Source organism: Amphibalanus amphitrite, unplaced genomic scaffold (assembly GCF_019059575.1).
Source record: "Amphibalanus amphitrite isolate SeventyFive unplaced genomic scaffold, NRLGWU_Aamphi_draft 000025F_arrow, whole genome shotgun sequence".
Classification (NCBI taxonomy): domain Eukaryota; kingdom Metazoa; phylum Arthropoda; class Thecostraca; order Balanomorpha; family Balanidae; genus Amphibalanus; species Amphibalanus amphitrite.
The window spans coordinates 867373-928320 of NW_024881521.1; the positions used below are offsets into that span (position 1 = coordinate 867373).

General features: G+C 52.0%; 1 long non-coding RNA gene across 1 annotated transcript; it reads right to left on the bottom strand.

Annotated features, from left to right (window-relative positions):
• Nucleotides 1–6464: 6464 nt before the first annotated feature.
• On the bottom strand, nucleotides 6465–43434 carry LOC122393995. Its single transcript, XR_006258783.1, has 3 exons — nucleotides 43298–43434; nucleotides 14122–14660; nucleotides 6465–6831 (listed from the first exon to the last, which is right to left on the bottom strand). It is a non-coding gene; the product is annotated as an uncharacterized LOC122393995 (long non-coding RNA).
• Nucleotides 43435–60948: the final 17514 nt, after the last annotated feature.

The window sequence follows — 60948 nt, forward strand, 5'->3', positions numbered from 1 at the left end:
GCCGGGGTGTCGGCTTACAGAGCCACCGCCGCTCCACTGGGGAGGGGCGGCGGATCAGGTGGCCCCTTAGGACGCAGCTGGTAAACAAAGCTCTGCAAAGCCCGGCACAACGGAGGGAAACTGAATCTGTGACTGACTCATCGTGTGCAAACCCAAAATCCACAGTGGCAGTGAAACCATTTGGTAGCCCGCAACAGAACTATCCGTTGAAGGAAGGAAATAACTCTGACAAATTTCCAATCCTCGGCTCACAATGCTGGCCCGTTCTTTCCCGCGGCGTCACATTCCATGAAACGAGTCTCGTCTGGCGGGGCTATTCGTTTTTGTGTCGCAGCGGCGGCGGCCATAACGGCATGATGGACGCCCATGATCACTCGACGGGCTTTACGACAATCTAGGTGCAGAGCAGAGGAGGAGAGACAGAGGGTGGGAGATCAGAAAGAGTTCGTGAACAGAAAAAGACTGAACAAAAGGTGCGTGTTATGAGATGAAATATGTTACACGTTAGAGAGGACATTGCTGAAAAGATCGTCACGATCATTAGAAGAAGAAATACATACACTTGATTGATGAAATGAAGAAATAACGATGTAGCAAAGATGGAAACAACCAAAATATTGGACAGCAACAGGCATACAAATGGCACGGAAACCACTGATAACATAGCAAAGGCAAGGGAGGGGAGAAACAAAAACGGAAGAAGAAAAAGATCAAGAGTGCATGTAGAGTTTCAAGAGAAGAAAGGAAGAGAGAGAGAGAGAGAGAGAGAGAGAGAGAGAGAGAGAGAGAGAGAGAGAGAGAGAGAGAGAGAGAGAGAGAGAGAGAGAGAGAGAGAGAGAGAGAGAGAGAGAGAGAGAGAGAGAGAGGGGCGAAACTCCACAGCCGCCCATGACAGATGGCACCAGCCGGGCCCGACGGCGGTGCGGTGCGACCAATAACCCGACCCCTCTCACTCTCCCCCTCTCCTCCCACTTTCCCATACCCAAACCCAGCTGGGACACCACCAGTCGCCACCGACCCCCGGTGTAATTGAAAACGGAACGCCCTTCCTCTGCATGCAGACACGGGCCCAGTGAGAGGCCAAATGGTCCACGGTGGAGTGATTGGCTGTGAGCACACCTGTGTCAGGATATTCGAAAGCCGAATCGGCACCAAAACTGCCACTGGAACAGCCAAAGGCAGTCAGTCAAAGCGGCCATATCATAAAATACCTGACCGGAAAACGCGCAGAATATGTCGTACTCACTACTCATCACTTGGAAAACGAATTTCAATCAGCGGCATCCAGTTTTAAGGCTTACATGTCAAACCATCTCACTGCAAGCTGCCTTCTCAGAACAGAAGTTATGCAAATAAGTGTTCCCCTTTCCAACATATATAAAATATCTAAGCGACATAATCGTTCAGATATTTATTTCAGTCAGAGGTAAAGCAACATAGGTACACACCACACAACTAAATTAGCCCAAAAATTGCAGATGACTGCATGACTGTATGACTGCAGTGCAGCCGAAGGACGACATAGTCTCATACTACTGAAGAAAACGGCATAGCCTCACAGCTCCGAAAGGAGCACGCCCAGCCGCCGGCTACGGCCGAGGAACGTCCCAGCCGCTGGCTACGGCCGAGGAACGCCCCCAGGCCGACCATAACCGCCAGCTGCGCCGTGCTCACGACCAGGACGGTGGCGGTGACGAGAAGAAATCAGACCGAGAGCGCCGGGGGACAGCCCATGCAGACTGAACGGAAGAAATACTACCCGAGAGACTAATGTGAGTCTGATGTTCACGAGTTTGACTTAATTTATGTTACTCACTGGTTCAGTTTTCTTCATTTTAAATAATTTCTTCAGCAGGGAAAATATTAGTCCTGGAGTTCATTTGTTGTGTCGTCCAAGCTCAGGCAGAGATATGTAAAACTAACCAGCTGCGTTAGAGTTCAGTTCACCAATCACAGCTGAGTGAGGTTTGATCTGATTGAATTGGATTCGATTTCGATTACATTCACCCCTCCATCCCTAGGTCAACTACTGATTTGGCAGAAATGATGTGATTTCTTTGCGTGTTGTTACTCATTCGTCAGCACTCCATTTCTCGTCGCCGAGACAAGATATGGAATCCAATCCACACAAACGGCCGCGCAGCTTTCAATAAAGCACTTTCCATTCATTGTTTGCCGGCGCGCTGGCACGGCCTGGCTCTCGCGGTCGGTATTTCGGGCAGCGTTCCGGCACGGTCGGCCTGCCCACATCCCTCATGCCAGCAGTGCCTCCGAATAGGGCTCCTTTGTTCCTCGCGTCTTTCGAGATCATCCCAACGGCACATAAGGAAGCCAGCAATAACACATCGAGAGATGGCGACCAAGTGCCGCAGAGGGAGCCACAGACCGTTGTGAGAGCACTGACAGACGGCTAGAAAAGCAGGACCGGGCTGCGGCGACCGTCTCTGAGACTGGCGGCAGAGGTAAGTTCGAGCACTGGATAAACAGTGCCTCGGTCTCCGCGGAGGCTGACGCAGCGACAGGCGCACGGCTATATTGATCCCGTTCGTCGGATCGGGTACTTCTGCTCACCTGGGTACAGAGCTATCGACGGCCACTGCTGCTCACCTGGGTATAGAGCTATCGATTCACTCCGTCTCGATAAGGGCGGGTCTGGCAGACGGGGCATATTGCCTTGCACGGAGCTGATAAACGGGACTGACCACCGGTGCAGGTACGGAGTTCCCAGCAAACGAGAACCGCAGGGGAAGGAAAAGGACGCAAGCCTATACTGACTAAGGGTTCCATGGGCATGAAAACAGTATAAGAATATTATACCAAGGCATATTTCCAATAAGACGCGATGGTCAAATGACAAATCAGGGTATTCGACTTATTGACTGTAATAGAATTTAAACAACCGAACACCAGTAGCGCCCAAAAGTCTCTCGTTTATTCACAAAATTCTCCAAACAAATTTGCACGTACAATTATTTCCGCGTGGAATAATTTCACGCACTTCAATAATCATACCACTTCTGACACACGCCCCTCTGATCTTCAAGATCACTAAAACGCACACACACAAAATATCAAAAATATTATCTTCGGTCATAAAACCGCGGCCAAACCGTGCACCTTAATCGGTCAACAAACCGGAGCACTCGCCGCTCACCACCCGGGCACCATCACCGGGCACCATCGCCGGTCTCCAGCACCGGTCTTCATTACCGGTCTCCAGCACCGGGCTCCATCACCGGGCTCCTCCAGCACCGGTCTCCAGCACCGGGCTCCACGACCAGTCACCATCACCGGGCTCCATAACCGCGGTCTCCAGCACCGGGCTCCATCACCGGTCTCCATCACCGGGCTCCATCGCCGGTTACCATCACCGGACTCCAGCACCGGTATCCAAACTGGACAAAATCGAATCGATCGTTGGTTCGTTGTCGTGTCTTGCCTCTTCGCCATTTTTAGCTTTCTTTATCTTCCCTGTCGAATTTTCCCTTATTTATACAATACCGTAACTAGACCGAGATAAGGCCGAAATAGCTTGTAATAGAATTTAAACAACCGAACACCAGTAGCGCCCAAAAGTCTCTCGTTTATTCACAAAATTCTCCAAACAAATTTGCACGTACAATTATTTCCGCGTGGAATAATTTCACGCACTTCAATAATCATACCACTTCTGACACATTGACTGAACACTGACGGAAGTTCATCATTTCCCTCCCCTCCATACCTCTAAGATTTACCTCGGAACACTTATCACGTGAACAACGGCTTGCTCCTGTGCTAAGCTCGCGGCTGAACTCGGCCCGCTGCTCGGCCGGTCGATGTTCTCTCCTGTCCGTGTGCTCCTGCCATGGGGCGGAGTCGGTGGCACGTCGTCTGTCTCAGGGGAGTGACGCGGTGCCGCCCGTCGTCCCGCGCGCTGACACCGGGAGAGACGGAGCGGCAGCTGGCGGGCTGATACGGCCGGGCCGCGGCAACAGGACGGATAGAAAGCCGGCAAGACAGCGGGTACTGGACACGCGGAGGGATGAGGCGGCAACCCGACACGGTAGCTATCGCTCGCTTATAAATACCTACTGGGTCATCGCACGAATATTATATCTATGAGAGATATGTTCGACAGGGTGTGAAGTAGAGTGTGGCATTGCACTACCACCGAAGTGTATGTAGACCGGAGCGTTCAGCTCGGCTCGGCCTCGGCTCGTTCAGCTCTCAGCTCACGTTCAGCTTGACAGCGAAGGCAGCGATACAAATTTGCGTACCGATCGCTAGATGGCAGCAAAGTCGCGCGCCTGTAACTATACTGTACCGCACAACACCAATCGCAGCACAAGGATGTAGGGAAAGGGGAAGACACGGAGAGAGAGAGAGAGAGAGAGAGAGAGAGAGAGAGAGAGAGAGAGAGAGAGAGAGAGAGAGAGAGATGGGAAGGGAGGGAGAGAGGGGGCATAGAGAGAGTAGAGAAAGGGAGGGAAAGAGAGGGAGAGAGGGAAAGATAGAGAGAGAGAGAGAGGGGAGAGAGAGGGGAAGAGAGAGGGGAAGAGAGAGAGACAGAGAGAGAGAGAGAGAGAGAGAGAGAGATGGGAAGGGAGGGAGAGAGGGGGCATAGAGAGAGTAGAGAAAGGGAGGGAAAGAGAGGGAGAGAGGGAAAGATAGAGAGAGAGAGAGAGAGGGGAAGAGAGAGAGACAGAGAGAGAGAGAGAGAGAGAGAGAGAGAGAGAGAGAGAGAGAGAGAGAGAGAGAGAGAGAGAGAGAGAGAGAGAGAGAGGCGGAGTAAGGGAGTGAGGCATACCTATGTGAGAGCCAACAACAAATAAAAACCAACCAGAATACCTGCAAATCTGGAACATGAATAGGTCTTTACCCAACAGAAGTTACCGCGATTGAGCCTGAAAGCTCGCAATGCGAAAGCCAACTGAAAAGACCTGCCCGTAATACGTACATACAGTCAGTCGCACAGCTCTCGGGCATTGAGCGCAATTCAAGGATAAAATGCGAGCTCCAAGTTTCAGCTGGCTGAACCACGGCGGTATTTATGTAACAAGAACCTCTGAACGGACCTGTTTGACAGAAAGGCTACTGGGACGGTCTCACAAAACGGTGCATGAAAATACCGATGGGAAGTCACCATTATTGTCACCAGACGAAGACGGCAACGCCTGTTTCCGCCTTCAATTATCAAATGTTTTTAACGTATGATTGCATGATACACGTTTTATTTTTGTTGGATTTATTCAGCTGTAGGTGTTGATTCACAAACATCTGAAACCAAAAACTATATCTTAGCGTAGCTCAGCATTTAACATTCAGGAGAAGCCTACACAAAATGATAACTCTCTGGTCGCTCCTCACAGCTTCATAACTCGTCTGCGTGCCCCACGCGGCTGGGGCATAAACAGGATATGTCGGCTGCGGGCTGACTAGCGCCGCGTCCCGATAGCGCCCTCCCTGGACATAAATCGTGCGCCGCCTGCAGCACGCCTGTTGCCAGTGGAGCAAGTCGCGCCGCGACCCGAAACGACAACCCGGTCAAAACACGCCGAGAGAGACACAGCAGACAACTTCATCAAAACAGAGCTCCGGCTGTGGCAAACGGTCTGCAGTATTTATGGTGCACCTGACGCGGTCTGGGCGTCTACATTAGTGCATTAGTCGGATATGTCCATCCGTTGATGGCCGGGTGTGGAGAGGCGTCATTATATCTGCACGTACCCTCATTCACAATCTCTCCCTAGTTCAGCTTCATGTCAGTCTCAGTGCCGAAATGTGAAATAATGCAGCCGCCACCACATCACTAATGGAGGGCCGTCGGCCGCGCCCAACAGACCACTGCGTGTGAGTGGCGTGCCGCAGCCGCCGCAGAGCCCAAACTTAAATACTTGAAGCGGTTAAACAGAAGAGCCAGCTCAAACTTGAAGTGATCGTCGACAGGCCGGAGGCTAAGTGCGGAAGTTGGACGGCAGAGGTCGGCGGACGGTCGGTTAGCAGCCATCCCACGGACGCAAACTTCACGTGGAGTCCGTCCGTCTGTTCCTCTGTCTGTATGCTTGTGCGCCAGAGTAGAGGTCGCATCCCTCGGGCAGCCCGTCACCACCCAGAATTTGCCTCCCTGTCATCTGACAGATCGTTACTACCACGCCGCGCCACCGGCCTCCCCAAGTCCCACAGGTGATATGAATGGCTCACCACTTCGTTTGATACCCAGCCTTCGCCCGCCCCCGCGGCCTCTCAGCTCAGCCTAGCGTCAGAGCAGAGTGAGGCAGAGCCTCGGCTGTCAGTCGGGTGATTCGACTGAAGGCGGAAGTCGCATATTGGTGTCGTGAGTCTGTTAGTGTGGTCGTTTGTCTGCTGCTCAAAGATATATTAGAGACTTGGCACCACGCCTGGCGGAACCTTCTCATTTACAATGAACTCCGTACATTGCAGCTCACTGAGCACGAAAGCTGCAAAGCAACATCGCCGGCTGAGTATAAGAAGGAAGTGAAAATCCAGCTGACCCACCTACGCATAAATAACAAGAAGTAAATAACAAAAAATAGCACACCGGAAATGGCTTGTGGAGATACTATCACAATTCTAAACTGACCCAGGGGTAATCACTTCTGATTCGGTAGACGTTCATCTTATCATCTATCCGGTGTTTCATACATGATTCAGCGCGGGTAACCAGACATGTGTCTGAGTGCTGGTGGTACTCACATTGGGTTGGTGGCGTTCCAGAAGACATTGATGCGGTGTGCAGGTCCAGGCCCCACCAGCCTGAACAGCAGCAGTAGCCACAGGGAGAGAGCGGAAGGCTGCATGGCGACCGGCTGTCAGCGCATGTCCCTGAAACTGAGGGAAAGACAACGGTTAGAACAGTTTTCACTAAAGAACAAGCAAGAGTCAGAACTGCGACACAAACATTGGGCAGTTAGTAAACTGGAGCATAGTTGTTCCTATATTGGTCCTTGACATAACTAGTTGCACAATTGAAGTTGGAAGCTAAAAACATATTTCGAACACCACATGATTCAGAAACACCCCCGCTAGGCCGATGAGAGCTTGACCTATCAAACAATAACGAGTCACAGTTAAACAAACATTGCACATAACTATTGCAGGATGCACGTGGCATTTAATCATTGTTCAGTGTGGCCTTTGGTGCAAACGATCAAACGCCATTCACTGTCGTTAACGGTTTATAACAGCATCCCAAACAAACACCCACCCCCGGAATGTATAACATAGAAAGAACGGTAGTCGTTCAGCAGGGGGAGGGGTGGCAGGCGATCAATGTCGCGCAACTGAGCGTCGAATCGTGACACGCTATCACCGACCGAGCAAAAACGTAAACAGCGTCTCCATCAAACCGTGCCCAAACAAACACCACCGGGAGGCAGCCCAGTGGCGCGACGGTGCAAAAAGTTGGCGATGGCCGCGAAATCACTGCGTCAATAGCAATGGCCGGCGGCCCGTGGCACACAGATTATCGTCAGATGTCGGCAGCGCATTACTGGCGCCGTTACCATGGCAACCAGTGCGCACTGCCGATGCTAAAAAGCCGCAGCGGCCGGCGGCGGTCGGCCACGGGTGGTTGCTCGCCATGGCTCGCCAGGCCGGCGGTGCTGCACAGAGAGGATATTCGCAGCCAATAACGGGGCTAATCGGAGACAGGGTGTTGGCATGTGTAAAATGATTACACACCAGCCATTTAGAAGTTCTGATATCATTACGTAGCTATGAGGAAAATCACGAAATAAATGACCAGCTACATTATCAACAGAAGGGAATGCGATGCAATCAGGAATCATCCATTATCGATTCAAACGGAAACTCAAATCCCCTTAGCAATGATTTGTCATAATTGACAGAAACAATTGAAACAAATTGTATGCCAGTAAATTAGTGCATATAACAACCTACAACGTTAACAACAAACCTTCAATGCTCTGCAAAAGTCTGGTAAGACAACAACCAGCTGAGAGAAAAGTAGGGCCCGCAGCTAAGAACTGTGTCGGCGGATTGTCACGCCGTAATCCACTCGGTCGAGTGTCTGTTGGTCGCTGATGTGCCACTGGCAGGGTATTGTCACAACTTTGCCGAGCACCTGTCTGGCAACGACAGCCTGAGAGCTCTCCTCTCGGCCTGAAACTCAAACGGCCGCTACCAGACGCCAACTTTGTCGCAGCATCAGCGTTTATGTTCATTGTTCGTCGGAAAAGATGAGACGGGTTAAACACGTGGTCTTCAAAAGACTGCACAAGATGAGCCACGCGCCGAAATACAACCGTTGTGATAAAATGTTCTATGGGACACGAATGGCGTTATATGTGATATATGTTATAAGCTACGTTATGTGATTGTTTCTATGTGTTGATGACTGTTATCTTGTGAGTATTCTGGTCATATTTATAAAGACAATACCCTTATGAAATCAGTCGCTTTTGTGTGAATATCGACGAAACATAACAAAAGTGAGGACGAACTAACAGCTTGATCTGCACTCTACATGGTTTGCGGTGGACCGGAGGGGCTGGAGGTTGATTTCTTCATCACTCGGGACTGCGTCTCGTCTCCGCGGCTGTCGTCCCAAGTTAGCTGTCCCAGTAGCGGCGCCGCACAGAGTTTAATCACGCACATATTGTACAGACCACCGAGTTGGGAATTTAAACGAAGCCAATGGTTGGCTTTGAGGAACTACGAATTTTTGGAGCGCGCCAGAGACTCAGGCTGTAAGAAATATTGGAAACCAGTTTGATTGAAATGTTTTCCATCTGAAGACAGAAATTGCTGGGGCATCGAAGCATTGCTGCAGCTATCTGAATGCTGCGTGAAAAAAATGTGGGTTAGACTTGGATGTAAAGACAACACCAGAAATAAAAAGTCACTGATTAAACGGGCCTATCTGAAAAAAAAAAACTTTTAATAGAAGATCCGCCAGTCTGCTGCAGTGTTGTGTAGATGCCAAAGACGGGTTGCAAGCATCGGCTATCATTCATTCCTGGCCTTGCTCAAGATTTGGCAACACTTGTACTCTTGTTTCTTTGGTTGGTATTGAACTGGTTCCCGTAATATTTATCCTTGACAACCTTAATTATAAAACATAATATACACCATTTATGGCTTCGCTAAATCGCGATGACAGCATAGGCACACAAGTGCTTCCTAAGCGCCACGATCGCTAACAAAGCAAGGGCGTCACTGCACTGCATAATTTAACTAGTCGATTCTAACAATAAAATACGCGGAACGCTGAATCAGTTCATTAAATCAAGTGGTGACATTGCGAAACCATGGCATTAGCTCGACATGTGAGTCAACCCCTGAGTGATTGTCCGCCAATCCGCGCCCAGCTCTGCTATCAGTACCCCTACTCAGTCCACGGGGGACCGTCGAGGTCGCAAAGTCACGCCGGCGCTCCCTTCTTCCGATTCATTTAATGCCGGCGGTAATGACGGCCAAAATCGAGCCGCCGCGCGAAGCGGCGTACGAGCGAGCAGGCTGAGTAATTGTGCCATCCGAACGCGCGGTTTGTTTGGCAGCTGCGTATCGTTTCTCCGTCAGCGGAGGCCGGCGAGCGTTATGGTAATTAAATGGGGTCCTGAGAGCGCCCCCGGCAGAGAGCGAGCGGGCGCAGATCGTCCGTCGATGAACTGTCGTCGCCAGAAGAGGGGACCGTCGACAGGAGGGCCGGCCGGCCGGGCCGCGGCTGTCTGCCGCCTCTACCCCCTGTCCACTACCCCGGTCTGGTCCCCGGTCCCCTCGGCTATACATTTCCCAGTGTCGCTACATGGCAATACAAGCAGACGTGCCACTTACGGAATCCACCAGACCGGAACAGAGAGAACGGAGGACGCAGAGAAATCTGATGTCGCACGAAGAGAGAAGGAGAGGGGAGATGCCCGATCGTTCACGGCTTCGACGATTCTCGCAGATACAAAGATTTTGTATGAGCCACAAGTTGGATGCGACGACTTAACAAAACAAATGTAGAAGATGGTCACATCAACTAATAATGTTGCACAATTACATTAATGCACAACAGCAGCAAGTCCTTTATAGCAAGCCAATAAAAAACTCTGTCGTAGGGCGAAAGCAATCCATTATCACATTCCTTCCCAGGTACCCTTCCGGAAATGGTTTCCTGATCATCTCAGCAGACTGTGAACATTCAGCACTCACAGCAGGCCAGTATATAATAGAAAGCTAGCAGCCTCGCTCAAACCTCGTCGTTAAAATCAACTTGCGCTGGAATAAGTTGTCAGGTTGACGGCTGTGTTTGCGCACTGCTCAAATAACGAAAGTAGCACAAACCGACACTTTCGTTGTTTGACACAAACTGACAGAAATGATGAACAGGGTATAACAAACGCTCCATAAGGTTAGCTGAACATACTCGTACGTATGTTGAAAAAAATACGCATCGTTCTCGTTTGTTCCTGGTAAATCGCCTACCTATATTTTGTTTGTTTGTTTTGTTTTGTTGGGTTAGGCCCTTTCGGTCGACAAGACCATTGCAGAGCCGGAAGGAAGATAGGAATTAGGGGGAGACATTGGTCTGGGCAGGCACCCTAGTGAGTAGCCGGGGCTGAGCCCGTCCAGAGGACAGGCCACCCAGCCCCAAGGCACTCACTGCACCCGGCTACGGGGTGCGCTCCCTCAGGAGCAGCGGTGCCGCTCCAAGGGAGCAGCCCGCATGAGATAAAGTTGCCTGTCCAGCCCGGAGGGGGGTAGCGGCGTGGAGGAGAAGGATTTCAGTATCCTGAGGATAGAAGCACGGATAGGTGCCTACCTATACACTAGCAAATGTTTTGATTCTGGTCGTTGAGGTGACATTAGATACATTATTCGATTTGGAAGCAGTGTTCTAAATTAAAATTACATTTAACTGCATATTTTACATGCCCTATGAGCGATATTGCCTTACATTGAACCGGTTGCGTCCACACGTTCCGGTGCGTCCGGACTACGTGTCTTGCGGTACAGACTACATTCAGGCGTTGTACTGTGCTGCCATCTATCTGAAGGGGATACAACTATTGCTGCAATCAGCGCTCGCTACTGAACCATGTTCGTTCAGAGCCCAATTTCCCACCAACAGTGCCACACACATACTGAACGAGACTTATAAAATCTAACCGGGCACTAATGTTATTGACAGTAGGTAAAGCTCTACAAATTTATGTAACTGCATCTGCAACATACCGTGAACTAGTTATTTCGGTTCCTCAAGTTGTTCGCGTAGGCTGTGCTGTAGCTGTTCCGTCACTGTCAATCTTCATCGCGACAGCATTCGATCGACCAATCCATACCTACCCACACCAATCCGTACCCAGCTACACCAACACCTACACCGCTATACCCTACTGCGATCGGTTAGCTCTGTCGTCGAGCAGAGATCAGTCAGCATCAGTCGCCTATCTCGGTCACGGTCGTCGCAGTCGGCGCCAGCTCAGCCCTAATGGCAATGCCAGTCCGACTGACGGCTGACCGACCCACACGGCCCGAAAAAAGTCACGGAGAGAGGGGAAAGAGAGAGAGAGAGAGAGAGAGAGAGGGAGGGAGGGAGAGGGAGAGAGAGAGAGAGGGAGGGAGAGGGAGAGAGAGAGAGAGGGAGAGAGAGAGAGAGAGAGAGAGAGAGAGAGAGAGAGAGAGAGAGAGAGAGAGAGAGAGAGAGAGAGGCCACAGCGCGCGGACGACGCGCGGACGGCGGACCCGACAGGCCGTCAAGGGTGGCTCACTGGCTCACCCCTACTCTGCCTCCCCTCCCTCCGACCGCTCCGAGCGTCATTCTCCGCCCGTCCGGTGTTTTATTACACACTAATGGGATTTGAGTTATGGGCTTCTCAGCCTTTTCCAAGCGAGTGACTCAGAAAACTCTTCTGTCGCCGGTATAAATCCGGTAATGCGATCTTTTCATCAGAGGAACTTTCTTCAGACAACGAGTCGCACTCCTCATTGATATAAACTAAAACAGTGTTATTGATGTGATGAAGGAGCTGAATATATATGACAGGCTAAAGGAATAAATCTTAGATATTCATGCAACACTTAGAGTTTTCCATGAATGTAGTACAAAAAAAAATGGTCAAATGTTTATCACGGGTTTGTAAGAGGCTGCCCCAGAGGCCATGCCAAACTTGGCGGCGCTGCGCGCCGCCGTTTTTTTTTACGTTATTTGCAAAAAAAAAAACTTAGGGGGAGTTGCATCAACCCCCCTCCTCACCGGGAGAGGGTTAAATCAGCAGAGGCATGCTGTAGGTTCTGATGCCACATAATTGGCCATTGTCACTTATTTACAAACCACGCCATTTACTCAGTCCCAAAGAAAACACCTACCGCAATCTATCGCATCCAGCGACGTCCATCAATGCCCACCAATTAGGCCGCCATTAACAATTCAGACGCCACACAATCTCTATGCATGTGATGGGCCGACATAACGGCAGTTCGCGTTCATCAATTATCCACCGCCCGCGGCCGGGAGGGCGGCGGGCCGGTGGGCACTGGAGCGGGCGGGCGGTGGGCGGTGGACCGTGGGCGGTGGCGGAGGTCGGGCGGTAGACGGCGGGGCGGTGGGCGGTGGCGGCCGTGACTGCGGGCCCAGACAGGCGGCGGAGGTCCAAACAATATCGCCCCAGGCCACATCAGTCACCAGCGACGAAAACGGACCGACACGGTGGCGGGCCGGCAGGAAAAAGATGATGCATCGGGTATTGACCGCGTCCGGCCAGCAGGAACGTCACCAGAAACTATAGCCTGTGGTATTGGATGGAGGGCTGACTCATTGGATTACTTCAGTAAGACTTGTTATTGCATTCATGTTATTTCTTTGAAGGCCATTGCCCTACCAACCAAGGTCCACATCGGTGTCTCCTAGGGATCCATACCGTGACCACTGTCCACCTTATACATATATGTGTAAGACCGTTATGTAACTCCTGATCTCAGTGGACCGAGCACGACCCCAGCTACCTACCAGGGCGACCAGTCTTGATGCTGATTTCCTATAACTCGCAGCGCTGTCTGATCATCTGTGAAGCCTATCAGTCTCACCGACAGATGACAGAACCGTGTCGACGGCACAGCTCCAGCTCAGTGAGCCGATGAATCTGTCGTCGCATGGGTGAAACCAATCTACAGGTGATAAAACCGCGGGGCAACAGAGCTTTACATGGTCACAACTACCCCTTGATGAATTCGCAGCTCGCACCTTCCATTTGACAATGATAGTAGATCTTTACTAACATTAGTTATTACGATTATTCTTCAGTGAACATAGCTGTTTCTCACAGCGTTTTACTTTTTACCTTTTGAAAGATCGTGCATTTCTGGTATCAACGAAGAGTCAAACGAAGCCTTTCCCGCAGCTTCATCAAGCCAAATTCCCACTAATAGTTTAATCGTGCCGGCTTTGTCGATGCGCCAAAACACCATTCTTCTCCGTCCTATTAGGGGAGGGTTCGGCCAGCATCAGCTGCGTCAGCGTTTTGAGCGAGTGCCACAGCAGTGTTGGCCGCGCTCGGCTCGGCAGTATCCCGTTCAACGCCGGGTTATTCTGCTGACGGCCTGCGATCGCACTAATTACTGGACCGAGCTCACGCAGCACGCGGCGAGACGGCCGTCCGCGCACCGAGCGACGCTCATCGACAGCGACGAACGCCCCCTCCCCACCCCGGAGACACCCCGCTCCTCCCAGCCTCCTCCCTCCCCGTCCCACCTTCCCGGGGGCTGCCCCACCCCCAACGGCCACCCCGCCGATCGACTCCGTATCGCCCCGCTCCGACAACGCCACCGGGACAAAGTCGCCGTCCATTTCGCGGTCATCGGAGGGCTGATACTAAGCTGTCAACGCCGCCCGACTATCTTCTTCCGCTTCACCGAAGCCAAACTATGGAAGATTGAGAAGCCCACCGGGGCCGGTCGAGCGGCTCCTGACAGCAGTGCCGCTGCAGCCCCCTCCCCCCTCCCCTGCGTCGCCGCCTGGCAGTGCCGGTCTCCATGAACACTGACTTTGGCTGACGGCACGAGGTGCTTCTGTAGCATAGCACAACACGGTTTTATTTGACTGCCGGCTTAGCTTAGTTGACTAAAGAGATTAAGGTATTAGGCAGGGGTTAAGCACTGAAAACAAAGGCTTACCTTTCTGAAAATCCCAGCACTTTCTCAGCAATAGTACCCTGCACTCTTCGTAGTAGGTCAGGCCACCATGGCAAGAGCAGCGTTCATCCAATTCACTTCCAATCTCTGTCCAACGTTAAACGTCTTACACTCACCGCACGGATACTGTCCACTACACTAAATTTCAACACCACTCACCACTTTTCTCGGTCTCAAACACTGGCACGATCCACTTATCAACGCGGCCAGCGCCCGTCACTTTCAATCCTCAGTTTCACGGTCGACTACACGCAGTCTCTCCGGGTGTCCAAGCCACTGGGTTCTTCAGACGGTCACCTCAGGAGTGCTCGGCAACGTCGGCGGCTGCAGAACTCGTCACCCGCTCCGCTGGTGAATGTCCGACAGAGTGACGGCTCGGTGGATTTTTAAGTGGTGACCGGGCGACCTACGCGGACGACAGATGCCCTGTCCTCACCAGCTGACCACGGCGAAGGGCAAAGAGTGGCTCTGCGTCTTCGGTTGGTGTTTGTGAAAAGCAGATATCAGCTATTCACGGATACCTGGAAAGAAGAAACGAGCGTTAGTATTTGCGTTTTATGACAAAAGATTAATTACATTTTTGACATGCTTAAAGGCGACATAAGTTTTCCCCCAACCATGTGATACGACGGGTATTTACGGGGATGAAATGACAAGCATTGAAGGATGAAACTATGCCGAACATTTGCAATATTGTAAGAATTTTGCATACTTTTACACCATCTTGCAACGATACATGCCTCGTTAACAATATGCAAAAAAAGATATAAAACTTGGAGGAGATAAAACAAAAAAGACATGCTCCTACAGCACTCGACCGATATCACCCAGGGAAAAAAAGGCTAAGCGTTGATCTGCTGCAGCCTACCACCAGTGATCAGCGAGAGGCGGCTGTACAGAGGGGTGTGCTGTAAATGTGACAGATATAGCGCCTTCCCCCATGATACGGCCAGTGGCGCAGCTGAGACAGAGGGACGGGAGGCAGAGAACAGAGGGAAAGAGGGCGGAGAACAGAGGGCGATATGATGGAGAGGCGACGGCAGGAGGACAGGCGATCGGAGAAAGGTGGATGAAGAAGAACAGAGAAGATGCCAAGAGAAGATGGATGCAACGAGGAGAGAGGAAGAGGAGATAGCAGAAGAAAAGAGATCACGGACAAGGAAGACAAAGAAACTGGGAAGTAGATGAAAAGAATGAAAATGGTCTTCATATACACTGAGAAGAAAGAGCGAGAGAGGAGAGGCCGAAGAGCAAGAGGTGGAGAGAGAGAGAGAGAGAGAGAGAGAGAGAGAGAGAGAGGGGAGAGGGGGAGAGAGAGGAGCAGACGGACTGAGTGAGTCAACTAGTTAGAGCGGGAAGAGTGATGAGGGGAAGGGGAGAGGCCACGGCGGGCCGCACTGATAACGTTTTTGCTCGCGCGGCGCGTTGGAACAATCAGTATTCTGCAAGGAGAATATTGGGCGGGTCAGAGCCGAGGGGCAAAACACTGGACGCGCCCTTGGTCCAATGATACGACCACTAATAGCATTTTCTCATTGGCACGGCGCCGCCGGGCCGGCCGGCATCCTGGAGCTTTGTTCGGCCAGCTCGCCCGTAACAAAGCTCGCCGAGCGGCCGGCGCGGTGCCGGCGGTCGCGGTCGGCTCGTGGCCGCTCGCGGTCGGCTCGTGGGTCCTGCAGCGCGACTCTCGGTGAACCGACCCGGCACAGGATCTCGGCCGCCCGCTATATTGCCGTTTGTGTCCCGCCGTGCCAGGCCACTATTGCAGGGCCATCCGCTGCATTACGGCCGGCCGTTCACTTCAGAAACAGAGGGCCCGTGCCACATTATTGGATGACAAAGTTGTCTTCTGGCCATGACGGAGTCTTAACCGCCGAGCAATACAGTACATCTTACCAGAAACTGTAGCGATGCTAACTTACGGACCGGCGAACGAGATAGTGCCCATTAAGTGCCAGCATGATATGACCCATCCATCAGGGATTGGCACCCCGGAGAGGACCGCCTCTCCGGACGGGGCAGGCAGTCCCACGGCAGTTCACTTCAGAAACAGACAGTCTGCTTCACATTATTGGATCGCAAAACCGCTTTAATCCGGCTCAGCCGTCTTAGCCGTCCACGACGAAACTTTAAAATCAAACCAGTTGGACCATAAATAAGTGCGGATGACCGGCCGGACCACGATGACCGTTCGCTGACCGCCGGGACCGATCCATCTGTCTGACCGTGACCGCTGAGGGACGCCGCCTCGCCGGGGGGGGGGGGGGTGGCTCTTCATGGACGGGGCGGGGCGGGGAGAGTTCATGGGCCACAGAGGACCGGCCGCCGGCTCCAGGGCAGTCCGTCAACGCAGCCGTTCGGACAGCCGGAAGTATTCAGGTCGAGCAGAAACGGTAATCGAACCGCTTCAAACCGAAGACAGTCCACCACCGTGGCATTATTGCACAGTGAAAAAAAAATGGAGTCTTAAATGCACTTCTCACACCTTGCTAATATATTAGAACGACGATGTGTGATAGACATCATATATTGTCGTTCGCTTAATCTTAATGAATTTCACGAGTTTTCAATATCAAAACTTAATAATAAAAAAAACTGTACAACAACCTAATCGAAAAGAATTAGCTAGCTAGCACATGCATGTATCAGCATTTTGAGTCAAGATCCAGTCCTCCCTGCTCGACTCAGCCTGTCGCCTTATTGATGCGCCTCAACGGATCTACAAGCACATTGCTGACAAGTCAGTGACGAAGCGTGCCTATGTAGTTATTCCGCGCTACATCATCAGGCAACATCCACAGAAAGCCGCCCTCCCATCCGACGGCACAGAGACCCGATGACAAATCTGCTGCCGGGCCGCAGAAACATCAGAGTCGGTCTGATGACTCGGTGGCGCCCCATGCATCACTGATATCGCACCGGCGCGCACACATGAGCTCCCGGGCGGCCGGCCGGCACTCGAGCGGCGGCGGGGGCGGGGGCGGGGGCGGCTGGATCTCGCCCGGTGCCCCCGTGACGGATGAGGCCGCCGCCAGAGCCGTCAGCGGCCGCCGCCAGACCCGCCGCCGCCGCCATCTGATGCCGCTACTGACGCCGCCGCCGCCGGGGGAGACGGCTTTGTCCAGTCATCGCCAGCCGGGCAGGAGCCGACGGCGGGGGACTGAGAATGAGGGGGAGAGGTGATGTACGACTACGGTTGTCTCCTCTACGACAGACGATGTCTGAGCAATGTCTCGGAGACAGTGATGCATCAGTGTCCGTCCAGCGTGTTTCTGAGCATTCATCAGTGATGGCTCGGAGCACCTACTGGTGTCTCGAAACTCACCAAAGCGATGTCTAGCACCAAACCTGTCGATGACTCCTGAAGCTCAGTTACTTTTTCAGCCACGACCAGCCACTGGCGACACCAGAAGCAGCGATGTCGGCAGAGAGAAGTCCTCAGAAGGAGATAGCCTCCACCGACCAGGCTAAGACCCCTCACGACAAAGCGAGCCGGACCGGCATCGATTCGAGGCTTTGCCGTTTCGTGTTGAGTTGGAGGGATCCGGCTGCATCACTCTGCAGAGCTCGGAGCAGCGAGCAGTACACTGTTATCCCATTAATGGGCGGGACCAGGAGGCATCGGCTCTATTGTGGAGCACCCAGCCAGGTATAGGTACGGGGCATTCAGAGTGGGAGACGAAATTCACCCTCTGTTTGGGACACGCGGAAGCTAATGGTCTCCATTTCTCCTTTGATGCCGTTAAAAGCGCTGAATATTGCAAGCTTGGATGGAAAGACTTGGTATGCAATTTTAATGGCATCTCTTGGGTCCCATACGGAACAGCAATAGGCAGCTTTTCAATCTTGAATCACTGAGCCAAAAAAAAAAGAAGAAATTCTTCTAAAATGTCTGTTTTACTATACGCATAAATGGTAAGGCAACTAAAAGACGAAAAGAATATGTGCGTTTCAGCACTTTATTTTTAATGTGCATTTGCATAAAGGCAAATGTTCACTGACGACAGAGGAATGCAAATTCAGAAAAACAACTAGTTTCATTTCCTTGGTATCGAAAATTTCGTCGCACTTAGTGAATCTCCCCCTACTGATGGCTCACAGCCAGTTCTGGATGCCTGCAAGTCATGATAAAATATATTGCGGACGGCTGTTCAAGACAACGCAAAAGCAAGTAATAAATCAGTAATAAATCCCATATAAAATGCACACCTCACAGCAGCTACAATGCAGTGCACATTGTTGCGGGACACTGGGCTTCCTTTATTCTCGGTTCATTTGAGGACCAGGACCATTTGTTGCCACTTTATGGTACTGGCAGCGGGATGAGCCTCCTAGGCCAACCCTGCAGATAGTGGGCCGAGTCTGTGCTGGCAAATTGGCGTCGTTTCAGGACGGCATACCCTCCTACTTTGGTCCAGGCTGTGACCATGGTCTCACAGCGTCAGTCCAGTGCAGTCCGCGATCCTTTGAGCGCTGGTCCAGTGCCCATCTAGCACCGCGCCGGTCCGATCCGGCCCACATGGTCCCGGACTATAAAGTGTCCTACCAGAATCACTTCGGTCCGCCCCTCCCCCTCCCTCTGCACTGGTCCCGGATTTCAGTGCCGTCTCCCAGTTCAGTCTGGCCTCCCATACTCTCGCTCCTAACTCTGGTCCCGGATTGCAGCGCCCCCTCCCAGCCCGGGAGACCGCCGGGATCCGGGCCAACTCCACCGCGGCGACCGGCACCGCAAACGGCCGACTGGTGGCCTTTCAAACTGCCCAAAACTACTACATCTTTCAGCCGCACGACTCCCGAAAGTCAGCAAATCAATTCAGCAGGATTTGCTGTTTACATTAAAGCTTGCTAACTTTCTCTCATCGATTTTCTTCTGAAAACAGTTAAACCCAAATTCCGGCTTCACGAAACTGGCGTCGGCACGAGTTCGGACGAAAAAAGTTCCCGGATGAAAAAGAAGTCGACCGGTCGGAACTGCCAGATAGCCGGCGTCCAATCCCGAGTCTATTCGGCCCGCATTCGGCATCTATTCGACGAGCATTCGGCGTCTATGCCAGCCGGGCGTCGTGCCGAATCCGGCTGTGCTTTTTCCTCGTCTGTCCGGCCCAATATTGTGGTGCACGTCGGACGGCATTTCAAATCTGTTGACCGTCAATAAAGGACCGAATGGGCCGGACCGAGGGGAAATTGAAATGTCCCGCCGAGGACGCTGAAATTGAAGTGTCAGCGGAGCACCTTTGAAACGTGAGCCTGCTCCATCGATCTCTGCGCAGCTTGGTTTGTGTCTCTGTAGGCAATCTGCGACAGAGGAGCCGGCGGCGGCCGCCGCCCTTTGGACTGCTCTCGAACGATTAAAATATCCTCGAGCAGCCTGGCGCACAACTTTGGAGGCAAACGAGTCTCTCGAAGCGCCGCGGGACATGATAAATGTCTGCGATCAATGCTCCACCTCGGTGGTGCGTGGGCCTGCCAAAGCTGCACTCCGATTCATCAGAAAATCCCAGCGTGTTGAGACAAGGCATTCTCCTAAGATTCCGAGTCTGAGGTCAGACCTATCACGTCAGGCGTAATAATAAACAAAGCATATCAGTTGTGTATGCTCTTCAAATAATCTGAATATGATCTGACATCTACGCAGTGTAAACAGCTGGGTCCACAAAGCAAACAGAGTCAATTCAAACGCGAATGTGAGTCACATAAAGAGTAAAACAGACATCGAACAGACAACCATCGAGTATTCCTTGATGAGTGTACGTCCAGCTTTAGTGCGGTTAAAAATCTCTGGATTATGTTGACATTGCAGCCCGCTCGCAATAGATACTGCACCATCTGACCGGCTCTGATCTCGGTGACCGCACAATCCAGACCCCATGAATAATTCACGGCCGCCGGCTTGTCCCCTCTAACGGCGCCGTTATTTCTTAATCTCTGCCCGTCGGTACATATACGGTACCCCCCGCGGCGGCGGACATCTCTCCGTAGGTGACATCAATTTGACCAGCGCGAATGTGCCGGCTCAGTGGGCCATTGACGCCCACGGCACCATCCTCGTAACCCTTGAGTCAGGCCCGTCCCCAGCCCGGTCAGCCGACCCAGCCCGTCCCCAGCCCGGTCAGCCGACCCAGCCCGTCCCCAGCCAGTCTTGTGTATGTGGGTCGGCGGTAGCGCAAGTTGGCTTGGCGCGCCCGGTGATTCTCTTCTCTGCAAGGGAAGAACGTGAGGAGGAGAGCTCTTCCACAGCTATGCTCGGAGCTGAGAGCTCGAGCAAAGTCCACCGCTTCGCTTTTGTTCAAAAGGACTCGAGCTGGAGGATAGGCGGTGCTTTGTTAAAATGTGATAATGTATGCGTCACCCATTGTTCGTGGCGCTAACTAAGGCAGGCAGCAGCCCGAGTTGTTTAGTCCTCGCCTTCGCGACCCATTCCTTTCCCTGCCGCCTCCTATTTTGATGTCGGGACCGATCGGACAGCTTTGTCGATGCACTTGTTTGGCCCGCGCGTGGGTGTTTTCACCCCAAACTGAGTTCGAGCGCCCTGGAGGAGGGGGAGGGGGGTTGTGATTAATCAGGTCACCCGGTATCAATAATAAACAGGCTGCTCGGTGCGACTGAGGAAATGACTCGTTAGAAAACATGACGGCTACGCGGCTACACCAGCTCATCGTCTTCATACTGAACTTTCGGTAAACAAATAAGCTTATTGAACCGTTACTACAGTGTAAGAATAGCTGCACTATAAACATTGTACCATAATCCATATCTGTAAAGTGCATGCAGAAAACGATGAGGTTGAGCAAAACACGACTTTAACTATGCACAAATTAAATTAGCACCCTCCATTACCGTAAATGAAATTAAGCGAATAAATACGATATTGCAAAGGCAACGAAAAACGCCAGTTTACTGCAAAGTATGTTCTAATTTCACAAAAATTTCCTCATAAAAGCCTTGCTCGCTCGAGGTAGACAAAGACAAACGTGAAACGTGTCAATTACGATGCAAACATTTCCAACAAGAAAAATAGCGAGATAAATATGGACTATCAATCATGGAACAATACAAACTTTATTTTGCTGTGCATGAATACGACGCATTCAATAAAGCGTACAGGTAAAGAAGGCAAGCGTTTACTGATTTACAGGAAAATTACACAGGAACCGAACTAAACTACATTAAATCGCCGATTTTTGCCAGCTAAGTTGCATATTTTTGCTCAGCAGGTCAACAAAACTAATATACGCTTGTCAGGCGCATACACTATACAGTTCAATACAAGCCGTTGGATATAAAATTACATCAGTGCTGCTAAATGTCCGAAGCGAAGCACCGTTACGTCAGTTAAAACGCCGTCTCTTGTCAGTCTAACAGGGCACACACGTGCTGACAGGTGAAATCACAGTCTGACAGTCGCCAGTCTTCCCAGGCGTTCAATGCAACTCAGTAGCAGTCGATTCCAATCAGACTTCATGATCACTTCAGTGACCATGCAGCTTCTCTCAGTTAGTGACAATATTCCTCGCCAGTCCGTACTTTGTAACGCATTTCTCCACCAGTCGAAAACGACGTTTCTCACCAGTCGGTGCCGACGTTTCCTTCCAGTCGATGTCGACGTACCCCACCAGTCTCGAGTCTCGACCCCCATGAATACGCCCGCCGACAGATTGGCCCGAGAACGGCGCCGTGCCGTGAACCTCTGATCGATCTCACCGTCGCCCCGGCGGCAGCAGGTGTCAGATTGGAGCCGGCCAGATTTGTAGCTGAAAGCTTTCAAGAATGAGCCGGCCACGGAGGCCGGTATTAGGTATTCAGAATAGCGATCGGCATTCACAGAGAACCAATGACCGAAGCTCACAGCCTGGGATATGGGTTTCCTTTTATACAGACTTGGTCTTCCTCAGCTGTGGAGACGAAACAGGAACCGGATGTGCATGGAATTCTTTCAAGATGCAGTTTAAAAAAGTAAGGCGAGTGTGTTTGTTTTTAACCAGGATTACGTCAATCCATTACGGTAAATGTTTACGTCTTGCACATGTTGACATGTACGCATTGATTACGGGTCATTCATGGTACATCTGCAGCGGCCTTCGCACTTCCAAAGTGTCTCTATTTCTGTGAACTGCATGCAGACGCAGAAACCGTACTACGACTCAAGATCATGATAAAAATAAACATCTCACGATATCAGCTCGTCCGGTGCATATCCAGTCTCTCGGGAGATAAGCCATCTTGCGCTGTTTATTTCGGGAAGGATGGTATCCGCCAGGCGCAGAAGTATTTTAGGAAAACTGCCGCCCACCTGCTGCACCGCCTGCAGACAGTGTGGGTTTGGGTCCGGCGTGGGTTTTTGATCCGGCGTGGGTTTGGGTCGGGCGTGGGCTTCGGTCGACCTTTCCAGCCCACTTCCGGAACAACCCTCCCGTGAGATGAGGGCCCCTAACTTAAAATTTCAATGAACGGATGGGGTTCCTCCCGGTGGGAAAAAGAATTGGTCAACCTGACCAATCCTGGCCAATTACTTAGGAGACTCGGCAAAAGACACGTTCATTAGTTATTGCGCTATTAAAAACAGAAACAATGACATTTGCTTTAAGTGCGATTGGAACAATACAGTTTCAAAAGACGACGTGTACCTTTACGTACAATATAAAAAAATAATAATAATGAATCAGCGCTACCACATAGCTACGACAACCATGTGGAGGAATTACTCGCACGCTTTCTCCAAAAACACGCGCTCGTGCAGCGTTCTGTGTAGCGGGGCTGACCCGTTTCTGCAGCAGACTAAATACAAGAAGATGGATTAAGCAGAAGACGTTTCGTGATATAACGTTGAAAGCGTGGGAACTGAGAGCGCACATTGCGGCCGGGATGGTGCATCAAGCACGATAACGAGGGCAGAGACGACGGTTTAATTAGCACTTGCTGGTATTCCAGCGGCTATACGCTACGTAAACGATGCTTATTCAGAATCATGTCCAAGAAGTGGTCACCTATATACCAGTAGCTGGTAAAACCATCAGGTCAGTCCCCAAATGCAGTACAGTGGAATGTTGCACAACGGTAAGCCAATGAAGAGTCAATGCCATTGCACCACAAATAGCTGTTTGTTTTATAAGTATCAATCACATCTGCATTCCAATAATTAATTTTACCGTTTGCATTGTCACTGTAATTGACCAATGCAAGGCAGATGAGCAGAGTGTTTCACAAATAACGTAATGACACACCGATCGTATTGAAGGCTGATTAAATTGTTAAATCCGTTTAAAATATGAGTGAATTTTCGAACATAAACAGTGTTTGAAAACGGCCAGGTAGTGTTTATATTCATCACATACATGGCCTGTTTAGGCACCGTCCGTTTCCAGGGGCAGTCGGGGCGCCCGGAGCGATGCAAATGCTGCTCAGTTAGCGGCCCGTCTAACGGAGCGGGCTGAACCCGGCCGGCAGAGCAGAGGCAGGGCGGGAGCAGGAGGTAATTACTTCCATATGGCGTGCTGGGCATCGGCAGTGGGCCTGCACGTGCGCACGAGCGATCACACCGCCCAAAACACTGGGCCGCGCAGTTCGCAACACCCGCCTGAATGAGCGCACCGGCTACTGAAACCCTAAAACAGACATATTGGATCGTCTGAATCATGCAAATGTATGTGCATAACTGCTAAACGTTGAGTGCAGAGTCAAGGGAACTGGGTTGGGCCCTCCCCTGCAATGGTACGTTGCAAGAATTTATAGGAAGTGAAAACGCATAGTAAATGGAAGTATTTATACTGCAGACATGACAGACGTGACACTGTGACAGCAACGCTACACAGTCAGGTACAGGTAATTACCTGTAGATGCATTGAACTATCGCAAAGTAACGAGCAATTCAAATATCATAGAGTAACGTGACTTATGTGCGTTATAGGAAAATCTTTGAAAAAATATAGCAGACCGGAAATGAGCCCGAAGATACCATAGAGCATTGATGAGGTGCTGTTTTAGTGACTCTTTTTTAATTTTCCTAACCAACTTTACCTGCCTATAAACTTTCACATTGATGGGCCTATCGAAATTATGGCTGAAACTACAAATGGTCATATTGGTATTTGCAGTGTTCAAAGTTATCTACGAAAAACGTAACCATTTGACTAAGTAAACAAACATAGTTCAGACAACAACCACTACTGCGTGTCATTTCCCCTTAACCTGGGCCAATTTCCAGTATTTCGGCCTCTAATTTGGACGTCGAACACAAATGGTGTTGGGGCGGCATTTCACTGTCATGGCAAGGGGCAATATTTCACTGAAATCGCTCCTTGCTGCTCTGAAAGACCGGTTCACACAGGGGCCGTCGCGGCAGCAGGCGCGCACAATGCCGCCAATGATTGATGCAGGTTGTGAATCGAACTGGCCACGCGAACGGGCAACGCTACATTACTTTCCATTACGGCGGCGGTAAAAAACCGCTCGGTGGGGACCCCGGTTAAGATCGGCGGTGCGTTGCGTGTGCGGCTCACCCCGGGGCGGCAAACTGCGAGTGGGAGCGTGATGTATGATCGCCGGCCGGCGCCCTCACACTGCCTGCATGCAGCGGGGCTGCCCAGGGGTAGGGGTTGGTCCGGGGCAGGGCTGGGCTGAGGGGACACCGCGGGATCGTGTAGTGTCGCGTGCCCGACGGGCATAGCGCTGAACTCAGCAGCACCAGTTAAACTTAACTGTGAATTGTCAGTCAGCGCTGACGCCTGTCTAAAGGGTGGCGGGGGCTGTAGAGGGTCCGTGTTGAGTACCGGTTCCCCTCTGAACCCTGCCACAAAAATGGCCCCCTCGCCCCTCTTGGGCCCCCGACGCACGCTCCCCGACTGTCGACCCTCGCGCAGTCGGAGCTGCAACGTCGCAATCGATGGGGAAGTGCGCGAGGCGGAACGGCCGCTGGGGAGGCGCGACTCTCCGATTTCAGCGCGGGCGTGGCACAGGGCGGCGACCGACGGACGGTCCACAAAGAGACCGCACTGGGACCCGCACTCCGCCCCATCCCAATGCCCGGCGAGGCGATCAGATCCCCCCCCCCCCTCCAAACAGTCTGATGACTTTATCCGATCTCCGCGATGTCCCCGGAAACTAGCTCAATGTCTTTTCCGTGGATGCCAGCCAAAGAGAAAAGAATGATGGAACAGTGCAGTTGGGCTGCAATCCAGATGCACGCCGCATAGCGGCCGGTGATGAAGGGTCATGGTAAAGTCATTCGAATCCGAGAGAACTTTAAAATGGGCCAGTTTTCAGAGGCAAGTTAGCCAAGTAGGAGTACGACTCTTGGTTCAGTTTTGTGTGGGGGCTGGATTTATTGGAATTCGACGCTGGACGCAGAATAAAGCGATATTTTGTGTCCAATGTCAGCAATACATTGCAATGGAATGACCACATTTCTTCCAAACTTCTCGCCCTCAACGACCAGTAAAACCCTATGATTAAATCCTTAAACGATGTCGGTAAAACAAAGCATGAGGCTACATTGAGTAAAATAATTTGCATCGGTTATAACGATTTACTTAAAACATATGCTTCACCAGCAACATTGACTCAGCACTCCTCATCCAACACCTATTATCTCTTGGATATGATTATTTCGACATCTAACCATCAGAAAACGGCGTTAGAATACCAATAGCTACACACACAATCGAACCCTGAAGCCAACAAACTGTTGTGCCGTACCGCAAATCAATTCTAATCACCGGAATTAAAAATAAACAACTGCCCTGTAATCAAATTTGCCGTCCGAATGGGCGATCCACTCGGGGCAATCATATGGCGGCGAATTACCCGGCGTATTTTACATTTTAATTGTGACGAGCCGGCGGGCGGCGCCGTGACGTGAGTTATAGCTGCGAGTGCGGAGCCGCCTCCGCCGAATCGCCGCCCCATTATTGGCCATTAGGCGGCGGCAAAGGGCGGCGATGGAAGCGGAACGCCCGTACACCGGGCGAAATTCTCGGTCAACGGGACAGGGCGCGACACCGGGGCGCCGCTCGGTCTGAAACGGGACGTCCAACGGGAACGCCGCTCTGTCGAGTAGGGCAAGGTGTGAATGTGATACTCAGAGGCGCTTCTCCGTCAGACAGAGGAACTACTCGTGGCATGAGCGGGCTACTCATAGGTCAATAGGAGCAGTGCTGCTGTCGAAAGGTTTTACAGAACAGTAACTGTCTCATTCTGCCCAGCCTCTGCAGATAGGAGAGTGAGCAATGGTCCATAGACGTGACATCGACAGATCATGCCACTGAAAAGTGTGACTTTTGACACTGATAAGTCAGTCACTGTCAATGACAGGTGACCGACTATGACAGGTGCACTGAACCTAACACTGGCAGGTGTTTCTGGCAGCCACATGCCGGTCCCTCTCCGCCAGTTCCGTGCCCGTTACACCGTCCGTGATCTGAAGGAGCGGCAGCTTATCGTCATCGCTCTTCATTAACACCATACATGGCTCTCCGTAATGCCTCTGGTAGGTATGTGCATTGATAATACCACAAAGGGCTCCCACAAGACGGATGACTGCAATACATGAACACTCCATAACGGAAACCTAATTATCATTTCTAATCAGTCAATAACATTCGAGCATAATTACTTAATGACGACCAAGTTTGGCAGTAACGTTCAGCCAGCTGAGCCTTAAATGTATTCCTGTCTTCGACCGTTGACTCATCTTCATCATCTTCATCTTCATCGGCTCAGAGTCAAAGCTCGCTATTCTCATCATCGAGTCCCCTCCAGGCCCGCCCGCCCCCTCCCCTGTCGTACCGTGTCACCGGCGGCTCCGGTCCCATTTTAATGGAGAGCCGTGTTTGCCAGCTGCACACCGGGATCAGGACATATTGGCCCAGCCATAAGCCGCGATGGGCCGGTTATTGCGGCTCGGCGGTCTGAACTCACCAGAGAAACCCCCGAGGGGCTCCCCGTCCCCGCGGCGGGGACCGGGACGGCAGGATCAGGCCCTCCTCCCCATCACAGACTATCAAGTCACTTAGAGCCCGCCGGATGAACCCGCACGCGCCCACTTCCGGGGATCCATTATCCGCCGGTCGCCATAAATGTGATAATTTTGGGAGCTCTCAGCAGGACCGGCAGGACCAAGGAAAATGATGCTTTGCAGAGAGTCATGTTCAAATGAATCCCTCCGACAGACTGCCACTGGCTTCTCTGACAGATGAATGCTCATTTAACAGACCTTATCCCAGCTAGCAAACGTCAGTCATCCCTATGGTAGGCATCATTCGCTGTCAATCACAGATGTCAATCAATCACTGCGACAAGCGTTCATCATCCCCTGATAGTGGTACGAGCCATGAAAGACATAGGGGAATGAAATTTCGTTTGATATGGCCACAAGGGACTAGTACTTACATACATACTCCGCCGAGGATGGCGCTCCAGAGGGGACTAGTTCCGCTCAGAATAACGCCCCCTAAGACAACTGTTCCGCTTGATACAGCGCCCAAAGGGACTAACGTTTCCCTTGGAAGGTCGCCCACAGGGGACTATGTGTTCCACTCGAGATGACACACGGACTCCCCTAATCCGCCGAGCGGTAAATGGGCGCCCCACTCCCCTGAGGCACAGTTCCGGGCGGTGATCAGATGTGTCATCAGCACCGGGCCGCGTGTTTTATGATTTCACCAGAGACCAAACGGCTTTCCAATATACGCCCCATGCCCGGAATGGCGGCGCATAAAATGCGTACACGTCTCTCGGGACACGGATATTGATGATTTCGGTGCCGCGCGCACGTGCAATTTTCTGTTTCATTCCGGCCCGGCTAGATCAAAGGAGCCGTGTAGCGGATACGAGCGGCCACTTATTACAAAAGTTTCATAAGCCGGCGAGAATATATCACGGCAGTCGGCGGTAAGTCTGCGGCGTGCAGAATGCGGCGGCGACACTCGAGTTTCCGCCGACATTTGCATACAACAAAGCGTCCCCGAGCGGTGTGGGCCAATATTCTGCTCAATGGGATGACCCATGACACGGCGGCAGCGGCGGAACACCGCGGAACACCGCGGAACGCGACCGATGAGGGGCGAGAGCGACTCTCCACGGAGCCAATAACGCGGCTATTGGCTGAACTGTGACACTGCACTAGCCTGCCAACGGGAGGGGAGCGAAGAAACGCTGACAGCGGGAGGGAAAAACGGCCGAAATTGATTGGCACGCAGAGATGCAGCACAAAACGCACAAAACGTGAATATATGAATGATAAAGTAGACACTCGATAGTTGTAGGTAGAACTTCAGAGTGGAACTGTTGTAATATAAGCGATTGTAAAGGCAATCGAGCCCATGAATGTATTAGAATTCACCGTTTCAATAGCCATCAACAACAATCAGCCTCCCCGGCGGTCTCTCCTTTTAACCACCCGTTCGGCCGGCATGTGAACGTGTTCCGGGTTCCAGCTCGGCGCTGTTCAGTGGCCCCTCCTCCCCTCCCCTCGGGTACAGTCGGCTCTCCACCGGTGTCCGCCTCTGCTGCGGAGACCGGGCGGTCAGACCAGCCACCACTGCACTGGTCGGTCCCAATCAGTGACATTGAGAGGTATTAGCATGACAATGGGCGCGGCGGAGCCCGGCGACCGACGCGGTGGTGGAGTCAGCCGTCATCTCGGTACCACCCGCAGGGGAAGAGGAGAGGAGAGGAGAGGAGAGGAGAGGAGAGGAGAGGAGAGGAGAGGAGAGGAGAGGAGATGTGAGGAGAGGAGAGGAGAGGAGAGGAGAGGAGAGGAGAGGAGAGGAGAGGAGAGGAGAGCCGGCGAGCGCCCCATGCAATGTGCAACGTGCATAGCGTGCCATACAATGCAAGGCGCGCCGCTCCTCTCCGGTAAGTTGGGTGAGGTCGGGTGAGTGTAGGGTAAGATAGTGGGATATGGAGAGAGGAGGATGACGTGAAGGGGTAGAGTCAGGTAGAATGGAGCTGGAAGTACAAAAATGCAGTCTCGCTGGATAGTGTAGCTCCGTACTGTGATGTCAAATGCTCGCGCTTGATGGGTGTGTCGCTGGACATTTCCCAATCATATCAGGCGCCGTTGATCGCCATCAGACTTCAAAGCACGTAGCTTTATTGCCTGGTGCATAAAATAAAAATCGTGTATTCCATGCAGCGTTTTACGGTGCAACAGGACGTTTAATTCAATCCTAATATTGTTTGCTGTTTGTTTTTGACATGTTGTAATCCCCGGACATTTCAAGTTGTCAAAAACTTACTCGAGAAGTTGGCTTTTATGAAATTTTAAATAGCATTTGCAGTTTGTGACAAGACTTACAGGTTCTCCAAGGAATCCCGGTTTTCAGAGGATAAAGTAAATATGAGGCATCAAAACATCGCACGCCAAAAGTTCACCGGACTGCACGCTGCGTCGTCCAAGGTAATGAAAAAACCGACTCAAGCACTTACAACAAAAAGAAACTGCATCTGCAATCAGCAATACTGTACCCTCAGATGTTGTCAGTCATATCCAATCCTAAAACATTAACATTTTCAATTACTTATCTTATTCACAACCTCGTCAATTCCGGTTTCATGACCAAAAGCGATTTCCTACATTCCGACAGAATACATTTACTTCACACCCAGTGGCCGCTGAAGTATCGACTGGCACATCTGACCATCTTCCGAGCTCACTGGCTCTCTCCCGACCGCAGGAATGCACAGCTCGTGCCTATCGGAGCAATCCGTTACTCCTGCCGAACTGTTGTTCCGCCCCTTCTGCGGGGGCCGCCCAGACCCGATTCGGCCCATCACGGCGCCTTATTCAGGAAGTCCGGACCCGGCCCTGCACGCTGGCCCACTGAGGTCAGACTTGCCGGACCAGTTCTGGGCTAGAAGAGTGACGAGACTACAGCTAACCGGGTTTGTGTTGACTGCTCATGCAGTTGATGCTACTAAGTGACGACCCTTGCCCTGGCTGGGCCCATTCTCTTGCCACTGTCGTAGCAGCTCTGCTCAGGCTGGCTCCTTGCAAGTGTAGATGTAGCACTGAGTGGGTTGGTTCTCTTGCAGCTGTGGTTAAGATGCAGTGACACTAGGCATCAGTATGTCTTCGTCAGTTACCAGAAAGCCAGACAAAAAAGGGGGTTCCTGATTGAAATGGGGTTGCAATTACGACTCTCGCAGTGCAGACTTTGGTCGTTATGATCCCTGAATTATGCTGTGGTATCCAAATGAATGACATCGCCAATCAAACATTCAAGTCATTATCGCCTAACCGCAGGGCTATAACACAGTCGACCATAATTACCAAGTGGGCCATAAGCCTCGGTGGAAGTCAATGATACCGCACTGTCTCCTCCAATCGTATCCACTAACAAGCTTTAACGAGGCTTAACTTTATAACCGATAAATCAGCGGTCACGAGCCGTAGAAAAAGCCACTCGGTCGGGTCGTTGCAGTTGGGCCGATTCATCGCCCGGTGCAGCCCGTACCGAGAGCATCCGGACCGACGGGCAGTCGTTTCCTCACCCGGACGGCGCGGCATGGTATGACACGAGACGACTTGGCGTGGTATAGCATGGGATGGGATGGTATGGCGTAGCATTGCACAATGCACAATGCGCAATGCACGACCCGAAATAGTGCGGCGCGGCACGGTACAGTGCTGTGGTTCAAGAGTTACAAAAAAGCACAATGCGACTATACAATACTAGAGAGAGCGGCCCCAGAGACGGCGGCGGCGGCGGCGGCCGACAAGCCGAGACACTGGCCATGTTTTACCGGACACTGGCCGGCGGCCAAAGAAAACCACCCGAGCCGTGGCCAGCCGGGGTGGGTCGGGCACAGAGCGACGAAACGGGCCGAGACGGACCGAACGGGGCCGGCGGAGAGCACACAAAGGCCCCGGTCGTTAGCCGCGGGAGACGCGGCGGGGTTGGCCGGACGCCACGCCGACCGTGCCGGTTCGGCGGCCGTGCACGCCGTGCTGCCACCGTGCTCGTCATGTCCCGGTCCGACACCGTGCTCTGACACTAAGCCCGTGCTCGGCCGGCCACTGACGGTGTGATTCGGACGGCCCGACACACCGGCATACTTCCCGTCATGTCGCTCGTATGTTATCCCGGGTGTCATGAGTCATGACATGATCCTCCTCAAGTCGAGGGCCAGCGTACTGCACCTTCTGCAGTTGCACTGCACGCCGCAGTGCCATAGAGTTTCTGTGTAGGTATACTATAAGACATCAGCGATCTCAGACCGATCACTGCGTCAATCCCAGCCGTCATTACTTCATCCTAAATCATCAACTTACCACCGGGTTTCTCGGCAGACAGTAGCCAAATCTCAGGGAAGATGAAAATCAGTCAATGCATTATGCAGTGATGAGCCAAACAGGTATTGTATGTGTGGCAAACGCTGCACCGGCGGCAGTCGAGTGCACGGCTCCGAGAATAGCTCCCAGTGCCGCTGGAACACGGAAGAATTCCCGACGAGGCCGGTCGGTGCCCACGTGCCACTCAGCCAACTGTTTGGTCGTTAAATCGCTGGAGCGTTAACCCGTTGAATCGTCCGAATGTAACAGGGTGCAGTGTTAGTTTAGATAGTGTTGATGCTTCGGGAGAGAGGGGAGGGAGAGGGAAAGAGAGAGGGAGGGAGAGAAACGGGTGGGAAGGAAACAGTCGCATCCAGGAGTAATGGTTGAATGTGTCTGCGTCTCAACTACAGGAGTAGAGAGGCACCATTTCATTCAATTGATAGCTGCGTTTCAGCTCCTAGTGGTACTGAACAGTTGTAAAGATAATTCTAAAATTGCATCGGCTGAAGCCGCCAACGGCCAACGGCTAGTTATCGTGGCGCTGGCAAACCAACAGCACAGGCCACAAGTTGTTCGCCGAACGGCGATGACTAGGGCGAAGGCCAACTGCAAATGGTATGGGAACACTCACGATAATGAAAGACACATGCCGTTTAATGTAATGGCTTGTTTCGGCATAAATACATGTGTAACTGCCCTGACTCGTAACAGCATTCACCGATACTATCATGACCCTGCTGTTTCGTAACAACAAATGCATGGCACCTACGCTTGAAACCGATCCATAATTTTGGCTGTACAGTCTTTAAGCACAGCGCTCCTAGTAAAAGTCGCCACAAATTAGTCAGTACGGGTCCGTGCAGAATCCACACGTGTGGCTCATCACTCACTGCCGTGAGTGCCCTAACGAGACCGCGTCGGTCCCGGCCGGGACATGAGTGACTCGGCGGGCCCCTTTGAGGCGCGCGGCGCCGACCGCGGCCGGTCCTTACCGGGCCGGCACGAGCGCACAACTCGCTCTGGTCTGCCGTAACTGTCACCCTGCCGGCCGTCCGACTCTCAGTCGCGGCCGCTGACAGTCCGTCACAGTCCGATTTGCTCCGATCCGATCGGGGCTCTCAGCAGGCAGCTGCAAATTCTCTGCGGTTGTCCGGTGCCGGAGGGGTCGGCTGCGGTGGGGCGCAGCCGAGGCCGGTGGAATGAAACAACGCTCCATGCAGAGCTAAAGCCCAGACGGGATCGGGGATATGTAGGAGCCGTCTGGAGGACATTGTAATGGCATATAGCTGGCAGTGGATGTGTCAATGGCACAGAGATTGACATCAAACAGAGAGGATAACGAACTCACCGGTTGGAAATGTAAAGGATATATCAGCGCCAGAGTGGATTAATTGGTGGCTTGACTACAATTGCTGGGTTCGACAGGTCCAGCTGAGAACAAAACAGATCCAGCTGAAAACCTTTGACAGGTACTAATTATGTTACCAGCTTCAATTCAAGAATAGGCAGCAATTCGCTGCAGGTTAAGAGAGGCAGAAAAGAACCTTGGTGGCAGTAGGCATTGCCATACGGAACTTTGTAAAAATAAGCTATAGTTAAAGGGACACTCCCACCTTAACATTAGTCTTGAGTTGAGATAGCCAAATTGGTGGCCATGGCCTGCAAATACCGGTTTGGGCACTCACAACATCGACAAATGCTTTAATTCGGAGATATGGAATTTCAAACTTGCAGTTTTCGGATTCTAAGGGGCTAGTGCATTGGTATGCCCCCTTAGAATTTGTGACGTCAGCGGAGATCTAACGATTTTTAAATCTTTTACTAAAACGTTTGGTAGCACGCGGTGGTATATGCTGCTTTGCGCGCAACAAATGCCGCACTTTCAAATAAAGTCGCTAGGAACAGCGGAGATCCCAAAAAGTAGACAAAAGTAAAAGTCTAATATCTTGAAAACCGGTGAATATTTTTCGATGAAATTTGGTAGATATTCGTTTTCGCTCTTTCTGAACCGAGCGACATCACTTTCGTGCCAATTCATTAACTTTTTTGAAGGTGGGAGGGTCCCTTTAATTGAGCGCAATGCAAAGAGTTCCTTATAGCAATCGCTATGGCTCACTACAATGCTCGTGGCACACAACGCGACGCACGTTCAAAGAAGAATAGCAATCCCAATATACATTACATATTCATACGAACTACGAATTGAGGCTCACGATCAGTTCATGTGTCTTCATAGCGCTGCAACCAATCACACGTGGGGAATCCTTTCCCCGGGAGAGCAGAGGGGATTCCTTCCAGCTCAGTACGTTCCATACAGCTGTCAGCCGAAGCTGCCCACCGCGCCGCTGAGCCCTTCCAGCCGTCGGCATGCAGGCGGAATCCGCCGGCGGCGGCGGGCGGTGGCCGGAGGCGACGGCGGGCGGTGGGCGGCGGCGGTCGGCCGAGGGCGGTACACCACCGCCGCCGCCGCCACCGCCGCCGGCAGCGATAAAGGTGTCAGGGGTGAGAGTCTTTCCCACACTGGCAGACCATGCGAAGGCCGGCGCCGAGCGTGGGTGCACCGAGCTGGGCTCGGATCAGAGCTGCCGCTGAAAGCTGACCGGAGGAGGGCAGGGGCGGCGATATTGACAGACTGATTGTTCGTTTGTAAAACAAAAATAATAACATAAACAGCTCGCCTCGTATGACTAATGGTGCTGATTGCATGCAGTGCTGTGTACTTAAGTATCGGTGTAACTGTAAAGAACCCCGACCCCGCTGATGAAGTAAATAAATACAATCAACATTACCCTGTAAATACGGTTTGGGAGATGAGAGAAATTAAACGTCTCAGAGTGACCGAATGATCACCGAATTTTGAAGCTCCGCAGTAAAATCGCTTGCAACTTTGCCTCTCAATTTTGAGGTGGTCCCTGACCCCACGGCTGACCGGTTTGACCGGCAATCAATAGCACACAGCCAGTGAACGCCACTGTCGCGGAGATAGCGCACGTGCAGTGTCGCGTTCAATCTCCCAAGTGCGTGAAACTTGGTCGGTAAATCTGGCAAACGAGCAACAGGACGGTCCACACAGGAAACCGGCCCAAAGAATGGTCACTTTGCCGTACGGGATTCACTGAAATATTGATGCGTATTTCAAAATCCAAGAGTCGGGACAAAGCAGACGTGTGACGTAAGACGAAGCAGTTTCATCCCAACTCCACTCGAGTAACGTTCGTTTGCCACCAAATTGGAATAATTTGCTATTGGTAGTGATATTACATAGGCATGTGATCAGATTGCAGAATTATGAACCACTGTTTTTTAACTTGAGTAAGCTTTACGCTAAAAAAAAAAACAGGTAACTAAAACATCATCTTTTAGGCAGCATCAACACGGCCACAAGAACATAACTGGCATTCAAACGCCGGCAACAAGGATAACCAACAGGCAACATACGTCAGCACGAGCGATCGGCCGCGATGCCGCCACCCTCCTGTATCTGACAACTGACAGCGTAAGGACGGCCCGCTTCAGGAGAGCCCCGCCCGGGAGCACCGGCCGTAAACATGCACGCTGCAGAATCCTCGCGCCGCCGGCACTGGCCGTCCACTTAATCCCAATTATTTCGCCAGCATCACCTCCCGTTTGGCGTTTGGCAGCGTCGTGCTGCTAAATATAGCACTGGTCTCTGTCTAGTGTCCCAAACTCAATGGGCCAAGGTCTCAATTACTGGGCAGTGCTGGCACGGCGTGACTTACATTCATTCCGGGTGCGGGCGGCGCGCTCGGCTACTGTAGAGCGGGGGTGGGGCCGGCGGGGGTCTCGCCGGATCTCCGGAGAAGCTCGCCCATTTTCCACTCACTGCGCAGCCTCTGTCCGCCGTTAACATTCTCAAATAATTATTACGTCTCGTCGTCGGATGTTCTGATGCGATTGCACACGGCCGGGTGGCCAATTACAGTCCACTCACCCCGGCACAAGAGTGTGGCACAGAGCGCCCACCGAGAGACGGACGGCGGACGGCACAGGGCGGCCAGTCGCGCGGCTGCACTGTGCACGCTGCAGTCATTGCACACTGCACAGTGCACACCGGTTGGTTGAACAAGTGGAGAGGCAATGAAGCACAAGACAGAATACAGCAGCTGAAGTGGGTGGAAGAAGAGCATTGAACATTAAGTGTTTATGAAGTGTTCAAAGTCACACAGAGCCCTGAGCCACGACGTTCGACGGCCAAGCCGAAACCGTCGAAACCAAACGGCGTCGTCACCACCGCCAGCAGCGGAACGGCCATCAGATAGTGATCGCAGGCTCCGGGCCGCCTTCTGAGCGTCCCTACAGGTGTGTGTACACGCATTCCGACGCGATCGGAGACGATAGCGGCGCGGAGGTGACGCTCGGAGCTCGTTACCGGAGCGGCGCAGCGCCGGAGCGCAAACAACGGAGCGGAGCGGTCGCCACACCGGCGGCACCGCGCGTCCCAGTAGTGTCACCGGGAGGCGGCGGGCAGGCCGGTACAGCCACTAACGGCGCCGGTGGGTGCAGGGGAGACGTCAGAGAGGCTGGTGGTGAGACGGACGGAGTGAGAAACCAAACGTGGGAGCCGCTGGCAAGGAGTTAGAACTCAGAGTTGCCAGGGATGCGTCAGAGGCGTCGGCGTGATTCATACAGGGCAGGAAGAGGTGATCAAACAATCCAAAAGCGCATATGGATTCATCCTGGATCATACCGAAAAAGCAAGGTTCGCGAACATTGCCAGGGAGATTTAAACTGAAATCGGGAGGATACGGAAATGGCACCCAGCCATGAGTGGCGAGTGAAAGACTGACCTGCAGATATGAGCTAAGAATTAATATGGGTGGGAGAAAAACGCGCGCTGAAATGAGAAATAAGCCTAGGAATGTTTCGAGTACAGCAACGGTCTATGGTGGTCTATGCAATGTGAAATCGTGGATCGGGTCTCTCTCTCTCTCTCTCTCTCTCTCTCTCTCTCTCTCTCTCTCTCTCTCTCTCTCTCTCTCTCTCTCTCTCTCTCTCTCTCTCTCTCCCTGACCAGCAATGTTGCTGACCACCACCCGAACCGCTGTCTCATGTTTCAAATTCACGCCTCAGACCCACACCTCAGCCCAGACTCCAGCTCTCCATGGTTGTAGGAGCCGCTCTCAGCCGCTGCCGCCGTCGCGCCGCATTTCATTAGGACGTAATTGATATTACACTTTACGCCGGCGTATATCTAATTGCCACCATCTCGAGATAAAATAATTGCCGGCACCCGTGGTGAGGGTGCATGACCAGCTGCACAAGGCGAGGTGTTTGGTTCCCAGCAGACGCTCTGTCCGATTTATATCCGGCTTATCCGAGCGGAGCTGGCCGGCCCATGGTAGCGATATGGACTCTACTGGACAGAGCGACATAAAATTCCGGCTATGTCATCTGACAAGCATGACAGCTTTTTGATGTCGTAAGAAAATATGATAACCGTACACCTGAATGACTGAATATGGCAGCTTCAGTTACAAGCAACAAGGTGTTAGCATAATGTTTACGACAAATCGTGAACCCACGTTTACTTTGTCTCATGATCGCCATCAGTGACAGATTAAAAGCGAGGCAACAGCTGTTCTCGTCTGTTTGCGATGCCTGGATGTACGCGTAATCGCTGAAGACTACGCCGCACGAGATAACAGATTCGAGGACCACCCATCGGTGAAGATGGATGAGACAAAGAAGCAAGCATTGCGCCACAGACGGAAGAACCAGCGACAGCGCAGATCGCGCTGCGTCTTCAGCTACCATTCAATGCAAGTGGGCTGTCGGCGAGCGCAGCTTCGGCGACAAGAAATGAAACAACAGGAGCTAACCTAAATCTGAGCTCTGAGGCACGGTTGAGCGTGTATCGTGCAGTGGCCGGCTTAGCATTGGCCCTTATCAACCGTCCTACACCAGCAAGCCTTTATTGTATTGAAGACTGACGTGGCCACCGCAGTTAGATGTCACACAAGGTCGGCATCAGCTCACTGTTCTAAAATATGTAAATCCATCAATCAGCGCCCGTTATTACGCATCGATCACAGTGCTGCAATTCCATGGACGATTGGCTAGGAATTAGGATTGGATCAGCTGTGACGAAATGCGCAATTTACGCCTGAAATCTCGGCAATATGCACTCTGCCTGTATTGGAAAACGTAATGATATGCCGGCTACGCAGTAGAGCCAATAGAGGTCAATCTTTTCTAGTTCAACAAACGTAAATAACATATGTCTCAAAAAGGATTTCAACGTCGATGTGACAGTCGTTAGACTCCGCTGCTATCCATTAAGCACGCCCTGTACCGTCCAAAAGCGCATCTCAGCACCGGCTTGAAACGAACCAGACAAACCTGAGCTCTCACTACCCATCGAACCACACCATCAGCCGTTCGACGAACCCCGGCCTGAGCCGCACAGAGCCTCTATCTTGGCTGTGGATCCCACTCGTTACCGATTCCTGTGACTCCAGCAGGCAAATGGAATCACCTCTGGACCTCTGGGCAATGGGCATGACCTCATGGTATCAATGAACGGGTGTCGAGATTCATCATCAAATATCTAACATAAGCTTCTCTAGCCAGCTCATCACGCTAGCAAAACTATTCGAAGGTGTGAGATTTGAGGGGCGCCCGTCCCGTCAGCGGCCCACCCGCCCCTGTCATCGCCAAGCCCTTCTGACTCGGTCGTTTGACCTGTCAGCGCCCCGGGCTATCACTGAGCTGCCTCCGTCTGTCTCGAGCCGATCTAATCAGGAGACGCGCCGACCGTCCGCCCAAGATAGCTCGGCCGCCGCCGCCGCCTTACACCTCGTTAGCGGCCGTCAGGTGGTGCCCAGGGGCAGAGGGGAGGGGTGATCATCCGACACCTCTGTATCGACACACCGCACCAGCCGGCAGAGTGCTGGAGAGGACAGAGTCATGAGAGGACAGAGCTGGGTAGGACAGAGCTCAGAAAGGACAGAGCTCACAGAGAACTCGGTGGGGACAGGGCTTGAAGGAAATCAAACCGGACCCGACCCCGGAGTCTTCTATCCAATCCAATAGCCAATCGATATCACATGATCTGTAACATGAGACCAAACTGAGACACTGATACCGTCCTACGACAACCTCGCCATCATGGAGTCCCAGTGCGGGATGAGGCTCACCATCAGCCCCAACCCAGCGAGCCGCTGCCGAGATCGCCGGTGCCAGCGGACGCTCCAAGCGGGAGGCTGAGTCCGCTCATAAAGAGAGAAGGGTCCGCCAGAGAGCCGGGCCGAGCACGGCGCGACCAGCGATCATCAATCGAACGCCCACCGCGGCCGCGGGCGGCGCTCACATCCCCGGCCGCCATCACACAGCCGAGTTTATATGCAAAGTGCCGTCCGGCTGCACGGCAATGCACGTTTCGGATGCAGTCTGCAGCGGGCCGCGCCGGTCTGATGTCGCCGACCGGGCCGCCATGGACTCCAGGTGTACGGACTCTCCCCGCGGGAGACTCACCGCCAGACACCTCGGCCGGCGGCGTGACGTCAAATCGGCCGGAGCCGTGTCACTGATAGCTGCACCACCGCGGCTGGACTCTTTGTGGGCCAGATATACCACCACACCTGTACAACTAGAACGGTCATAAGCAGCGCCGCTATTATGAGCCCAACTGACATGATCTATCACGTATTCACAGCGCACGCCAAGTCCAACTAGCCCTGTGCCAGGCCCTCCCACGAGGCGGCCTAGCGTGCTCCCACCACCCGATCGCGACGCTGTTTACCGGCGCCTCGCGGCTCGTCCGATGCACGCCGTATCAGTGGCGGCTTGTAGTGCCAGTCACGGCCGACCGTTATGCCAGTCACAGTCACAGTCATGCCAGTCACAGTTTTATGTTGCAGGTCGAAGGCGTCTCGAGGTTCGGCATCCCCCACCACGGTCGGTCGTTGCATCGGCCGACGCGACGGGGCGTTCTGGTCCTCCGGTATATCGAAAGGGGCCCATCCGGTATTAACCACATAGGTATTTGACTAGCCGGCTAGACAGTCCAAAGCATGAAATTGTCAATCAGTTACCTCACAGGGAGTCTTCATTGCACTCCAAAGCCTCTTGGACTGGTCTGCTTGGGCCTCGGGCGCGTCGTTGGCTCCAAATACCTCTGAGGAGTCACCCCGTTCCTCAGAGACCGTCTACCTTGAAACTTTCCGTCGCGGTTATAAAGTCCCGGGGACGGCGCCTCCACGACATCCTTGTACCGGCGCGGCGTCCGGACTTCGGTCACCGCGGCCACACGCGGCGTCGCGGCGGTCGGCATGATGCTGAATTCTGCAGTCCCAGCCATCTGTTGTCAACACAGCCGACCGGTCCGGTCTGTCTCCCGGCCTTCTGAGAGACCATCTGGTCCGCCGACCGCGCCGGCCGGCCGCCGTCACCGGCGTCAGCAAATTAACTTCCCAGATGACTAATGACCGGCGCAGCGGTGAGCCCTCCCCCGAAACACAGCCTGCCCGGATCTGGCGGTGCGGCGGAGCTCAAGGTGATGAGCGGCCGAGTGGTGTTTTCCAGGGTGGAGCTGACACGCCGGTGGTGACCTGCAACTTACGAGACGGCCGGGGAGGGGCGCCGGGCGCGGAGGAACGCTTCAGGAGGGACGCCGGGTCAGGGCGGAACGGTCGCAGGGAGAGGAACGCAGGGCCAGGGCGGAACAGTCTCAAAGGAGGAGCGCTGGGATGGGGTGGTGGTCGGGAAAAGGAATAACGGGACGGGGTTCAGCACGGGAGGGAGCGCCGGGGCCTGCAGGTTACAACCATGGTGAGGCGAGCGGTGGCTAGACAGGTGAGGAAGGCCCTCAGGAGAAACCCACAGCTAAAAAAAAAAACACGCCTGGTGCACAGAGTAGATAACGGCGAGCAGAACCTGAGTAAGGGAGGGGAAAAGAGGGTGGAGGGAAGCAAAGAAGATGAACGGTGACAGCGATGGTACTGCTGGGAATCTATTTGCAGTCTAGATTAACGGAACAAAGAAGATCCAAATTAAGTCACAATACGAATTCCACAGATCCGACGATATGCCATCACTTATGTCCAATTTACACAGAGAAGTGATAGTACATAAACGTCCGGGAGGATATTTATCCTCCCCAAATCAGACGGTCATCTCAAGGACCGGGCGAGATTTTTCTCGCCATGATGGCGACTAATATCAAGAACCATTTATACCTGTCTAGGCCCAAACACTGGAGCTTCTGATCTCCTGATCTTCACCTCGGTAGGTAATTCTGGACAGCGAATAATTAAAACCTGAAGCTTCCGAACGGAACGAAGAACGATTAGGCCTGAGATCCTGAGATCGTTGGCTATATTTGACTATAGTGTGATAGATGTCACTGAGTCACGAACGATGAACAAAATGCCACTAGAACTGCCTGTCACAAGTGTAACACCGAGCGAAGCTGACGCTAAAACTAGTAGTCAAGTACGATTACGGATATATTGGGCCTTTAGATATCCCACAGCTGGTTCCACCAAGGGGTTGATGCTGGGCGATCAGGATTGATCATCCACTGATGTCTGAATTTCAGCGCTTGACACATCCCACCGGCATCCAGTACAGTGAGTCACTGAGCTGAACTGGTCCGGTGAAACGGCGACAGTCGTGACAAACCGAGCCCCTTCCCACAACACAGCCGCCGATCGGGTTCGAACCAGGCCGAGAGACGAATGATTCCTCTACAACGCTCACTGCAGGATTGACATAACTCCGGTCCACAGTGACGCTTCACCGTAGAGTGCACTGTGGAGGACGGAAAGCTATACACTTACACTTGTATGGGACATCTCGAGAACTGGGCCATCCTATCATTCAAACATAAACTCTACGTAAGGATGGATTGCTACGCACGCAGCGATGGCGAAGCCATCTGACTGAAGCCTCCCTCAATGCACTGTCGCCGATAATACGGGACCTGAGTCAAGAAATAATTTCTCCATATACTTTTATGCCCAATCGCGTATTCGTGTAAGTCTCATCCATTACCGTTGCACCTCAGTCAGGGGGGGGGGGCGAGGCTCCGCGCTGCCCCCTCGGTGCCCCGCCCCTCCCGTCCCCTGCAGCGGAGCGGCGATCAGACGGCGTCTGACACTAATTAACACTAATCTGACGGCAGAGACGCCGGAGAAGCCGGCAGACGCCGTGGGCGGGACGGATCGGGGGTTAGGGGGGGGGGCGGATGAGCGGGGGAGGTGGGTCGGTGCGGACGGACCAGGGGTGAGGACGGCACTCACGGGGCGGGGGACTCGCGCCTCATGGGACTCACGGGACTCACGCGGCAGTGGCACTCAAGGAGAACTCACGCCTCATGGACTTACGGGATTCACACGGCACTCATGCCTTCTCCCCCGAGGCAGAGGGGAGACGAGCGGGCGGCGCTGACGGAGCTGACGGAGACTGTAGTGCTGCATGGGCAAAGGGAACTGGGAACACTGCTGAGATGGCTCCAGTTGTGGACACTGGACAGCACTGCTGAGTGCTGTGTGAGTGCACTGATTTGAGAGCGCTGCCCAGATAGCTTAACTACTGAGTCGGCATCATCATTCATCAATGACTCCCGTGATGTGGGAGCACTGAAAAGACGAGAGTGCACGTTGTTGAGGTGTTACAACCAGGAACCAGTTGCTGAGAGGTGCTGCTGCTGAAATAACTTCAAATCCCTGTTGAATCCCCACGTCCATCCCACCGAATGACACTGCTGAGATGAGAAGATTCAATACTGAAAATGCAGTCACTACGGAAGTTACGGCGCATGGGCCTCCTTCCGCGACTAGAGCGACTGGCTTCCGGTTTCCGAGATTTCATTACGGAATTCCGGGTACGTTTCGAAGGGCCCCGCAGTCCGCGGAGCGTCGAACCGCACCGCGCCACATCCTGTCAATAGCTACCGTCGTAATTCACAGTCCCATTAATGATGTGCCGATGAGCTCGTTGTGTAATCATTGCCAAGTCTCCAGACACTGCAATCCAATCTGACGGACTCCGCCGCCTGTAATCGAGCGCTGTCATTAGTTATTCATCTCTCGAGTGGAAACTCCACTCAAGCTGATGCCTCGAGTCGCTTACACCGGCTCATCCAGATTTAAGCACGCACACGTCACGTCTCTTATCATAATTACAATGGACAGTCACACAACGGCGAGCTTAGGGTAGGAACATTAATGCGGAAGCGATTAATTAAGCGTCTGCTTTAATAATTGCACCTGGCAACGGACATCAACTGTTCCCACAGCACCGTCACCACGCTGTAACGCTGTTCCAGGACGCGAGTCCGTCCATCTGTTAGCACCTTGATGGGCGGAAGATCGTGAGCTTTTGTCAGCATCGAGTGGCTGCCCCCTCCGTCCCCTATCCCCCTCCCCCTGCCTCCGCCCGAGTACCCGTCCGGTGGGTCCGACCCACCCTCGGCCGGGTTCCCACGAGACTCACCGGCCCACCGAGCCAAACGTTACGACAGCGACTGCAGCGCTGCAGACTCTGAATCCCTCGTTAATTAATGATGAAAGACGAGCGGCAAAACTCCGGCGGAGTCAATCGACAGGTAATGAGGTGGCGCCGCCGCAAACCGGCAGCGAAAGATTACAGAATGTTTGTTAGATGTCGTGTTTGTTTGAATGTTTTGAACTTGGGAGCTGTCACGTGGATTATACGAGATACTTCCGAGACTACGCGTGTTTAACATGCTTAGTCAATGGTTCGTGACGGGAAAGAACAGCCACACGCTAGCATGCAGGTTTGCAGCCTGACTTCAAAATGTCGGAAGTAAAGCTCCATGTCTCAACATGACAACAAACATCCATCTGATGTTTGTCAATGACGGTATGGGTGTTACCACGAACGTTCGCCGATATGCCTTACCTGTGTGGGCCGATTTCCTCGTCACTCTCCTGCCGTCAGCTCCCGCTCCGAAACTCAGTCCCGGCGGAATTAGATTGTTCTGTAACGCCTGGTCACACCACCGTGTCAGTCACTCAGACTCTCCTCCTTTCGTCCCGAGGCGCTGCGACCCACCGAGTCCGGTCACCGTCCGCACGCCACCGCCGTACCGAGCACGCCGCCGTGTCTTGCACGCCACCTCCGTGACGGTTCCCGGCCGTACTGCCGCCGCCGCCGGCCGTGCCGCCAGACTCTGCTGGCGGCCGCCAGGGGCGCTGCTGTCGCCCGGCTGGAGACAGGAGGGGCGGACCGATCAGGATGGGAGGGGATAGCGACATCACGGTGGCGATAAAATGGCATGCGGGCTATTCCCGACAGGTGGGAAAGGCGAACAAGGAATGCCGTCGTCGGTGTCTTCCAATAGGATGAAACGTTGGAGCTGGACGGTTTCGCATCATTTTTATATCGCCCGTGGCGCCTTCGACCCTCCGATCACGTAGAAACCATGCAGAGATGTAGACCCGAAATTGTCCAGTCTTGGTTCTAAGATGATATGCAAACATTAAAAAGCTCAAGAGCATTCAGCTAGTATAGTTCGGCATAGGCCAAATCGCTAGTAACGTCTACGCTACTGTCGGATGCATAGGAACCCCTTCGAAACAATTTACCTACCTAATGGAAAAAATAAAATCTGTGTAGGAAGAATACAAATGCAAAATCAAAACATATCATGGACGCTTAAGGTTTACAACATGAGGAGCCCAAAAGGAAAAAAAGATTAAAATGAAAGTAAAAGTCCGAAATTGATGTCTGATGGAGGCCTGCATGTTTTATGAGAAACACAATAAGAGAACGCAATGGTTTAGGTACGAATCAATTTAATAAAATTTTTGAAGGAAGCCTGGAATTTGAAGAAGCAAAAAACACCACCAAACCCACCATTTGACATAGTTCAAAGACTACAAAAGTGAACTTAGCTGGCTTGATTCAGAAAGGCCGTGCAAAAACAGCCTACGTACGGACTCTAGTTATCCGGCATTTCTCTGCACCATCTAGCGAGGCCTGTTGAGGCCCAGTTGACGGGTAATTTAAGTGTCATTCCGCCCTCCAACTCGTCGTTGTAGCACCGCCCCATGTTTTGTCCACCTACACAGCGCCGCGTCGGCTCACAAACCACGCAATTACCGGCAGGCCGGCACCCAGCCAGCCTGCACGGGCCGGCCGTTTACAGAGTATCGAGACTGTCCAGTGTCCGGTTCACCGGCGACAAACACCAGCCCTGAGCCAGCCCCGTGTGAGCTGCAATCGATATCGGCGACCGACCGACCGGCCCCGCCTGTCTGACACCGTGACGGACGCCGCTCGACGAACTGACCTCGGACCACAGACCCTGATCAATGATCCCCCGGACCACCGCTGATAGTGGTAATGGTTGACATAGGTCAGTTGGAAGCCGTCTCAACCTCCTAAACTGAGATTCAGAGTGATATCTGACATTCGATGCAGCGTAGTTTACTACGACAACCTGTACCAATATGAGTTGACCCAGGTCTGAACGTAAAGATCTCCTGCAGCGTCCCAGACCTCCCGTGCGCAGTCCGTGCTGGCTTGGCCTACTCCCCTGACAGCGGCGATAAATCCCCGCCAGCGCCGCTATTTGTCTTGACGAGCCGGCCGCAATCTGGCGCTCCTTACTCAGCGAGGCTGCTGGATCGCACCGCTTCGGATTGCGGCCTATTCGTCTCATGTAGGCTACTGTTTGAGATGTGAGGTGTAAAGACTGAGGTTCCTAGTCTCATGATGGCTGAGGTCTAAATAACGAAGCCTGAAAGGAGGAGCTTCATGAAGCCAAAAATCATCCTTTGTCGCCAGTGGTATATAGTATATACGGACCAGTTGCCTAACATTCTAACTGCCGTTCGGTGGCGCAACGAACCAGAGCAGCTTTTCACGAAGCGAGCTGCAAATCGCCACCACAAGGCGACGGGGCAGGGAAAGACATCTGGAGGGGACGCATAGATACGGGTAAAACTGGTGCAGCGCGAAGACAATCGCCGTCTCGACTCAGTCAGCGCGCCTCCAGACAGATGCCTGTCGCCCCGTGTAGGCAATGAGAACCAGCTGTGACGCACTCAGCACCCGTGGGTGCTCTGCACCGCGTGCCAAGCTCGGAGCCGAAGAGATGGCGGAGATTTCAGCGGCGCACGACGACAGTGGGAGTTGAAAATAGAGCACAGAGCACTGAGCACCACGATCCAAAAACAGAGCACAGGGAACCAAGCTCCCAGAACAGAGCACTAAGAGCAGAACACTGAGAACAGCGCATCGAGCACCAAACTCTGGAAACGGCACACTGAACCAGTCTCCGAGCGCAGAGCACTGAGCGCTGAGCGCCTCTCGCCGAACTCCTCTCGCCGATCCCAGCGCCCGACGCTGAGGCATGGATGGAATCCGGCGGCCGTGATTGCTGCCACCGCTCACCGTGCGCCATCCGTCCGCTCGACCGGCCAGCCAGCCAGGATAGCTCGCTCAGCCAGCCAGGATAGCTCGCTCAGCCAGCCAGGATAGCTCACTCAGCCAGTCAGGATAGCCCGCTCAGCCAGCGAGGATGGCCCGCCCGGTCAAATAGCCGTCTGGATAGGCAGCCCCCGCGGCGGCGCCGAGAGACCGCCATTACCACACGGAGGACACGGCTATTAGCCAGCTACCGCGGCCCGAACATGGTGTGGCGTGCAGCGTGTCCCCGGGGGAAGCGACTGCACAGAGGTGGACCACACAGAGTGCCGTGCTGTGGAGCTTCAGGATTTAGGGCCTTATGTGTACCCACGCACACATGTATGCATTTATTTGACGTGTGTACTGCAGAGTGCAGATGCATGACATGAGTCGTGAATTCTACGATTCGTTAACGTATTTAGTTTTTTGCGAGCTCATTATATTCGACAAGCAGCAGCATTGCGGGTAATTGTTCAAGTAGGTTCAGGATAGCCGTTTTCACGACGGGCTATCCGGCGAATGCACCTGATTTGACCAAGTCTGCACCTTATTTCTTTTACAGCAAATATCTTCATTTTATGAATTAATTTCAGTGTTTTAGTCGATGATGCTCTCTGATAATATGACAAAGCAGGCATATAAGCAATAAGTGCAACCCTATCATAGCTGATCTGCTAAGAGACACACCGAACCTGATTTGACCAGATCTGCACCTAATCTGTACCAGATGTGCACCAAATGTATACCAGATGGCCGTCGTGAAAACGGCTGATAGCAATAATCTGATAATGCATAGTTAAGTTCAAGGAATAAGCATGAATGTGCAATATGTAGAGTGACGGATGTATAAAAGGGTGGGGCCAACTCAAAGAAGCTTTGGTGGAAAACAGCGCAGGACGTTTGCCTTATCACCGTCAGTTTCCATCGCTCCCGGCTGCTGAATTGAGGGAGGAGTCGAGCGGATATGATACGGTGATACGGTGATCAGTTCTCAACTGGAACCTGGCGCCGGCAGGTCGTTTGCCGTACTGTTCGAGGGCGGGGCCACACGCCCGGAGCGCCGTCAGCTGATAAATGGCGACGTCACCGCCAGGTTCGGCCGTCGCACGCAGTCCCCCCTCAACCCCTCCCCTCTCACGGCAGTCGGTCCCCTGCCCGTGTTCACCCTTCAAAGCCGTATGTGCGACACAAAGGCTGACTCGAGCGACCACACCCCCCATTATGGCAGAAAATGAGCGAACAGCATCATTTCAAGATGAATGATATTCTGTTATTAGCGAAGTGTTTACACCTGAATACGTTAAATGTTCGGACGATTTCATAATGGCTTCAAAGCGGCTAACTGTCTCGTTTGTAGATGTGAGCGAATATGTGAGCGTCTCCTTTTTCACACCACCTACCGATCATCGGTCGGTGGTATGCAGCCAAGACTCGGCATATTATGTAAATGTCGATAAACAGATAACGCCTTTCTGGCGTCGCAAACTGTCGGCTCTTTTGTTCGCCGCTGGGGCGTGAATTTCAAGTGTGCGCTTAGAATTCAGTTAGCGGGTTGTGCGGGTTAATGGTGGCATCGACGCGATGTTACGACAGCGGATGATGGCGCTTCGAGAGGCTATTGGGCAAGACACGGAGCGACCGCGGAATCATAACACACAAATCGAACATGACGGCACAGTGAAACCAAGCGTGGGATGCTGCTGTAATCGGTGGTGTGTTAGATCACGAATACAACAGATCAATTTGAAGCCACAAACCCGCAAACAGCTCGAAGCGAGCCAAGAGGTGAATGTTTTTCACCAACTGCGGCAGGCAGCGCGAGTGACCGGACATCCACCGGCCAGTTATACTAGAGAGCTCGTCTAGCTGCATTGCTTTGTACTTTGACCGGTCACGGCTGGACTGGCTGCTGATATGCTCCCGTTAAACGATAGGCACCGTCTGCAGTATGTCAGATCAACCCCCACTCTATTCCACAACTGCATGCCCTCTGACGGCAGCCGTGTGGCAGCCTTCATGACGGCCCGTCAACAGGGCCCACCGTCAGCTAACTCCCGATGCGATTGGACCGCGGTCAGACACCCACCGGGATCGACCATTGGTCACTCCTGCACCAGTGACAGACACTGTCCAGTGTCCAGACTCGGATCAGGTCAGGGTTGTATGCGGACGAAGGCCGGTGGGTGGTTCTGGACTTCAGTCGCTGCCTTGGAGGTCGAGGTGTGACTGATACCAGAGAGGTGTTTCAAGTGATGACTCTGCGTGTCAACAGCGTGTCAATGTGTCAACAGCATGTCAACACGGCCACCGATCATTGGGAAGGAGCGGAGAGTGACGGAGAGCCAGTGTCACAGGCACAGGTCAGGTGACAGGTCGGCCACGCACCGTGCAGTGACTGGCAGTTTCAGCCCCGCTCCGAGTGGGCCCGGCCCGCCCGTCCGCCCCCGCCGCCCCCTGATCAATGACCCGTTCCCGATGGACCCTGGACCGGGTGGAACTCGGGTCAGCGCTGACACGTGTAACGTGTGACACGGCTCAACAACACACAGAGGGACAATCACCCGTACCACCGCGAACCTCTATACTACTGGATCATAGTGGTCCAAGCTCGACCACACGTAACTGAACTCAGGATCACAGAACCCAAGACTTGCCTAAGACATGCATTGCAAACCTCCGCGGCGTTGTACTGATTCGAAGACCTACTGAGTTACTGACTACATATAGGACCAGTATACCCATCAGCGCATCAGCCCATCCCTCCCCATTGTTGTGACAACACAGCACCCGATGCTGCACCCCTCCCCCCCCCCCCCCCAATCCAGCCGTAGAGCTCCCTATTGACACATCGGGGACACGGCGGGGCGCCCTCGGCAAAAACAGCCCGATCGGCGCGGTGTTCGGGGCTGACAGAGCCGGAGCAGCGGCGCCGACGCCAGCCGAGACCGATCTCCGAGCAGCCATGCAGGCCGTTACTGTAAGTACGCCGCGTTAACTCGGCGGTCCAACTGCATACTAATTTTCGGCCGACTCGAGCCGTTAGCGGCCGGCGCAGTAAATAGACCAAAGGGCCGGTACGAAAGGAGGTGTGGGCTAGACGGCAGGGCTGGGAAGTCTGAAGCCATGTTGGTTAGACGGCAAGGTCGGTAGAGCTTTTCTCCCTGTGGTTGAAGCAGTACGTTAAGGAGACGAATACCTGATAGTTGGCATGGTGCATTATACATATGCATGCAGAGCTACCTGCTAGAGACTCCTCGGCCGACTAGTGATGCCTAAGGAGATATGAGCTCCGCTGCCGTAAGAAAATGACGGAAGCCGTGGGCTCCGCACGGCACCGTCGGACTGTACGTACCATCTGACTTGGACTCGTCGGGCCAGTGCTGAGACCGACAACGTGCAGCGACTGCTGTGACAGACAGGCACACGGCGCTGCACAATCGATACCGACGCAGCAATTGGCACCGCTCGACGCACTGGTGTGCGTGTGCGCCGTACAGACTCAAGCCCAGCGATCGAACAGTCAGTTAGCAGCGCAGTGCAACGATCCAGTCGGCAACTTCAATATTGGAAACTGTGCGATCGGAAACAGCCGGTGCAGGGCAAACGCTCACAGTACCAAAACAACACGTGATTAAACAAAAATAATAAAACTAAATGGTGCAGCATGCGGAGGTGCAGCATGGAACCACACCACCGGATACGAATCAACGCGTTTCGAATAAGTCGTGAAGTGCAGGTGGATACAAAAGACACCAAACATCTTTTGAGCCTTGGACCTTTTCCGAACTCTTTATGAACTCGCAGAAAAAGCGCGTCATCGTTTTATATTTTGATCGTTTCCACTAATTTCATTTTTAATAATCCGATTGAACTTAATTTCTTTTTGTTATGTGTACGACATTAATTCCTACATTTAATCAAGTTTACTGGACCTTCACGAGGAGCTATGTACAGGGTGTCCCAGAAGTCTTGAAGCTTTTTTATTTTTGTCGTGTGACCTTGCTATGCCACCGATTAAGGCAAATGACGCCTCAAACGAAAGAGAATGAACTGAAATTTTGTATTTTCATGCGTAGAGCACCACTTTAGTCAGGTGGCCCCCGTTGTGAGTCGCACAAGATTGAGCACGAGAGATCACGTTCTTCGCTGCCGCCAAGATCTCCCGGTTTGCGAAACACTGGTGTCGCCATGCCCGTTTCTGGTCAGCTTCAGAGCCTTATTTCATGAAGCGAGCCAAACGCCAGGAAGCAGAGCATTGGATCTCCGAGAAAACATTAGCAACATAATGATTTACTGATCAGAAAGTCTCCTGACGTGTTTGCACGCATCCATTACAGAAATAAGGCTCAGCTGCTTGAGCACGCTAAGCAACAGCCCGTTGTAATCCTTTGATTCATCGCATTATTATGGGGCTAAAACAAATATCAACCCGTCGGAAATATATGTCGCTAATATTATGTCCCTCGCTTCAGGGAATAAGACTCTGAAGCTGACAAGAAACGGGCATGGCAACAACGGTGTTTCGCAAACCAGGAGATCTTGGCGGCAGCGAAGAACGTGATCTCTCGTGCTCAATCTTGTGCGACTCACAACGGGGGCCACCTGACTTAAGTGGTGCTCTACGCATGAAAATACAAAATTTCAGTTCATTCTCTTTCGTTTGAGGCATGATTCGCCTTAATCGGTGGCATAGCAAGGTCACACGACAAAAATAAAAAAGCTTCAAGACTTCTGGGACACCCTGTATATGCACCTATCCACTTAATTATGTGTTTTGACTTCTGGTCTCTAGACTGGGGTGTTTATCCAGCTTAGGCATTTCTATGAACTACAAAGTAATTTTGAAACTAACAGTACAGACAGAATGCAACATTTGTCGTACAAAACGAGTGTTCATTGGCACTTTGGACATTGCTGAACATTGACATAGCTAAAGCTAGACGCAGCGGCATCGATCTTCAGAGTCGTGAGATCATAAACGGTTAATGGTGATAGAATAAACAATGAGGCGCGATGTTTACATCATCAGCTATTCATGTGAACTCATGCTGAACGAAATTCAACGACTTCCTCGGCGCCTCCTTGCACTCAGCATCGACTTTCGTGTTAACTTACCATCCACAGAGTTTCGATGGGTTCACTAGTGTCGTAGACGGGCTGAACAAAATTTATTTATTATCAGCCGCTGCTAAGGTCGTCAGTCACACATCGCTTGGCATGCCTACGAGTGCATAGTTTCTCCATGGTAACAAAGTCCGCGAAACACATTGACGATTCCGTCAATTTCAATTTCCACTGACAATGCCGTGGGCGTGGACACAATGAAATCGGAAGGTTGGAAAAGGTTAACGGTGAGATGATCTAACAGAAAGTGGGTCGGTTGTACTTACGGTGGGACGGAAAAATGGTCGAAATGTCGAATGGTCAGAGTACTCGGACAGTCAGTGGTCATATATACGGCCAGGTGGTCTGTCAGTCGGTTAAATGGTTAGACGGTCAGATGAAAAGAAGGACGGGTCGAACGATCAGTTGACTGAGCGGCCAGACCATCGCCCAGTCAGACTGTCGGAATGGTCGGACGTGGCGGTCGACCAGTCTATGTGTCGTTCAGTGGACTCGACCGGGGTCGTCGGTCGCGATGGTCGGCGCAGACGGACTGGCCCGCAGGCGACAATGGAAGCCCCTCAGCAGCGCGGCGACGCGGCGCGGCGCGACCCCGGTGGATTTACGCCGCAAATTAACCGGACAGGCCCTGAGATATGCTAATTAGAGCGACTCGCGCCGCATTTGGCCGGCTTCAGGGCTTCGGCGCGCACCGGTGCGGCGGCCGGCCTGCCGCCCTTTTAGCGTTCTAGAGAGTGGACTGGCGGTGGCATAGGTGTGCAGATGACGAATTCTCGGCAGCAGATGCGTGGACTGTGGAGATGCTTGAAGACAAGAAAATGCAATGAACGAGAAATACAAACTGAGAAAGATATTCTAAGGGGCTGAGATCATGTTGGTGCATTGCCAATATCATAGTTTTTTTTCAGTTCAGTTTCCGAGGATTGACGGCACATCAACTCGTTTTTATTGGATTAAGTAACTCTCGCATTTTTCATTAATGTAGCTTCTACCTCATTTTACTTCAATTAACTTATGTTTGTATATTTATGCGTTTGTGTGTGTGTGCGTGTGTTTCGTACGGCACTCGGTTCACCAGTTCCGTGATGGTTGGCTGCTGCCGTGACCCGGCGCACGCCTCCCGTGCCACCACAGAGCGGCATGATCAAAGGAGACGCGACGAGCCGCGCATATTTAATGCGCCCGTGCGGCCCGGCGCGCGCCACCGACCTGAACCGGCGCCCGGAGACACCGGAAACGACAGCACCACCGCCGCCACCTCCTCAGCCACCCCCACCATCGCAGCCCCCCCCCCCCCCCCCGCCGCCGTCGACACCGCCGCCAGTCTCCCTGATCAAAGACGGGGATACGTGGCAATGTCAGAGCCAGCGCAGGTCACCTGGAACGTGACCCAGGTTCACGGTGCGAGGTCAGGACTCCGGAGACACCGAAACTGGTCTGAGACTCGCTACATGGGACTCACGGGACGGTGGAGCTGCTCCGAGACGCGACAACTCGTTACCGTGATCGGTGGCTCGTGATCGGTCAGACGTGACCTGGCTGAGTTTGGAGCGGTTCTATAGCCTGTGGGCCGGCCGCCCCCAGCAGGTATGGGTCCGTTTAGTTGAGGTAGCATGACCAGCGACGTTCGATAGTGGTCGAGGTCGGCGATGCTAATTAGAACTTTGGACAAGGGCAAACTACTGCCTTCTGGAGGTCAAGCGAAATTCCCCATGCAGAGAAGTCATATACAGAAAGCACAATGCTCAGTGCTTACTAGTCGCAAATCAAATGCCTATCGAGTACCGATGTTTGGATAAGAACACCAAGACGCCATATCAAAGGTGTCATCTCTGACAGAGTAACCTATCGAACAAACATTAGCTGCCAGATAGTCATGTCACGCTGAACATTGCGCAATGTCTGACGTCCATGTAGCCGTGTATAAACACACCATGGTGTCATTGTGATCGTTGCATAACCGACGGATACAACACAGCTAACCCGACCGTCTGTGTATTGATGATGCGCAACTACAGGGTGCCGTGAGCCGGCCTGTCTTCCTGTGTATGTGACCGGTACCCCGCCCACCGCACCAGCCGTCAGTCCCCAGCGAGGCCGGTAATTTTCACCGGCGCCGGAATGTAAGGCCGCGCGTATAACTCACTCCTCAGCGGCAGCCGCATTGACCGGTCTGGTTTATGCTTCGTAAACTAGCCGGAGCGGGGCGCGACGGCGCTGGCCTTTTGGAAACGACATGTAGGAGGCCCATGCCAATAGGGTTGGGACCTATCTGCATGCTCTGTATGTTTTGGTAAAATAAAAAAGCTCAGAATTTTTAATGATTTAATTTAAAATCACTTTGTTAAAAAAATGTCTAGTTAGTTCAGAAATTAATTATTTGTGGCTGAAAACAACTTGCTTCTGATTGGTCGGGCTAATCATGACGTCACATGTAGGTATATAACTGTCTGTATATTTGGCGCAGTTGAGACATACATTGTCTATGTATTTTCCTATGGTAAATCGGAGTGATTGGTCGTGTTTTCAGTGTCTCTTTATTTTGCGCTGGTATTGCGTGGCTAAGAAGTTTTATCAAGAATGGCATATACTAAAATGTTCCTTTAATAATGGAGCTTCAATATCTGTGAGTTTTATTGGCAAGCGAAAACTGATTTCGCTGTTATTTTATCTGGAAATTACTCATTTTTTAGGTCAATATTCAAAATATTTTACGGGAACAAGTTGGCACTTTTCTTGATTTTTGCACTCAAATCGCGTGCGATTCAACTGTATTGGAACTTGCAAAGAAGCTTGGTGATTAATTAACTGTGTTGTTATGGCACTGTTTGCAAAGCATGGATAATGAAACTCTGCCAAAGACTTAGCTACATAGCAATGCCTCAAGTAATACGCAGGAGGGACAGAATTCAGAGTCCGATCGAGAAGAATCGGTGCAAATGCTACGAAGACCAGGCAGCTCTGATACAATAGCTAGTCGTCTCACTACTCTCACTCCATTAGACCAGCTGATTCCTGACAGCACCGACTCGGATGCAAAGATGGAGCTCATCTTCCAAGCCAGAAACCAGTTCTTTGATGGAAGATGTGATGCTGCCTGTCTCTGCTTTGTTGGCCACTTTGGACGGGGCGGAGCTCCGCTCTTTGCGTGAGCGGTTATTCGCCTGTCACCCAGAATTGTTCCTTCGTTTGCTGGCCGTGCCCTGATTAGGTGCAATACGGGGAGCTGTAATCAGGGAAGTAACTTTCCATATGAAAGGGGTGCAGGTGCACCCCCGTCCCCCATCCACTAGAAGTGCACCCCCATAGGCTAAGCGGCGCCCCACACGCCGCCCCACACGATTAGCTCTAGAGCAGATGGCGAGGGTGATTTCTCGGCTACATTCCATCTCGGCGTGGTGATGCTTGTGGGCTTGGAAAGCGTCCAGTCGTATGTAGGGTAGTGTAGAGGTAGGGTTGAGTTCAATAAGGTCCTTTCATTTGAAAGGTTTGAACAACCCGCAATCAGCACAACATACCACAACTTAAATAAAAAACTACCAAACTCCGCCCAACTAATATTAATAAACATTACAGCCAAACTAATGGCCTAAATAAAAATATATCTCAAATCCTAACAGTTATCGCGGGTGATGGCGCCATGAGTTGCTATTATCCAAAACAGATGCAAATAAACATGTTTGCATGTCCTATGTATGTTTGTTTTAAAAACGTTGCAGCGGCGCTGGGAACTGCAGTCTTAGATCTGGGTATGTTTGGCATCTGCAACTCTTCATATACACATTAACCCTATTTCGGACGGGGAGACCTTTCAGGATTTTCTTGTACAATTGCCAAACGCCGCGAGACATTCAGCTCATATTTGGTGACTTTTCCTAAATGCTCATTGCGCACATCTCAGAAAAAAAAAATGCCGGGTCAGGTCAGGTCAGGTAACCAGAGCGGGTTTGTTGACCCCACCTCAGAAAAGTTTGCAAACACGTCAGAGCTTGAGTTTTTCACGAAGTTATTTCCTCTCATCAAGTCTTCAAAACAGTACCTGCAGTATGTGTCGTTTGTATATCTCAGAATTTTTGATCTGTGACCTGAGGTTAGGTCAGAGTCGTGACCTTTACATTGCAAGCCTATGGAAAAGTATTGAAATGCGACCTGCACCTCGAGTAAACGAGTCAAAACCACCCAATTCTTTAAGAATTATGACAAATTATCTTATCTGTAATGATCCAGGTGCCATTTACTGACAGGGACACCGGAGAGTGTTATCTGAGCCGAGATCATGTGAGGTGATATCTACCATACATCAATGCTCACAATACTCACAATATTGACAATGCTTTTGCTTACAACACTTACAATACTTACGATGAGACCAGCAAGCACTCTGCCGTTACAGTTCTAACTTCTGTTTCGAAAAACGACGTTACACACATTCGCTGCCTGCATAACATGTATTGTTTGACAGTAACAAAATACAATTGACATCTGAACCCCAAACGGACCGCCATCCACTCAAATTTTATAACCCTGACCGGTCAGGGGGCGAATGGAGGTCATTTCCTGGGCATTACACTCAGCCCTTGCACAAAATATCTCACCTCACAGTGATCATTACAACAATAGCACCGACTTGATAGTGGATTTCAAAGTACTTGCATCAGCTCTTCCTGCTATTGCAGACGATCATCTCCTCAGGGTAATGTTGTTCGGGACATGAACGAAGATCGTTTTCGGAGTTTCATAAGTGCTACTGCAACAGCCTGGCACAAAACAGGACTTGTACGCTCTTCTCTGCACTTTGCCCTTCAGTATATCACAAAAGAATTGTTTAGAATCCATCTTACGCTTCTTTCACAGTCTCCCTTGCCACCGTAGATGAATTGCTGTTGCTGGTAAGTTAGGGCACGGTAGATAGAAATGACCTCGGTTCTCAACGCCTTAAGTTATTTTCATAAAAAGAACAAATAAATGATCAATAAGATGACAAGAATGTAAACATTTTAATCGTAAAGTAGTCCAAATATTGGAATGAGCTTTTGCTTTTCAGCATCCTCCGATTCATCATCTTTATCATTTGAAAATTCGAGGTACATAAAATGTTTATCACGCGCTCATGTTAAGTGGGAATATAGTACACGGCAGACACATCAATTTTTGACACTGAACATTTCATCCGTAGATGTTTTAGCATAATTTAAAGTTAAAAACAGCGCGAATGGCAGAGTGAAGCAAACAACATCTTTCACCCATTGATATAACATGTAATCTGTGGTGCGCCAGATGCGCCATTATTTGTCAACCGCAGAAGGTGACATGTGACGTAACAGCATCAAGAGCATCTTTTTTCAAGAACTTTTCAAAACAAGTTTCCTATCTTTCTTCCCCCATTTCTCTCAGCTTATTGATTTTATGAGGCAATGGTATGCACCATAAATTCTGTGAAAATAGTTTGATCATTTTCATGCATTCTTAAAAAATCGAGTTCCCAACCCCATTATGTAGCGAGTTACTGCATGCATGCCTTCGCATTCGACATCAAACAGCTACGTCTTCCCGTCACATTAGGGCTGCATAGCGCGACGTCCGCCTCCGCCCTCTGCTATCGGCGGCGGAAGGCCATTTGACGGGCCATCAGCAAAGTTTCTTGACACGGCAGTCTGCTGTTGAGTCGTTCACTCCCCCGGCGGCCACTCGCTCGCTCTCGTTCCCCTCTGAGGGCCCTTCTGACGGCCGGAGGAGGAGGGTGACTGCTCGGCAGTAGCCACCGATCGGTCCACTCGGGCCGGAAATGGTCTCGGAGTATGGCGGCGCGGCTCGGACCGGAACTGTCGGGCCGCCTGACCAATTACTCGGCCCGCGGCGCCGCGGCCGCCCGGCCGGAACCGGAACCGACGAGTGCGCGACCACCCTCGCAACTCTGCGCTTCCACCACCTCCCCCGCGGGCACTTCCCGGAGCACGCACCACCCCTGCTCTCCTCCTATTTACCCACCCTGCTCTTCGACGGCCTGCCCTCTAGAGGTCTGCACCGGCCGGCTGCAGCCGCGGCTGGCTGCAGCCCCACGGCTGTGGGCCGGGGCGGCTGCAAATATCTCCAAGAACACGGCTACGGCTGTGGCCACGGCTGTGAGATTTCAAGCTCAATCTTAAGTACTCAAATATAAAATTTTAAATCCTTAATCTTACATTCTGATAAGCAGCCTAGCCTGTAAAAATCATGCAAAGGATGCCCAGCAATATTGAAAGTGGTGAAGCCTTTGAAAACCTGTAATGGTTTTACCATTTGCTGTAGAAGAGTTTGCACTCTGGTACAGAATACTAATTATAGGCACCAATTGTTCCTTCATCATCAATAGCTTGACAGTTTCAGAAAATGCAACATGTTGCTGTCACATCCCCCTCAAATCAATCTCAATCTTACCTGGTCATTAGGAGAGCACCTTACAGCTATTGAAGATGAGCGTTCAATAATTCTTTCAGGTAATAGAAAAAGAAATCACGCCTAGGTAAAGGCAGGTAAAGGCTTCATAAAATATTATCTAAAATAACTCTTAGATGTACTTCTGGATTTTCGGCAAGTCCAATTACATAATATAAAACTGGCGCTTTATGTTCTAACTGGCGTGTGAGTGACCGCTAACAGAAAATGCTGATCAACGAAGCCAATGGAATTAGATTATAAGTGAGTATGAACCTTATTTACGGTTAATTCACATGATGGTGGAAACCCTGAACACGTAATTCACATGACGGTGAAAACCCTGAACACAATATTTCTTACGCGAGCTGTTGATTTTACTAATATAATGACGTCTTCCTCTAAAAATGTAAAAATTTGATAATTGATATTTGTTTGAGAGCAAATTTTTAACTGTATAGCATTATTATTGATTAATTATGATTTCTATGGCTGTTTATGGTGACACAAAACAATTTATTGCCACTTCTTTGCTTTTTACGTCATTTGACTCAAGTAAAATTTTTGATTGAAAGAGCAATCGCACGTCCTTGGGGATTTGAGCGAAGATCATTATTTGGAAAAATCAAAATAGATGAATGTTTTTCTTTCTTGGATGCTCACTAGTGTTTTGATGCCTTGCATATCAAATTAGTTGGAGACTTGCTCAGAAGGTTGCTTCAAGCCTGGCATATCACACCCCAGAAAATATGCAGGGTAAGAAAGAAGCAAGAGTTTTGACTAGACAATCACTGTTTGTCCATCAACTTCAGTTTCATTTTCCATACCTAACATTGATAATGAAAAGCATCAGGGTCTGTTGTTCTGTCCCACAACCATGCTTCAGGATTTGGCATTAGATGTCTATTCTACACTGCTAGTGCTTCTATTCTGGTTCGTTGTTTATGTTTTCTGTTGATGTAGGTACCTACCTTACCTAACCTACCCATCTTTCTTAACCCCTTGCAAGGGCTTGTGTAGGCATGCGATGCGCATCAGGCTTCAGGCCTTCGGCCTAAAGCCAGATACACAACCACTTAGCCTATGATGCTTCATGAGCTTGAGAATCTATAGCCCATTGCAATGTGCTTTTGGCTATATGTTTCAACTAAAAACAACTTATTATATACTATTTGGTTGCATTTCATCACGGCCGGCTGACGGCTGGCTGCCCACAGTTTGCCACGGCTGTGGGCGGCTGTGGCTGTGGAGCCACGGCTGCGGGGCGGCTAGGCTGTGGAAAATTGCAGCCGTGCAGAACTCTACTGCCCTCCGACCCCCGACCGGTGGCAGCACGACCACCGACCGTCGAGCACCCTCCCACCAGCGGCGTCCCGCGGCGGTAGACTGTAGAACGACGCTGTGCCACCGGAACCGACACCACTCGTCCCTCAGTGCGCTGAGAGCTGACGTGGCTGCCGCGGGTGTGAGTAAAGTCGATCATCGTCGTCTCGCAGTAGCGGCGGAACACATTCACTTAAAGGGGGGCACTGCCGACTTTTGGTGCCATTCTTTCCATGCAACGCCCATAGGGCTAATGTTAAAATGCCAAAATCAAAGGGGGCACGGTACCCCGGTGCCCTCCCCGTTCCGTCGCCTATGTCGTCTCGCCGACAACAGTCTGGCGTCTCAGCAACTTCGTCTGACGTTGTGGTTGGGTGTTGAGCCAACGCCGAGCCAAATTCAAGGCGGAAGCTGTGTCTGAGCAGCCCAGCCCAAACTGAAGCGAGTCACGTCACCACTAATCAGCGTTAGCGTGGGCAATGTCGGCTGCTCCGACGGCGGCTGATGGTCGAGTAATGCGGTGTTATCTAACGATCATGATCCTGTACCAATCAACCCCTGATGCTTCCATCCGTGACTGATGGATGAACTAACGAACAGACAGACTGATGGACAGACTAACGAACAGAGGGGGCATGCATAAGGGCATACATGCCTTAGGTATCCTCGTCAGTCTGTCTACCCCAACAAACAACAGCCACGGCCCAACCAGGCCGTTTCCGGGCCGTCACAGAACAGTGAGCCCTCCGTAACTACGAGTAGCAGGACAGCAGTGATCGCCGGCGGTCCCCGAGCAGCCATGAGCACGCCCCAGCGGAGTCATGAAGGAGCTGCGAGGGGATGTCATTACCAGACAGCCGTACGGAGCCGAGGCGATCGATACTTACCCGGCAGTGTAGCCAGCGGCGCTGTGAAACGATCGCCGACGGTGCCGACACTAACCGAGCGTTCATACAGGCGAGTGGGGGCCGAGTGAGGTGAGGCTTACCAGACTTCCGTGAAGACAGTGGGAGAGGATAACACATCACACACGCAGATCTTCTGTCTCAGAAACATGACGAATTGCCTGTCAGGATAGGCAAATTTATGTCCCAAACTTGGCTGTCTTTGTCTACGCAATGACGAATGCGAATGTGGAGCGGTTAGCGCGTTTTCTCTTTGTGCTGCATTGCATCCACGGCCCACGCGTTTTCCTATTCTCTCTCACCTCCTCCTTTCTTTCTCCCTTCGACGGCTCAGCTGTCGGTCGGACCGACGGCGGTCGGCGGGGAGCCCAATGTTTCGCACGACTGCAGACTGTTATATCGCTAATCAAACGCCGCCCAATGAGCCATAGACGGCGCGGAGAAGGCGAGGCGCGGCGCGGCGCGGCGGTAGCGCTTCCTGGCTTCCTTCTTTGTACTGCCGAGGCTGGGGTGGATAACAGAAAGCAGCGGGGAAGACGGGGAGACGGTAGTGCTTCTTCCTTTCTCCTCATAATGCTCTGACGAGACGGCAATTGCCAAAGGCAGCAGCAGCGTTGAATGTGAGATGCGAGCAATACACTGCTATTATAACGGTTCTCCGACTTGTCCTCGGCGTTGAGACGGTGCAAGAAATGAGTCAGAAGCTCGGCGGACGACTGTCATCGTCACACGGTGCGGTGCACGGGCGGCATGTCAGCCTCAACTCGGCACGTCTCCAGCTAATTCGACCAGATGTCCGGACAAATTACCAAAGTGGTGACTCGCGCAAAAGCGTGAACACATGCAGCACAAGTGGGGTAGAACCGATCCGATGGAAATGTGCACTGAACAGTCGCGTATTTCAGGTATAGGGCAGAAACCCAGTGACCACACTGGCGTCGGGTGACGCAAAAGCTGGCTGTTTTGTTTCATCTCCCTCGCATGGGACACATACGTCAAAATATGTGAAGATTAATGATCCATCCACTATCTTCGTTTCCATATCCAACCCCAGCAAAAACTTACAAGTTGGTCTGGATAGGATAACAAAACTTCAGTCAGAGCACAAACACGCTTGGAAACATCAGGTTCTTTGGCACTTTGGCCAGTACATATTTTTGTTTAGCTGTCTGCTGGAATGTTCCTGGCAGTTCTGATGTAAAGCATACAGCAATGTCGTCAGAATCCAGTGTTTCTGACCGTTCTTTGTGCTCTCTCACATGAAGTGCCCGGTCGGAGCGTTTATTCAGCCGTCGGCAGAGAGCTACTGGAAGTGGCCTCAGCACCGGCGCCCGCTTTCCGTCACACGTGCTGACGCGCTCAAACACCATT